We start from the raw sequence: 70,349 nt of genomic DNA, 5'->3' as shown, positions 1-70,349 counted from the left end.
TTTTATTTGAAGATATTTACAACTGAAGTGAGATGTTGCTGTCTCTTGAAGACATTCTAAATGACATTCTCATTCTAAATTCTAAATCACATGTGGAGGACCATTAGCACAGGGCCGGATATAGAGTTATATTTGCTATGAGGCTTTTCAATGATTTTTCAGTAATCTACTCAGTACTTTTCATATAGTCATAACTATCCCTACCCTTTGTTTTTCGATGAATTCCCCTTCCTCCAGAGTAATGTTTTGCGGTTACAATTTTGTTCTCTTTATATATGATATCATTGTAAAATTCCAAATGCGTTCTGATATTTATTTTGTAACTGCATCCACCTGCCATTGCTTTTGTGCTTAAAAAAAAAGAAAAAAAAAGAAAAGAAAATCATTCGAGGGTGGAGTGGTATTTCCCATTTGAACAGTTTGGGATGGGATTGTACTCTGCTAATATGCCGTATGTTTTTTTTTTTTGTTTGTTTGTTTGTTTTTTTTCTTTTTTGTTGTGAGATTAGAGGTCTTGCAGTGTTTTGTGATTAGTATCGGTGGAAAACTCCCTTAGGTGCCTTAAATTCAGACTTGGAAAACTTAAAGCAGATTGAGAGTGGAAACATCGGCGTGACGTGTATTTGTGTCACTGAGCGCATGGTTACCATCCCTTAGGAACGTTCTGAGTGGAGGTTTTATGTTGTTATAACTAACTCATACCATTCTAAGTGGAAGTTTTATGTTGTTATAACTAAAGGGCTGTGAGGGAATGATTGCTGTATCTGAGCCTGATTTGAAATGATCCAGCTGTTGTATTGGCTATAAGTTCTCAGATATGTTTTGGGGGAGTTGGGGGGAGGGGGGGAGGCGTTGTTTTTGTTGTTGTTTTGTTTTGGGGGGGGGGGTTGCTTGTTTTTTAATTACCACAGTTGAAAAGTGACATGATTCTTTCGCGAAACTGAACTCTGAATATTTACAGCAGTATATTTTAGAACATTTCTCCCTCCCTCACGTGAGTTCGATGCTTGTTTTTTTTGTTGTTGGTGTGTGCACGGTTGGTTGGTTTTGGTTAGCGTGAAAAATTCACATGGATGCAAACACAGAGCTTTGAACCGTTTACATGTTTTCACCCTTACTTCACGCACGCTGCAATAGACTTTAATTCTGTTCAGAAGAATAGATATTAAGAGTAGATGTAGTAGATATATATATATAGTTTGTGTGTGTGAGTGGGTGTGGGTGTGTGTGTGTCTGTTAAATAAAAGTGCTGGGTGTGTTGTGACCAGTGGAGGCAAGATCACTTTTAATGGTTAAATCAGAGGGCTATGTATTTTCCACCGTTCCTCGTATGGGTGCGATTATGTGTGTTTTTTATCGACGCATCACCAGTTTAAATGCACAAGAGGACACTCTTAACGGATATGACAAACACACACCTCCTCATCGCAGGTCTCTCTTACACAACACAAAGCTGTCAGTGCAACCCTGGCTGAACAGAACTTTAAGCCTCATCACTTATTAACCGAGGGTTTGTTCCACCAGCGAACTCTCAATACAACGATCACCATTCAGTTTTATCGCTATCGACAAAAAGTCGTCTCATCACCGCCAGACACTATGAACCTGCCTAAAAAAAACAAAACAAAACAAAAAAAAAAACCTACAACTACAACGTGCAATAGTGTAAAATACAACAACACCCAGGCATGCAGAACCTTACCTCACTGTCCTTAGATCAGATGATAAGACGATGAAATATAGAGGATCTTTCTCAGCAATCATGTGGAGGTAAAAGCAGGGCACTTGCCTCCGTCCTATGCAGCCGCTCCAGGAGAGAGCGAAGAGCCTCCGAAAGTCTACAAAGGAGAGAATCCTGTATCTTATATCTTATATATCTTACATATCCTCTATTTTTGAAAGATATTCCAATTTTGATGTTAAGTTAATGTAAGGAACAGCCTGTAGGAGAACGAATATTTCGTGTATCAAATGTTAAACGAGTTGCCGACTTAAGATTTTGAAAAACTGGAGCTCGTTTGGTAAGTGGAGGTTTTTATTTAATTTTATCTTTTGTCCCTCAGATTGGCTTCTTTCCTGCTCTTCGGAGCATCCAACCAACGGTGTGTGTAAAGCCGGAGAGCATGATCAAAGAGAGGATGCAGACTAAGGCATCTTGTCTCTGTTCCAAATGTAAATCATTTCACTGAGATGCCTTCTTGTTTTTTGGTTGTTTTTTTTTTTAAACATACTGGATATGTCATTTCTGATTATGATTAGCTGGCCATTAGAGATATAACAGCGTTACCTTTCAGTTCAGGAAGTAAAACCTGAACTGAGTGGTTTTCTCCACTATACAGTTCTTTAACTTTTAAACGTTTGTCTGGCACCGTAAGATTTTGACATGAAATGAAGCTGGAATCAAAGCTTGTGATCTGTGAATGAAGCTGTCGTCATAATATTTATGTTTTGTGCTCTCTCAGAAGATGGGAATTTAGCTGATTCGTTCATACCAGAACTTCAGTCAACACAGGTGCTGAAACAACATCATATATGTGTTTCATTTAAACACAACAGAGTGGAGTTTTATCTGGACAATCAACACACACACATGCATATACATACTCACACGCACAGAGAATCTGAAATCTCCATCCAAATTACTCTCCGTCGTCTGGGACCCTTAACTTTTTCTGTTGCCTTTCCTGTAACTTTTTTTCTGTTGCTCAAGTTCCATATTGGTTTATGGACCTCTCCCAGAAAGTTCTAGAAAGTCAGAGGTAATTATCCCAGAGGATATCCTCTCACATTCACCCAAACCCTATCTGAGCTCTGAAGTCAGAACTAGGCATTGATGTACAATGTTCCATCACTATTTATCAGCAGTATTAACTGGTGTGTAGAAGGTATTGGGAATAGGGTTTTTACAGGCTGCTAAGGACATTCCTGCACAAAGCATTGTGGTATCGCTGTGAATACCCAGTCCTGGTTTAGCAATAACCTTTATGGACATTTCCTTTTCATACACACACACACACACACACACACACACCGCATGCGTGTGTATGTGTATGTGTATGTGTGTGTGTGTGTGTGTGTGTGTATGTGTTTTGTGGGCCACACATCATTGTGAAAGGAATTCAGCATCCTGGTTTTACTGTTTGACCCCAAACTATTCAAAACAAAGTCCCATGGTCTGTTCTTTATAGAACGAATCTGTTGTTTGTTTGTTTGTTTGTTTGCTTAAAAAAAGTAAAACGGGAAGCTGAAGTCTGTACACTGTGTGGCTCACTGTCCCCACTCCTCATCAGACTGTATGCTAGGAGCCTGGGCCAGCTCTATATGTGTTTGCACATGGCAGTGCTAACATTTGCTTTGATCAACATTATTTGCCTTTAAAAACGAACACTGACCCCTGTGTGGGGAAAAAGAAAAGGTCGGTGGGGTTTTTTTGGGGTTTTTTTTGGACACTTTCTTAAAGGTTATTTGAAGGGAGAGAGCGTTTTTTTCATTTGTTTTCTGTTTACCTTTGGTGGAGAAACTGTGAGATGTGCTGTGTTTAGAGTAAATAAGGCTAGAATGTTTGGAATGATGTTACAAAAAAAAAAGAAAAAAAAAAAACAGGAGACAGATTCTATTACAGGTAGATGTTTAGCTGAAAATATTTTAAATTCTTAAAATATCATATCAATAATGAGGATGAATATAATGCCAAATATGAAGTATTTGTAAACAAATATACATATATATATAAATATATAAATATATGCCTCATTTAAATGGAAATATTTTCTGCTCTTTCCCATGTTTTTTGTTTGTTTGTTTGTTTGTTTATTTGTTTGTTTGTTTTGTTTTCAGGTTTTTTTTTAATTAGTTGTTGGGATTTTCTTTTTCTGAGTTCTTTTCTAAAATCTTATGAAAGCATGCAAGATCGTAAAAATGAATGTATAATTTGATGTCTCACTGCTATTTGATATTTCAGCATTTTACAGAATGGTTTTGTAAAACTATGTTTAATTTGCAAATTTATCCATATATTTATTGACTCATATTCATTCACATGAATATGAACCATCATGTATTTTGTTTTATTCTATTTTTCAAAGACGAGAGTTTTGGCAAAGTGTTTTGGACTATTTCTATCATGTTAATTCTCGGCCTTGTTAATGTGCTTCAGTATTATTGCCTCATTTATTTCTGATTTCATCAACCTGCCTCTTTGAATAATGATGTATTGCTACATGACCATTTGATGTAAATAGAACTGCGATTAAACTTTTTTTTTTTTTTTTGGAAGAAAACAGCTTTAAACATCTGACTGATTTGTTTGTTTTTCCCCCCTAAATTTACAGTGTGCCTCCTCTTAACACAATATACCACATAGTTTTAAACTTTTACATCTTGATCGATTTTCATATCCAGGGGTCAGTGAGAGATCATTTTTTGGGGGCTAGCGAGTGGAAACTCCTCAGTGAATATGTCCTCTGGTTTCTGGTCTATGTAATATCTAAGACAAATGTCATTTCTCAAACTGCTTCTTAAACTCACTTAGCTGAGTGTGCATAGCATTAAGACGCAGCTGACTGATAAAGCCTCCTGATTGTGGAAAATGAATACTTATCAAGTTAAAAACTATGTTCAGTTCAATTCAGTTCAATTTTATTACAACAGACATTTTCACCAAGCGGTATTACAGGGTTCCAGACCTCTAGTGAAACATGTCACAGTTCTATCTCATTTCTTCAGACATAAGAACTGCCCTGTCCTCGTACTGCCACTCATTCAAAAATCAGTTCTTCGCTTGCTTTTCTTCCATGTTCTCTGATGCCCGGAAAGGTAGGATATAACACATTAACATGAATTTAAAAAATACATAGCAGAATACAGAAAAAAAGACAGGATGAGGGAAAAATGCATTGATGCAATTAGAACAGGAATTATTACAAAACACACTACATGAAGAAAGAACTGAATGCACTGAAGTGATGTAAAGTAATGACGGGTATTGCCGACGTCGCAGTGAGGAAAGTATCTAAGCTCAAACACTGCATTCCCATGGGAAACTGTTTCAGCTCCAGACTAACACACCAGATTTGCAAGAGCTCAGAGCCAGGATGAGTTGAATCAGTCATGCTTGCGCAGTGTTTGAACAAAAAGCTGTGTATACCAGAACTTTCTTATGCCATTTTACATCAAAAATAACCTTGAGCCTAATTGTTTTTAAATAATTCAATTCTAAGACTCACTGTTGAGAGCAGGAAATTCTGTCTCATTTTGGCCGAGTGAGAAACACAGAGAAAAAGTAGTAAGTATATTTTATCATTAATAGCTTGTGCTGGCGTGGGGCAATTTGTAATATTCTTAATAGAAAGGGAAGGTGCGCTCCCCTTTGACTGAATATGATATTAACTACTAGGTTACGTGAGGCCGAATTAACCGTTCTCTCGCCAATTACATTGCATTACCTTATTCTATGCGCCAGATGTCGCCCTAGCGTTAAATACATTTGGACCTGAGATTATCAGCAAGACATCCTACGGTGTGCGATGTGATCAGCATGCACTCCTCAAGATTTATCAGCATACTCGAACTGGTCGTGTCCCCTGCGTTCATATTCATGGTCATGCTTGATGATTTTTTTCGGAGCAGTTTCCTACACAAGAAAAAAGAAAAAAAAAGATAACAATGAGAGCGATATAGGCATATATAGCTATTTTACACGAAAATTACAAAATAAAAGTGTAGTCTTCTGGAATTCAGTTACCCTCAATCTAGACCTATGTTTTGTTCCCAGCGCGTGAATTTAATCTTAATTTAATCTACAACGGTCAATGAAACGACAACATTTTGAACGAATCCCCCCACCCTTGGCTATAAATATTCTCCTTCTTCACTATTTAAACGCATAACTGCGGTTTACGTTAATTCTGTATAAAGGTGCGTGTTTATTTATTTACATTCATTAATGAGGGTTTTTTTTATAATCGAAGATGTGTCGTTCTGCAGCTAAATCATAGTAGTGCCTTTTTGCCGCATTCAGGTATACGAGGGATGTGTGAAGTGTCTTAAGCAACGACACCCATGATCTTTTCTTATGTCTTCTCTGTCCCACTACTTTCACAGTTCTATTCGGGAAAAGACTGCCTCCTTAGGAGAAAAAAAGAGCAAAATACACAGGGGCGATAAGTGATGACCAGAGAGTGAAACAGCGGACAAGAAAGAAGATCGAATTAACGAGTGCTCCTGGGTGAAATTCTGTTATTTTGCATCGGGCGGAAAGGACCACTGGCCGCAGGTGCGTTTGAGTTTTTATCACCTTATTTATTTATTTTCTCCGTGTAAACTGTTTGTCACTTCTTCTGATCTTCTGTTTCTGTCGCGAAATGAAGCAACGCATTTGCTGTGACTTAAATATCACAGGATTGTCTTCGTGCGTAGCCTCTGGTGTGCAGTAGGCTGTTCCCAGAATTAATAATTTCTGTCAACAATTTTACTGTTTCATTTAGCTTTACAGGGTACACAGTTCATCTACAATACAACGCGCTCAGGATGATGTAGGTGAATGATTCTGGCAAATGACATAAGATTGCGAAAGTATCGCATCGGGTTGATTATATTGTTACAGACGCGTATGCTCTCAATGTGGATTAAAAAACCAGTCAAGTACACAGACAACTAAAAACGTAAGGATCAGTTATGAACACTGCTCGCTCACAGCACACGCACGATGATAAGGATAGACTGTCCCGCGGAATGCGACAACGCATCATGATTCCAGCACGCTGTCTGGACCGTTTCACTCGGCGATGTCCTCAAAGCTGCAGTCTGTCCCATAGACATGCGTGCGCTCCCCCTCTAGAGTTGGGGACAACTTCTTACAATTGACTTTTGCTGTAGTGCCTTTAATATGTCAATCCAAGGTCACAGATAATTGCCCCTGGTATGCTGTGTCGCTACGAGCCCCCGACTCCGACCACGACCCCTTTCTTTAACTGCCCCGCAGACGCCGTGGGGCTATCAATAAAGGCATAGTCCACTTTGTCACATAGTTTCCACTGGGTGTGTCAACTGATTTACGTAAGCTTACATATTTCGTGTGGGGAGATAATCAGTGTTTATAAGAGCTTGGACAGCGAAATGTTTTACGACCGATAGTTTGCTGTTCTCAGTGATGTTGCATTTAACCTGTCATGTACGTGAACGAAGTAGCCTACACGTCTCAGGTTGTGTAATATCGTAAAGACAGAAACTTTACCATAACCACAAAATACTCAACAACTTATTTAAACAAGGACATCTCTGTAAATTTGACTGAAGCCAAAGCCTAACTTACACAACATTACTCACTTCAAATGTATTATCAAAAACATAAATTTGGTCGGGTATCTTTAAGTAGCGAGAACCCATAAATTTTGTCCTAGTTTTTTTGACTGTATTGTTATTTTCCTGATGTGCTCTGCTGTATTTGTGTGTGTGTGTGTGTGTGTGTGTGTGTGTGTGTGTGTGTGTGTGTGTGTGTGTGTGTGTGTGTGTGTGTGTGTGTGTGTGCGAAAAGTATAGATTCTTAGTTTTGACTGAGCATCTGTTTGAATCTGTTTGTAGTGGCCTGAGACAGTGAAGGACACTGGGATACTGAGGCAGGACACCTCATCCATGTTTACAACATCATGGGTAACCTGGCTGCTAGAGAAGGCTTTGGTGCTACAGGTGCACACACACGCGCGTGCGCATGCGCACACACATGCACACACAAAAACAGAAATGCATACACATACATCCACACAGATACACACACAGAAAGGCATACACACATAAAGAAACGCACACAGAAAGGCATACACACACACACACACACACACACACACACACACACATAAGAACATGCACGCACTGCTTGGTGACACAAATACAATGAACTCGGTTCTACTGCTGGTTTTCTGGTCCTATTTTCTCCCAGTGGAGCTCATGAAGATTCTGAAACAGATGTTTCCTAAAGAGTCAGTTTGACTGTGTGTTGTTTTTCTCTGTCAAGAGGATCAGAAGTTGTTTTACAACCTCCCGTTTGTGCAACCACTGGAATACTGCCATTTATGTCTTAAAATTTAAAACCAGTCTCTCTCTCTCTCTCTCTCTCTCTCTCTCTCTCTCTCTCTCTCTAACTCTCCCTCACTGTGAGTCCATCACACACTCTCATGGCTTTAGCATCATGACTGAAAACCTCATCACTTTAGCATCATGACTGAAAACCTCATCGCTTTAGCATCATGACTGAAAACCTCATCGGTCTATCCAGTTGCCAGTTGTGAACTCAGCCTTTGATTTGATTGTTTGACTGGCTGCTGAATGCTTCCAGAGTTAATGAATGTGGGTTTAGAGTATGTTTGTTAGTTGTGACCATATCTTGGTGAAATATGGTTCAGATTTCTGCACCTCCTCTTTACCAAATACTGTAGATTATCATTTTCTTCCACCTCTGTGTGTCAGTTCATGGTACATGTCCTGTTGAAGGACATCATCTTTATTTTAACCTTCTGCAGTTACTGGTAAATACTGTTCTGCCAGTGGCCCCTCCTTCTCCACACACACACACACACACACACACACACACACACACACACGCACGCACACACACACGCACGCACACACACACACATGCACACACCACATAGAGGCACTGTTCAGTATGCAGGTAAAGCTGTGAAGCTGGGAAGCTGTGAAGCGGAGAACTATGGTGTGGATTCTGTCAGCGTGTTGTCAGGCTGCTGCAGTTTGTCAGGCTGCTGTAGCTAAACGATGACTCTGCAGATTTTTACAGCTCAGAACACGAGAGAGAGGGAGAGAGAGAGAGGGAGAGAGAGAGAGGGAGGGAGAGAGAGGGAGAGAGAAAGAGAGAGGGAGAGAGAGAGAGAGAGAGAGAGAGAGTGCATATAGAGATCCAGGCACAACACAGCAGGATAAAGAAGTGGATGGCAATGACACAGTAATATTTATCTTCCTCCTGGGTTTTACTAACAGCTGTTTGGACTGAGGACAGAAATGAGCTGACTAAGGGTCAGAGTGATCATACGAACCAGAGAACGTCCTCAGAACAAAACAAACTTTCACAAATTCCTCCAAAAACAAAGATCCAACAGGATGGGAGGAGTCTGTTTGTTATGCTAAAGGTGTGTGTTTGGTGATATTTCTAATGTGCTAACTTCTCTAGTTCTTACGCTGTGAAAAGGTAAGTTCTTTTCCTTTTCAAAGAAACATTTTTAGCAAAGACTCCAAAAAGCATCTTCTGGTAGCAGTACAGAGTGAAAAATCCTCAGGGGATAGCTTTTGGGAGTGAGGATATTGGATATGAGCATTAGCTACAAAGCTTTGGAGAACCTTAGTCACTCAACCCATTGAATTTAGTTTGTGATCCACAGACACACGGGAACTGCTTCATAACAACTGAGTCTTAAAATTGATCCACTTGAAACACCCTGGACAGGTTGCCAGTCCATCACAGGGCAGACACACAGACAAACACACTCACACATACATTCACACCTATGGGCAATTTAGTGTCTCCAATTTGCCTGACCTGCATGTCTTTGGACTGTGGGAGGAAACTGGAGCTCCCAGAGGAAACTACACACACACACACACACACACACACACACACACACACAGGGAGAACTCCTTCCGATGTCTTCGCTCTTCCTTAAACTTATCATTTCATTTTTTCTCTTTCTTTCCCTCACATCAGGTTCTCACTTAGATCTCTTTCAAACGCCTCCATCCTCCCCTATAGCTCTGACTCTTCCCAGCATGCCTCTCTCGCCGTCCTCCATCCTGCTGCCGTCGGACGTGCCGTCAGGTGACGGCATCGCCGCGGAAACTGTCGGCCAGGGAGATGCCGTGTCAACCACAGAAAAGGATTCCATCGCAAAACAGGCTTTTGTGACTTTGGAAGGCTCTATGGAAGAATCTTCTGGGAGCCCCAGATGGGAGCAGGACTTCCAGGACAGGCCTGTCGGTAGTCCATCCGGTCAAGGGTCCCCTGTGCCAGTGGAGCGTTGCGGTGTACAGAGGGAAGTGAGGGCTGGAGAGGAGGTTGAGATGGTGCAGGAGATGGCTTTGGCACTGTTCAGACTGCTGGAGCAGCACAGGGAGTCTCTGGGCCTGAGTCCTGGACAAGACATCACAGCAGGGGCAGTCGGTACAGTATGGGCCGAACAGGATGTTTAATGTGCGTTGGATAAACAGGGACGAGGTTTTATTAGTTCATTGCATAACATTTATGTGTGTGTGTGTGTGTGTGTGTGTGTGTGTGTGTGTGTGTGTGTGTGTGTGTGTGTGTGTGCATGTGTGCGTGTGTGCATGTGTGTGCGTGTGCGTGTGTGTGTGTCTGTAAGGGCTACTCAGGGGTCTGTTGGTGGAGAGAGAGCGGATGGCTGAGGAACTACATACCCTTAAAGAGACAATGAGGGTGAGTGACCTCATGTCACCTTTCATATATAACTTAACTTCACCCTGCAGAACCCACATTACTTCACTCCATTTCCCTTCTCTTCTCTCTCTTTTGTACGTGCACACACACACACACACACACACACACACACACATACATACATGTACTCTTTAATACACTCTTCTCTTTTGTATGCCAGCGAGCCCATGCTTACCTTGGCTCAGACAGAGGACAAATGCCTGTGTGTAACTTTAAAAGATCCATACAAACTGTTTTCAAATTTGGTTCAAAACCAGCTGTGGACACGAGGACACAATTTCTATATTTGGAAGCAACAGTCTGTCCTGGATAGTTTTTCAGAGTTGTGTGTGTTTGTATTTGTGTGTGTGTGTGTGTGGGTGTGTGTGTGTGTGTGAGAGAGAGAGAGAGACATTACAAGCTCTCAGATACGTACATCTATAAACATACCTCAGCCACAGCTGTCTTGGCCCATGATAAGTTGTGCTGACACACACACATACACACCCCACTCACGCACACCCCACCCACACACACACGTGTCTCATTCGCCAGCTAATCAACCATAATCCAGCTGGTCTCTCCCTCCGCATTCCCAGTCCATCCTTGGGTCAGGATCCGTTTAATGCTTCCCTCAACTGACACATTCGCATAATGTAACCACTGGTCTATTGTGCCACGGTGTGTGATGAATAACTGGGACTAAGTGGAAAATCAGCAAGCCTTGACTTACCCCTCACAGGATTGTTTATCGCAGTCCTAACTGAATGCACATAATCACATGATCCATATGCTCATCTGAACCATGATTGGCTGAATCGGGGCTTTGAGTTGAGCCAACTGAACTGAATTGCTGCCCTCGAGATGGTAAAATGTGGTTCCCTTTGATCCATTGAGACCTTGAGCCTTTGGCCCAATCAAGTATTTCCAAGTTTGTGTCCGTGGCTGACTCATCTCTGGACATATCATGCATCTAAACCCAGTCCACTAATTTCTGTTATTTTCCAAGTGACACAGGTGTCAACTCTGGACCTCCAATCCTGTAACAGTAAATCAACATCCTTATAGATGCTGAAGCGGCTAACCATTATCCATAGACTCCATTCATGCACATGGACAGTCATTCTGCAGTATTAGAGTGGACAAATCATGTGCATGCCCATGTGATATGTCTCAGCCAATCAGAATGGAGAACTTGCTTTTCTATACTTTTGGTACATGTAACAGTATTAACACCAACATATAACACATGTTATATGTATAACTATGTTATACAAGTTGACTTATTTAGGTTTATGTTAGCCCTCTCTGTTCACTTTGATCGGGTGTGTCTCTGCAGGCTGAGAAAGAGGAGTGGCAGCAGTTCCAGTCTGACCTGCAGGTGGCAGTGTCTGTGGCAGAGAGATTGCGGGCGGAGGCAGAGGAGGCTGTGAGCATGATCAGAGAGACTCACAGACACACAGAGCAGCAATTGGAAGCTGCCTTATCCAGGCAGAAACAGGTAGACAGAGACCTGGAGAACGTGAGAGCAGAACTAGAGGAGACCAAGCAGAAACTATCGGCCCTCGCAGCAGAGCACCAGATAATTGTGGCTGAACTGGAGACAGTCAGGCAGACAGACAGGACTGGATCGGGAAGAGAGAGACAGCACTCAGAAGACACGGTTCAGACAGATGAGGAAAACGCGGACGGTGAACAGGGAAAGGATGGACACAACAGGAAGAATGGGATACATGGAGAGGAGCTGAGTGAAGTCGTGAATGAGAAAGTTCATTTGTTGGGCGGTATGAAAGACATCGTGAAATGGGATGAACCCCGGAGAGAGGGAGAAACAGAGGAGGAGACAGTGGGAGCGGAGGTGAAGAGGAGGTGCGAGAGCTACAGCGGGAGAGATCCACGGAGGATCGTCATGCTCTGTGAGCGGTCCAGGTAAGCTGAGGTGCAGTGCGCCTCCTCATTCACAAATTAATGAGGTTTTGACCAAGGCCTCTGCCCAGGTTCCCTGGGAATGAAGTTGAAGGATGACTGAGAGAAGGAGAACCACTTCCAACAGAGGCAAAAATGAACAGGAGAAACCAGACTTTGAGGAGATGCCTGGTGCCCACCTCTGGTGCTGGCCCCAAAACTAATGGCTTTCATTAAAGTCAGGGTTTTTTGTTACTGACCCTTTTCTGGTTCACTGAAGGCTTCCGTGTATCGAGGTTTATATCTCATGACTTCATCTCTTTGTTTGGTGTACTGTTTGTTCCACTTGCCAATCATCTAAAATGTCTTTCCTTGCAGGAGTCTTTCTCGACTTCCTCTGCTCTCTGACTCCCCCTCCAATCAGAGTGGTAGCTTCCAAAGCCTCACAAGTACAACAGGAACACTCACTAAGGTAAAAACCATTCATTGCTCATATAGGGGTGTTTATGCATGTACAAGACAGACCAAGTCAAGTCAAGTAGAGCTTTATTGTCATCTCGGCCATATACAGTACAGCACACAGCAGAGACAAAATGACGTCCTCCTTGAACCAAATGGTGCAACATAGACAGACAGCAGCACATACAGTCAGACAATTCAAAGCAGGTTGTGAAGAATAGAGACAAGGGAGGATGGGGGCAGCATGGTGCTCAGGAGCCAGACTACTTTGGGGAAGAAACTATTGCACAGTCTGACAGACCAGCTCCTGTTGCCGCAGATCCTTCACCCAGATGGGAGAGGGGTGAACAGTCCATGGGAGGGGTGGGAAGAGTCGGCCTCAGTGCTGGTGGCCTTGCAGATGACCCGGAAGGTGAATATAACCTGTAGACAGGGGAGAGAGGTGCCGGCACGACCCGTTGGAGAGCTCTGCGGTCGGAGGTGTGGTAGTTCCCATACCAGACAGTGATGCAGCTGGTCAGGATGCTCTTGATGGTGCCCGTGTAGAAGGTTGTGTGGATGGGTGTGGGGAGGTGCACCTTCCTTAGCCGTCGGAGAAAGTGCAGGTGCTGCTGGGCTCTCTGGGCCAGGGAGCTGATGATGATGGACCAGTAGAGGTCCTCTGTGATGTGAACACCAAGGAACTAGGTGCTCTTCATTCGCTTCACTGAGTCGCTGTTGATGCTGAGTGTAGAGTGGTCAGTGCTGGACCTTCTGAAGTCAGTAATCATCTCTTTGGTCTTCCCAACGTTAAGAGACAGATTGCTGACCTTACACAGTCTGCTAGCCGTTGCACCTCCTCTCTGTACGATGGGTCATCGTTCTTGCTGATGAGCCCCACTACGGTGGTGTTGTCTGCAAACTTGATGAAGTGGTTCACACTGGAGCTGGAGGTGCAGTCAGTGGTCAGCAGCGTGAACAGCAATGGGCTGAACACACACCCCTGAGGGGCGCCAGCGCTTAGTGTGATGATGTTGCAGCTGTTGCTGCCGATCTGTACTGTCTGGGGCCTCCCAGTGAGGAAGTCCAGAATTCAGTTACAAATGGAGGTGTTGAGCCCCAGCAGGTCAAGCTTACCAGTCAGTTGCTGAGGGATGATGGTGTTGAATGCACAACTGAAGTCATTGAACAGCATTCTCAGGTGGGTATTTTGTTGATCCAGGTGGGTCAGAACCGGGTGGAGTGCATGCACGATCTTGTCGTCTGTAGATCTGTTTGTGCGATACGCAGACTGCAATGGGCCCAGTGTGGGAGGGAGTTGGGTCTTGATGTGGTTCAGGACTAGCCGCTCAAAGCACTTCATGATGATCGGAGTAAACGCTACTGGGCGGTAGTTGTTTAGCCTCCTTCGGCACAGGTCTGATGGTGGTGGCCTTGAAGCACTGCGGGACGACAGCCTGGATCAGGGAGGTGTTGAAGATGTCCGTTAGGACGTCAGCCATCTAGTCCGCGCAGGCTTTGAGCACTCGATCTGGTATGTTGTCAGGTCCCGCAGCCTCACGTGGGTCGACTTTGGAGAGCGTCTTCCTCACTCTGGCTGGGGACAGGGAAAGTACCAGATGATTCGGAGGGGGGGGGGGGTCCTCGCCGGCTCGGTGTTCTGTTCCTCAAAACTGGCGTAGAAGGCGTTGAGCACTGGGATGCACTTGGACATGAGCTAATGTGTCTGTTCTGTCACTGGACAATTTTCAGGGCATGTATCAGCCCGATGAATGAAACATCACCGCGCGGTTTGGTTTACCAAATGCTTTCCTTTTACGGTAACCTCCTGAAATGTCTCGCTGGAACTAGCAACCGGATGATACGTTAGGTTCGTTAACTGACAGAGGTTTGTGAGTACACACAGTCGCGTTAAAACAAAAAACATGGCACTGAGACATAAAATCAGTAGTTCCACCATTTCTTAATGCCTCTTCTAATCAGTGTCAATCCTCTCAGGGCCAGGATCCAGTGAAGGGGAGAATGGATCGTTTTTTACAGCGGCAGGATAGCTGGTCAAGCTTTTACACAAGTATGTGTTTTCATTTTGGGGTTTTTTTTCTCCCTCTCAACATGTGGATGAGATCATCATCTGATAGTTAGAGGAAAATATTTATACATGGGCAGCATGTGCTCACTAGTAAAACGTGTAATATCTTTGTGAGTCATGAGTCACTGTTTGTCGGATAGATAAACAAGAGGACAATCACGGCACGGACAGTTTCTCCACGACAGGCAGTAAGTCTCGGTGAGTCATGTCCAGCTGCTATCTGCACTGTCCACTCAGCCCTTCGATTAACAGAAACACAACCCTGAAACAACCAATTAAATCTATACAATCTCCGAAAATGATTAAAATCGTGATCACAAGAGCGATTCGAATGAAAGCGGAGATTAAAATTGAGAAATGAAAAAAAGTAATAAATAGTATTACTTTTATTAAAATGTTTCTTGAGGTGACCGTTGATAAATATTCAGGTTGTCCTCGGCATGATTAACAATCAGCAGAACATAGAGGGCGCCAGTAACTCTGGAACACTTGCCAAGACAAAGATTTTGATGTGACTCATTTCACATAGAAAATGTTCAAATTTCCTCCTGTTTTTTTTTGCTGTTTTGATTCGTTTCACCCTGATCTCTGTAAGAGCGATGTGTTTTGTTTCTCTTGGACTGGCTAGATTGTCTTTGTCATTAATGTCTCTGTCCAGTCCTCAGGATAGTTTCAGTGTGCTGCTGAGACGTCACGGAGGCTCCAAGAGGAACTCTCTCCTTCGCTGGTGTCAGACCCGCACACGAGACTACAAGGTGAGGAAGAGATGCAGCTTGGACTTGGCGCTCCGTAGTGTGGGTCAGTCAACGGTGGGCTTGTATGTTTTAGAGTCTCTGTGCAGAGGAACTGCTGTTTTGTTCTGGCATAAAAGGACCCATTAAAGCCAGGGAGTTTCTCAAGAGTTATAGCAACATGGTATCCATGTCCCCCTCTTCCTTCCAAGCTGTCCTTACAAAAGGACAGAAGGATGGTAAAGATAGCAATTACCATGTTTTATATATGAAAAAAAAACATTGATTTAATGAAAAATACAGCAGTTCCAGGGCTGTCTTTGGGGTTTCAGAGGGGTTTTTTTTGTCTGTGCATCAATTACCACTTTTGTTTTTCTTTTGCACAGAACATAGAAATCACTAACTTCAGCAGCAGCTGGGAGGATGGCTTAGCTTTCTGTGCTGTTTATCATACCTATCTCCCCACACACATTCCTTACAGTATCCTGACACCTCAAAACAGGGTTAGTATTTATGTTTTTAATTGTAAGAAAGTAAAATGTTTAATATAGTAGTACCTTGAAAGACCAATGGATGTTGCCTTTTTTTTGTGACAACCCCCTTTCTTTTACAGAGGGAAAATTTGGATCTAGCTTTCCGGACAGGAGAGAGCGTAGGAATCCCTGCAACTCTGGTGAGACACAAATTCAACACTTTCATCACAAACGAGTTCTGGTCACATCAGTTACGGTTCATCACAAACGCAATTACGGTCACATCAGTGTCGCAAACAAATATAGACACATACTTGTGAGATTCTTAGGAAGAGGTATGATGTCTTCTTTTTGCATCATGTTTTAACTTAATAAATGCAATATATCTTCAAAAGCATGTTTCTCAGAGAGATGAGAGTTTAATCACACCAGTAGTGTTGTTTTTTCATAGTGTGTGTGTGTGTGTGTGTGTGTGTGTTTGTTCTGCAGACCGCTGAGGAGATGCTAAGGAGTGAGGGACCAGACTGGCAAAGGGTTTTGGGATATGTCGAAAGTATTTACCGCCACTTTGAGATGTGAGGGCAGCTAAAGCCTCTTACACTCTCTGTGAAAACTTTCCAAATGTGTGTCATCAGTGTATAAACAGTTTTACAAAAAAAACCCCCACAAAAAACAAACAAACAAACAGACAAACAAACAAACAAACAAATAGAAAAACAACACACTTCCCTAACAATGACATGGAAATGACATCGCACACCAGACACCCCTGCTGGCCAAATGGTGTCTGTGCAAATGCAGTTTCATTCATATAGCTGACAATTTTATCCACAGTGGCTTTGAATTATAATGACCTACTGTCAGAGGTCACACACCTTTGGAGCAACTGTGGTTTTTGAGTCTTATTTAAGGAGCACATTGGTAGGTTCAAACCAACAACATTATGGTTATTAGGCCATTATCACTAGGCCACCACCAACCTTACAGTTCCGGTCATTGCTAAATTGCCTTCTCTTTGTCTTTTTTTGCAGACCACCTATGATGGTTGTCATGACAGTTGTTCAGATGACAATTCCTTTGCACTCTTTATGCGAGATGAAAATACTGCGATTCAATGTTATTATAATGAATTAAAAAGAAAAAAAAAGTCCATTTCGAAACTTAGTGAGACACACTCCTGGCCAGGTCTGCCTGGCAGAATAGTTAAAAAAAAACAAAAAAACACAAAAACAAACAAATCCTTTTGGACATCTTATGGGCACATCTGACAGGACATGAGATATTAATATAAATGTCCCTAAGATGTGAACACTGCCTCTCTGTAATATCTTTCATTGGACTTGGGCACTGATCTTGAGTTGTTTTTTTTTTAAGATGTCTCCTTTTCATGTGATGCCTCTTTTACAAAGTGACATAATTCTTTGAATGTAAATACCCAATTAAATTGACTTGTTCAAAGTCAAACACAGAAGAAGAATGTAGGATGGCTGTCTGTGTTGGGAGGCTGAAGGCAAAGAGCTAAGAAATTTACATAGATTTGAACCCAAGCACTAAGAAATGAATAGTAAATAAAGGTCTCTCAGAGCTATGTATGAAGAAGTGTGTTATAAATTCTGCATTACATAGGCTGCTTCATTGTGTTATACCTCAGCTAACTTCAGTATTACTGCCACGCGTTTTCACATTTGTTTCACATATAGAGCATTTCCTCCGGTCAGTGGAAACCGTTACCTCGCTCGTTTCAGTGACTGGAACTTTAACGTTGAGCTCTGTTCTTTTGTGGATATCAAACCAATAAAGACATGAGTGGATTTGTCTGTTTGTTGCAAATCATCATGACTTTCAGACACTTTCTGAACAAGTACAACTTTCAAGGAACCAAAAGTGACGCAGTGTTAGTCGCTCATCTCTGTTCACACAAACTTAAAAACATAAAAATGGTAACAATTTATACAGAGTTTCTTTCTCCCTCTAAACTGCAGGCTTAGTCATACACTGATTAAAAGAAAAAAAAAATCTATGAACATAGATCTGGAACAGCCGCACAAAGGGACAAGTTTCCCTCTGTGAATACTGATCTGAGTCATGAATTCATACATTTGACCAATTTATAGTTTGATAATCTTAAATATTTGTTTGACTGCAGAAATATTACTTGGGTGGCTCTGTATCTTTTTCACCACGCTTTCTAAGAAATAATATACTGTTTTGTAAAACAATATATATTCACTGCCAACAACATGTCATAGTAAATCCTTTTTTTATTGTGATGGAGACTCAGATGGTTAACATAATACAAAATGTACAAATAGGTACAAAAACAAATCACAAAAAAACTTCCAAATAAAGCATGTACAAATCAAAGGTCACTATGTGTGTTTAAATATGTTTACAGAATACTGTGAATGGAAGACAGGCAAGAAAACTAACACTACACAGAAAACAAATAACCGTTTAAGAACAAAAATTGAAAAGGAAGAAAATTTTTGACACTGTATTACTGTATGGGGATTTCTGAGGAGCTGGAATGACACAGTGGTGACATAGTAGTGTTTACAGGCTTTCAAAAACATGTTGCTGGATGACGTTAGGACTAGTTTCTCCAACTGATGTGTATTACTCAGCATTACCAGTTGTGATAGTTATTCTTGTGTGATGACTCTTGTGGGGTTTCTTTTTCCCTTGTGCTGATTTGCTTCATTCAAAACAGTTTTTGGTCTACGAGGCCGCGATCCCAGCACCGATAGGTGGAGTTGACAGAGGAGGGAGGAGGAGGGACTTGAGTTTGGCTGACATGGCAGCAATCTCTGGGTCTTGAGACTCATACATCTTCACCAGTCGAGCAAACTTTAAAACGCCTTTAAGAGAGGAGAACATCTTAATGTCAATATAAACATTTGCTCAGCACACCAAAGAGCTCTTCTGAGGTGAATTGGGAAAGTTTCGTTTTCCTCCCTATGGTGCTCACCCTCTCCTTCATTGTTGAACCCATAGGCTTTGATGACCTCTTGTTGTATCTGCGTGGCTACAGGTAGCACCAGCTGCAGCATCTTGCCCATGTCATTGCAGGCACTCTCTCTCGCTTCTTCCATCCGAGCAGCATTCTCCGGCACAGAGAAAGCCTGTATCACCTCGCTCAGCACGACTGCAGCACGCAAGAACAAACACGGTGAGTTAATGGTCATATAGCATGTTGCTGAAGTTAAAAATTGACAATAAACAAAAAACTGACAAAACTTGAAATTAAAAAAATGACATTAGCGACCAATGTGGCGGGATCTCCCACCTCTTGCCTGCTCCACGGTTAAGGTTGGCTGCTGAGCCGGAGCTGACGCCATTCTGACCCAGGAACAGAGAGACTCGGCACTTATGCGATATAAACTTCCACTGGTGGAGATGTTCACACTGAGTGTCGCAAATACTTTAGAATCAGAGATCACGTTACTGAGAAACACACACGCGTCAAGAACCGATTTAGATCAACCTAATAAAGATGATTGCCCAACACAACGCCAAATTGTTTCGTATGCAGGCCCAAAGTATAACAAAGTTCTGCTCTTTATTGCTATTATAACAAACAGCTTAGTGTGACATTGTTCGTGATCAGTAACAGTGTCGTATACGGGACAGAGCTGTGCCACTCAATTTGTTCATAACACTAGCTAACGGCCAACGCAAATCAAATTGATCACAAAAATGAAAGACATAATACGACTGGAGACAGTTTTTCTTATACTTACATACGTTTTATGATATCAGTGTCACGAGAGACCCAGCAAACTGGGGATTAATGATAATGTTGTGCCAGAAATTCAATTTGCCATAAATGCTACAGCTGATTCGAACACGACACTTCCGGGTTTAAAATGGTACCCGCGTAAATACTACCGTGTGAAACAAGAGGAGGAACACAAGCTCTAACGCAAAGGTAAAGGAAGGATTTGTCAAGGATATCAAACGTGGCACAACAATCCGCCAATCTTACACATTTTACAAGCTTAAAAATATGGAACATAAACTGGCAGAGTTCAGAGCGCGTCGAAGAGCTGAGAGGGAAGCAGGGGAGACAAGTCAGCCCGAATCGAACAGCACCTCAAAGTTACACGACTCTGGACCGACAACAGAAGAAAACAGTACTTCGCAGTCTGAGAAACCACAGATACCGACAACTACAGTGTCTGCTAACAATCATGTGAGCTCTCTGACGCAGTTATTTTATGTATTCAGACATTTGGCTATTTCTTATATCAGTGTTTTGGAGTTTTGCAGCCACTATAGTTATGAATCATGTTCTTTGACGTGAACGTCTGCTTTAAAGAGTTGCCATTTTTCTTTACAGCCTTCACAAGATGGAAATAACTGGCTTATGGACAGCACTCTCGGTCGATGGTTGGGTGTAGACCGTCTGGCAGTCACAAACCTGACAATACTGAAACTCTTGTTGTGGCTGGTTCTGCTTGGTCTCTTCGCAGAGCTTGACTTTGGGCTGCCGTTTTTTCTTATATCGTTATTCTACTGGATTTACGAGGGTCTGAGAGGCCCTGCCGCGCGGCAGCCTGGCGAACTGAGCGCGTATTCCGTGTTTAACCCGGACTGTCAGCCGATCCTAGGGACTTTAACTGCTGAGCAGCTGGAGGGAGAAATGGGCTACAGGCCACTGGCCAACAGACAGAGAACATAGACTTTTAATGTGGTGGCACTAACATACGTTTGAAGGTATATTTTCAATAATGTCTGCCTGTTAATCAGTTCTTTCTTGGCTGACAAAAAGGGGACAGCACAAATGGGTGTCACTAACACAGACACATTAAGAGTTTGTGTTCTTAGGAAAATGGAAGAATGTCAGGAGCACAGACATGGCCAGAAACATGGAAAGTTTTTTTTTTTTTTAAGAGAGCTGATGGATGATGGACTGAGGGGACAAATAATATGAACCAATATACTTGAAATGTAAAGGTGGAATTTACACACTGAAAGACACAGACCATATCCTCACATTGTATTAACTTTGTTTTCATGAAGGACAATACATTCAAACTATATATTTTTTTAAATCTATCAGAAATTTGTGTTTTATTTAAGTGAATTTAAGAAATTTGACTAATGTTAAACTGAACAAAAATGCTATAAACACAGTCAGTTGGACTGTCTGTGTTCACTTGATATCGCAGAGGAGAGCGACTCCCCTCAGGATCCAGTGATCAGGAGGCTGTACTGTGCGTAGAACTATAGCCGTAATGTAGGTCAGATCTGTGCGCCGTGGTTTCTTGTAGATTGGGCAGATGTAGAGTTTGGGGTCTTTGGGAGCAGTGGAGTTGATGGCGAACATGTGCACCACTGGCAAAGGGGTGAAAAGCACTTTGGGGGTTGACTCAATGAGGCGACAGTTTCTCCGATCCCATCCAGCCCCGTCCAGGTACAACCCGTAAACATACACCCCTTCCTGCAGCACAACCGAAATGTGCACTAAAGTTAGTAGAATTTCATCTATACCGCAACACAAATTACAATGTGCTATGAAATGTTAAAAACAAGAATAAGACACATGTCTGGGGAAAACAACAGTCCAGGATTTAATAAAAGTCTTTATATTAAATGTACTGAATTTGTATTATTCCGGTAGTGTTTTTTTTTGGGGGGGGGGGGGGGGGGGGGCACACTGTCATAAAGTAGCTTTACAGGGGACTGGGCCTAAGACCCTCCCAGTGATCAGCCTAAGGTGACAGTGAATAGGAAAAATTCCCTTTGGCTGAAATAGGGAGATACCTCCAGAGGAACCAAATCAGAAGAGTCCAATCTCTAGATCATTCTCCATTCTATTCACCAGTATAATTACATTCAATAAATTAATAAATAGAGTGAAAATCTGAGCTATAACAGAAAAGTCCAGAGGGAATGAGAACCAACTCTGCAGTAATTGAGAACTGCAGAGTTGATTCTGTTTAGAGACTACATAGAGTGAGGCTAAAGAAAAATCTAGAAATAAATTCTGACGAGCGTGTCCCCTTAGCCCGTATATGTATCTCTGTACCTGTACATAGGACCAAGGGCTGCTGTATAATTGAGGGACAGTGTTTACTATTTCTACCATCCATACATAAGGAGCTGGAGAGTGTCATACCGCTGGTGCAGTGGTGATCTCCTCCTTGGACTGCTTCAGTACCTCATTATGCAGAGTGACTGTGTCTAGAGCCCAGCCTTTATTTGCCCTTGTCACTTCCTGCCTCATGGCTGTCAGGAAACCTACAACAGCACAAAGGCAAAGGCCAAAGCACCGTGACGGAGAGAAAGTTTCAAATAGTCTCAGCCTGAAACTGACATTCAAAGATAAATTACATCTTGAAAATTACAGCAAACGAATATCTTATCTACCTCTGTTGTAAGGGCTCTTTAAGGATTTAAGAGTACATTGCACATGTTTGACTCATTGGGGTTGTTTTTTTTTTTTTTTTTTTACATCAGTTGTTATTCCCTCTGTAATATCAATGTAAACAAATCAAACTGAAATTACAGGATAAAAAAAGACAAAATCAAGACTTAAAACCAACATCTTTTCACCCATCCTCCTTTAGACCATTACCCTGAGGATTAAAGAAGCCAGTCATCCAGAAAGCTTTTGGCCTCCCCTCAAACACCCAGCTGTGGAATTGGCTGTTCCTCTCTAGCAGCTCAGTGAACCAAAAGCCCAAAGTGGATGACTCCCAAGACAGTTTCTTCCACAGGTTTGGAACACGGGCATCAAACATGTTGTCAAGGGCATCCCTAAGATTCTGTCAGAGAAAAAGAGCAGCCCAGAGCAGTCAGTCATATCAGGCCAGACAGTTATGACCTACATAGGGCTTATTGGAAATAATCACTGAAGGAAGTCAACTGAATTAGGTATAGAGATTACTGACACAAAGAAACAGGAGAAAACATCCTCTAAGACTAAGATCAGCCTACAGAGAGACCTCTTACCTCACTCATAATAATGGTGCCTTCAATGGCAAGCTTTAGGTCACTCAGGCTGGTGCGCACTACCCCAATAATCCTCTGCATGCGGTCAATCTCTTGGCGCAGGAAAATGTTCATAGAGTTCAAGGCTCCCATCTTCATTAGTCTGGCTCTCACCTGATCACAGTAAAATGTAAAATATAAAATATTTCAGGATCAGTCACCTCAGTCAGTTTTGTTCCTGTCAGTGAATAGCCTATCAGAAATGATCAGGTACATCCATAGCATTTAAAGTAGCAGATTTCATTAAAACTGCAGAACAATAAGCTTAAACACATGAGGCTACTGCTCAAAACTGCACCTGGACACCAAAGATGGGACCACATTATTTCTAGGAACTCTATATTTTTTATATAACACACTGCCTGCATGCACTCTGTCTTTTATTCTAATAAAATATGAAAGGTGACTTATTGTTTATTTAATGTTTTAGATTGTCTTTGCTTTCACTAAAACTTGGATTTTGGCAACCAATATAACAGCATTTTTAAAAGAAGAGGACAGAGTCTAGTTTCACAGTAACGGGTCAGTAGTGCTCACCTCATGGGGCACATAGTTGGGGGGTAACTTTTCCAACATATCCTCAGCCAGTTTGTAGACTATAGACTCACGAGTCTCACCAGCTCCTCCACCACTTTCCTTTGGCTGGATGTTTGTTATGGTGTCCAGCACCTCAGCAGAGGTGTTGGTTTGATACCTTCAGAAAAAACACACAATAAGAATGGAACACATACAAGATGATCTGAGGTCATTGAATGTGTAGAGTGGAGTTATTACAGGTTTCTCAGCTGAAATAATCCCAAACTGCTGTCTTTTGGAGGTGATTCCCAATCAAAATGATGTATGAGTGCTGTTGGTAATTTTAAGTCAGCCTTGCTTGAATCTTACGTGATGTCAGCGTTGGGATGCAGACCAAAAACCTGCGGTGTGTCCACAGCTGGAAGTTTCTGTATATGCTCCATGTACTGCTCAACTGTTTTACATACTGGAATTTTATAACCAGTGTAGAAACCAAATTCTGGGTCAAAGATCTTGTCATTAAACCACACCTGTTGGAGGCAAAGATTTTAAAAATATCACTAAGTCAGTATGAGTTGATAAACCAAGGTTTGGGAAGAGGACTGACTGCATAAATGACAGATGAACACTCAGTAATCACAAATCACACATGCATGCTTCAGTGTCTATTCAAGTGAATCAGTATAAATACCCTCGCAAAACAATTGAGGAGTCGCTTATCATAGTCATCTGTAACTCTGCCTCCATACTGCACCTCTCCAAGCATATACCGCACAGTAACCCAGGACACCCCCTGTACAACATAAGAGTTAAATCAGTAGGAGAATATCTTAATGCAAAGCTCAAAGATGACTGAGACTGAGAGAGGTTTTCTAACGCACTCTTTTGGGACTGCATTCATCCAGATGGTTTTGAATAAACTGGACGCTTGCAGTGAAGTCAGCTGAGTTGAACTCGTAAGGAATGTTCCAACCCAAGGGTCCAAATTTGCGTCTCTCCTGCCAATTAAATCTTGGGAATTTAATGCTGTGGTTGAATTCAACTGTTATGTTATGTGTGATGAAAAGTAATTAAATGTTTGACTTTAAGACTCAAACTCAGGCCAGATGAAACGTTACCTGGACAACAGTGTGCAAAAAGGCCACATTACAAAGCATGGGTTTCCACATGGGCAAATTGGTGAATTCCAGTTGGTCTTGGGAGATTCCTGCAAAGGTGCGCTTCAAGCCAGCACGAACACCCTGTGGGGGGTCATTTGTGAACTTGATGGAGGACTATAGAATGGAAAAAACACACACACACACACACACTGCAGTCAGTAGAGAGCTATGTAGACAGATAGTTGAACAAGACTCAAAGGTGAGCAGAGGTGTTTGTGTGTGACCTGCAGCAGGGTGATGGAGAAGCGATCATGGGGTTCTGTGGTGATCCACACCCTGAAGGAGTCATGCATGGTCTCTACTGTGGTGACGGTCTCCAGCAGTTCATCCATGAACTCCAGCCCCAAATGGCAGTTCTGCAGCAGGACCCAGCCGCCCTGTGCCCATATGCCAGTATCACTTACACTTTACAATGTCTTTTCAAAAAGCTTAAAAAAGAAAATAAGGAGCTTTAAATAGCGTGGCTTCACCTGTGCGATGGACAGCTGTATCAGTCGTCTAGCGTGGACCTCTTGTCCCTGTCCCATGGATATGGCTCTACATTCTGATCAGAAGCAAACACCATTAATACTCACAAACAGGGGTGTAACAGTATGTGTATTCATCCTGAACCGTCATGGTATGCACGTGACGGTTTGGTGCATGCAGTTGTACGGACAATACGCGTTATGTGCAAAGCCTATGTGCAAAGATTGATGAATGTAATGTGGAACCAAATTTCAGAAGCGTGAGTCTCTCATTTCACTCTCTCATTGGTTTGTTCTCTTTTCTCTAAGATTTGGGATCTGACTGTGGTGCAAACAAATGACCGCATAAGTTTTCAAGGACTTTTTGTCCTTGTTTACCGGTACATTGTAGTAAGAAGTAGACTGCATTTCCTAATGAATAACAGATGGCAATGCTGGCTGTCAATAGCCTACGATTGGCTAAATACCGCTGTAGGCAGCCATGTGCAGCTGTGATGTCACATTCAGAATTCAGAATGGGCTGTAGATACGCTTGTTTTCTTCAGATCGTAGGAGGAGAATGCACGTTTTCATATTCTGACAATGTTTCCATAGCACATACATCTCTGTGAATTCAAAAGGGCAAGGAAAATCGTGATTTCCATTCTATGGTACCTGTAATGGACTACAGGCTGTACTAAGTATCTCAGGGGGGACTATACTACACTAGGTGGAACAAACTGTAACTGGCACTACTGTCTGTTCAAAATAAATAAAAGAAACCTAGCCTTACACTTTTTTTTTGGATTTTTTTCATGTTGTACCAACTCGTACTGAACCATGATGTCCAAACCGTGACTTCTGTGTACTGTTACACCCCTACTTACAAAATATACAATGAAATGTCTATAAATATTAATAACTGTGTTTGAAGCACCTAGCTTTAGCTTTTTGGCCAGAGCCTCAATCTGATTGGTTGGATCAGAGCCCATAGACAGGAAGCAGATGAGGGGAGTGCGGGTGTCGCTCTCCTCCCAGGTAGCCTCCAGGCTCAGGATGACTGGCTCTGCAAACTTCAGACCCATTGAGTCCCCGACATACTTCCTGGCCTGGGACAGGGTGCGGTCAGGACACCATGATCTGGGGAGGAGGGGCCAGTTTCATTTAATGTCAGTGCAACAGGCATGGCATCTTGTCCATGGCTGGCCACCTTACATCCAATTCAAAAGCATCTTATCAAAAAATTGAGTCTTTTCCCATACTGCTAAGAAACGCGATACACTAAGCTTGACCTGAGCTCACAATTAATTATGCTTAATAATTAAAAAAAAAAACATTTATTAAACAAGCAGATCAGAGGTGTGTTGACAGATTAAGCGCTGACCTAATGAGGAGGAGCTTGTGAAAGACACCCAGGGAATCATTATATCCATCAGGAATGATGCCTTCTTCTGGAGCATCCATGTCAAACCAAACCTTCCACTCTTTCTCATTAGAGGAAACCTGAGGGAGAGGCATTGATATACAGCACAACATACAGCATGGTTGCCAAGACTCCTGGAGATTTTGGTAGCTAGTAATAGTGAATAGCAGTATAAATAACTCAGTTTGAAAATATGTTAAAATGAATCTGAACCTTCTTCAAGATAGAAGAGAATTCTGGCAATTTGCTCAGTTCGACCAGATTGAGCCATGTCATATCCAGAATCCAGCGAAAAGGTTTTGGTTGGCACGCCTTCAGATCCAGAGCAGCACCACCTGGGTAACACACACACACACACACACACACACATATAGATCAATGAATTGAACTATGAATGAAAAAACATCTCAAAATCCCTTTGTAATCTTAGTGTTTACTGATACCTTTAATGAGTGTTTGGAACTCATTGTGCTTGACCCTGCCTTTCTGGAGATCAATTTTAAGGGCCAGTAACAGAGTGAAGATGAACTTATGGTTCTCATAAAGCCCTCTGACTGTGTATCGGAACACTGCATAGGTTAAGTAGTCGATAATGTTTTCAATGCGCTTTTGTGTCAAAGGAGATTTTTCTGACCTGAAAAGAAATCAAGACGCATTGCTGTATGAAGAGGAAGTAAGTGGAGAAAACGTGGAACATTATGACACAAGGCTAATGATACCTTGCCATGGAGAGATCGAAGATCTTTAGGAACTGGGCCAGTGAGGTCTGGTACATAACATTGACCATGCTCATCTCAGTGATGAGGAAGTAGAGGATGCTGCCGCGGGTGGCAGCTGGACGATACTCCTCCTGAGCTGTGTTGATCATCACCTCCGTTTCTGCAGCCACATGCAGCTTCTGACTGACCTCTGCCGCCGTCTGTTTAGTTACACTCAGGATCCCAATCATGGACTCGTCATCCACCAGTGAGCCTACAGACGCACAGGGACTTTTCTAAAGCCATTTTTATGCACTGAGAAGTACATGTCAGAACTGCAGTGACATGGAGACCTGTAGTCAAAAAACCTTGACTGTTATGTGTCACTAGATCTATAAAAATATTCCAGTGATTTTTACATACCTTTTGTGGTGCTGAGCTTGTACAATAAATTGTCCTCCAGCTCCTTCATCTTCCTTTTGTTGGCTGTAACATCCTCCATGAGCTTCAGTCTCTCTGCCTCCAGTTCCTGTTATAACATTACAAATTAAACATCCATTCAAAACATACAATGCTCTTTAATTTGCTCTCAGGTGGGTCTTCGGTGAACTCAGGTGAACTTACATGCCTATGTATCTTGCATAACTTTGCTGACTTACGTATTTCTCTGTGAGGATGACTCTGCCTAGTAACTGGTTCTCCAGACCTTTCATGGTCACAGTGAAGTCGATGATGGAGGTCTTAGCACTGACCTCTGGGGTGTACGCTGGATTTGGCAGTTTTGTGGTGATGTAAAGTCGGAAGCCTTCCATGATATCTACCTCTTTATCTCCAACTTTGACCTGCAGAAAGGCACAGTCCCTCATTTCCTCCATATCACAAGCTTGACTATCAGACACTCAGAAAAAAGGAAAGGGACAAAATATAGCTGCCAGAACTACTTGTACAAAAGTTTCTCAGCATGGAGAGTTTCAGACACCTTGTAAGACGAGCCTGACTTCATGAAGTTCTTTTCCAGAACATTGTCCAGAGCAGGATCCAGCTCCTCATAGACATCCTCTATGAGCAGTGGTCGACCCAGGGACAGACTGTCCTCCAAATGATTGCGGAAGAATTTGTGATTAAGAGATGTCACCTGAATCATAAGAGGTTAAGGGGTGAGGCAAAAAGCCAAAAAGCCATGGTCTTCAGTTAAACTAAAAAAAAAAGCATAATTTTCATATTGACTCTGAACCTAGACACAGATACCTACAAAAATTAGGAAAATAAAAATAAAAAGCCTGACAAAATCAGGGGCACATTTTACCAAGAGAGTTACGTTGTAATGGCAGCTGATTAAGGCCAACCTTTCTTGTGACACCCTGTATTTCCTTTATGTTTTTGGACATATGTCTGTACTGTAAAACAATATAAAAAAGAAACTCAGTACAACTGGAAAAAAAGGCTATTTCAAATATTCATTTTGAAACCTGTAGCTCATTAGCTTTCTCTTTCTGTTTGATCCAGCTCTTGCCCTGGGTCTGGGGATCGATGAGGAGCGGAAAGCGAGCAGCCTTAGTGACTATGATGCCATTCTGCACGGATAAATCATCCCCAGGAAGCCCTTGCAGGTTCCACTCACTTATCTGACAAACGACACAACCAATGTTTTTTGGGTTTCTTACCAGGATAATCTTCACACAGAAATCCACTTGTTGACCTTTGTTGATGATATTTCTAATGCAGTGTTTTGAAAGTGAAATGCATCTTAAAAATGCTTGCTCATACTGTGGGTGGGTCAACCAGCATAGAGATGAGGTTCAGGTTCGCTGTATAGGGAATTTTATTTTTGCAGAGCTCTTTCTCCCAGATGTCCTTCAGCAGCATGTCACGGAAATTCTGGTTAAACGGCCCACAGTAAGACAGGAAGCCTGTGAGCTGCAGCACATCTCCAACGAGCCTGTACAAAGAACAAAGAGCTGATTACTTATGACTATGACAATAATAATGCAAGAACGGTTTCCACGACTACGATCACACAAAATTCTCGGTAACAGAGTGCCAAGTCGCTACACTACACAGACTACACTTCTTCATTTACTTTGTTTCTTCGTTTAGTTTGTTTCTGCAGTGGTTATACAGAGATACATGCCTGTTAATCTGTGCTTTGAATTCTTTGCTTTGCTCAGTCCAGCGAACATTCTCTCCACTCAGCCCATCAATCAGAGCAGAGGCTGCCTGCATTTTATTTCTGCACATTTCTGCATCATCCAGCAAATCCTAAGAAGCATCAAACAACAAATTAATCAACCTATAAAACCAGGCAGTGAAGATTATATTTCTCTTTCTCCCTCTCTTTCTGTATAAACACAGACACACACACATATACACTCTCTCACTATATGTTCAATCATTCATCCATCCATCTATCCATCCAAGTCCAACCGACCTGCTTCTCCTTCATGGCAGCATCAAACTTGGCCTGCACTTTATCTAGCTCAGACTGCTTTTCATCCAGCTGAGCCTGAGCTTGGGCCAGCTCCTCATTGGCAATTGTTAGTCTGCCCTCTTGAACAAGCAGGTTAGCCTATTCATAAAAGCAAAAGAAAAACACTGTTAAGAGAACTTGTTTGCTGCAACAAAGAGCGTGATGGGGAGGTAAGCGAGCCTTACCTGTTGTCAGTGATTTTACCTTGAGCGGCAGGACCTCCTTATTGATACCAAAGAAAACGGCCATAGCTTGTGTCCAAGACAGCAGGCCAGCCACGTTTCCGCAAACCTTCTTGGCATTGTCCAAAGTGTAGTCCTCCATTTCAAAGTATGGCTGAAGCAGCTCTACCACCTCCTCAGTGATAGTGTCTTTGGGAAATTGCTGGAGTGAGGTCATGAATCCACTTGCGCTCATGAGCTGAGGTAAAGGCAATCAGAGGCAATTAAAGCACCATCCAGACCTTAACCACACTGAAGACCCTGCTATCTCTCATATACTGAATGATTTTCCCAAGCAAATGGGAGTTCTACCTTTAAGGCCTCTCCCCAGGATGGCTTGTGGCAAGGCCTCTCTGGATCCATAGTGATCTGGTCCAGCCTCTTCTGAAACAGCAGTAGGCAGCAATCCATAATCCTCATTATGAGGTGAGGAGGTTTGGCCAGTTTCCTTACCGTTGCTATATCTGCAGGCTTGATGGTCTGAAGGAGAGGATGCAGAAAAACCTTTGAAAAACTTGTAATTCTGAAGAAAGACAGCTGCACAGACCATTTCCGCTCCATCTTACATTCAAAGCTGACTCAGCTTCCTCAAGGGCAGGTTTAGCCGCTTCTAGTTTGACCTCGGCAAAAGCTTTTTCTTTTTCTATCCCTTCCACAATCTTGAGAGCTTTGTCCTTCACAACCTGGACCTCATTTTTGACAACGGAGGCAGCTTCAGCACTAACAGTCACCTCTGCCAGCACCTGTCGGGTCACAGATCCATTAAGATCCATAGTGTCTTGTCTGTCTGTGAGAGAGGAGATGTGGATATCCTCCTCCTGACTGTGAAAGCGTTATACCTTATCAGCTTTGATTGAAGCCACTGCAAGCTCCTTCTCCTTCACAACCAGGTCTTTGGATAGCTGGGCCACAGATTCACTAGCCTCCTTGAGTTTGGAAAGACCTGTAGAAAGTAAATGACGCAACAGGAATAACACTATGAACAACTCTACGGGGACTAATACTCAATCAAAATTCCAGGGTTGATCAGCAAACACTGGTCTTCTCAAAAGAAGTTATGTTTGTCTGTATTTTCAATACTGTGAGTTAACTTTTGCTGTTTTTTTTCTTACATGTTCTCTCAGCATCTGAATTTCTCATGTGCACAATGTGCTGATCATGCAGTATGTAACAGTTAAGGATTTTTATGAGAACCACAAGGAGTGCTGGTAAGCTACATAGTACAATCTCCATACCAACATTCATGCGCTCAGCTAGAGTATTGATGTAGGTATACTTTTCAGTGTACAAGCTCTTGTATCCATTTATGAAGGACAAGTAAGACTTAGGAGTAACATGTGTTCTTCTCCGGAATCTGGAATTACACAGAGAATGTGGAAAAGTTCAAACAACTGATTCCCATTAAAAGCTGACAGATAAAACTCTTCAACAAAACAGAGAATCATTGCAGCCCATGTTAGAAATAGTTGTGGTTAGGCTTAGTTAATATTAAAAAAGAGTATTTTACTTACTTCCGTGGAAGTGGAAGTCATCAAGATTACTGTCTCTTTACAACTTAATAAATGTAAGTCTATTAAATGGATGTCTGTTATAGACATTCACAGTTCACAATATGTGAATGACTGCTTGCAAGACATGTCATGAGTCATCAGGTCATCATGAACAAAATGCGGGATATTCCAAAGCCATTCCCTAACTTTGCATTGCTGGAATTTGCTGAGCATTGGCAAACTCAGAGAGCCTGTGCGGAGGCCTTAATATATTCCAATCACACCACCTCCTATACCTTTCAAAGTAGCTCTCACAGGTAAAGGACACTTTATCATGGTACACCGCCATGGTCTGGACAACAGCAGCCTTCACACTGGCAGAGCAGACCATGTGGAATTCAGAGAGGAAGTACTGAGCCACAGCTCGCAGGGCTTCATTCGGCCAAGGAGTGAACCAGTCCATAGTGCAGCCTGAAATCAGCCCGGGGAACTTCAGAGAGCGTGTGCGGAATTTCTCACCCACCTACAGTAGCAACAACAACAACAACAAAAATCGTAAATTACATATTTTAAATCTGTATGACTGAGACATTTGTTACTGTTTGCATATGATGAGGTAGAGACAGTGTCTGACTCACTGGGGAAAAACACAGGACCACATGTAGGTTCTTTTTGGCACGGGAGATAAAGTACTCATACAGGTTGTCAAAGGTTGGTGGCTGTCGGGGCATCTCCTTTTTCATCACAGGGATGAGATTCTGAGTGATCTCGTCCAACTCATCCCGAGCAAACAGATTAGACACCTTCACAGAAGAGCAGCATTATGCATTGCTCAGTCATAATTATATCATAACTCATTAGCAAAACAGTAGAATTTTGGTTGAAGCTGTAGTAACCAAACTCAGTCAACGGGAAACAGTTATCCCATGTTCAGATATGGTTAAAAAACAGTTCTTCCCTAATAACTGCACAGAGGTTACCTAATGAAACTGTGTAAAAACTAACCATGTAAAATACACCAACACTAAGGACCTAGTGCACTGTGCTTGAACAAGCAAAAGACAGAATATGGACAAAGAATTCAAGGCCACCTCTCCTGAAGACAGCACATTGTTGAGATACTCTAAAAAGGCCTCATCCTTTATCTCGTTATCTGTGAAGATGAATGTAATGCCTTTCCCATCAGCTCCAGCAGTTCTGAATAGTAGCTTCAGATCATCCATCAAATTTGACACGTTGTAGGTCCTGCAATGTTAAAACAGACGACTCAGCACATTAAGGCCTTTCCTGTTGTCTTTGGGTCACCACTATACTTAAAACCTTAATAAATGCATATATTTCTCCACTATTAATGAATTACATTAATGAATGTCAAATTCTCTCAGTTGTCTATTTGTATTAAAAGAGGTCACATGGTTACAATAACATGTTTCTGTCTAGAGTGGGAGTGAAATGACCTGGTAAGTGTGATTTGGAAAATACTGTATCCTGCTATGAAGGAAGCAAGGCGGGTGAGGCTCTGTTTTCCTGATCCCCCCACTCCTACAAGAAGAGCACTCCCGCCGTCCGTCCGAATGATCCGGGAAATCTGTACAGGAACCAGAGAAAGAGTTGATTCTCTCTTATTCAGGCAATAGACTGACAGATAAACTAATTGTGAAAGTCAGAAAAACGATAGGAGGATGACAAAAACCTTAATAAGGTGAGTCATGGCATCAGTGAAAAAGACCAGGTCCAAATGGGAGCCTCGGACTGTCTCATTGTGCTGGCTTTGATAGAACTGAAGTTTCTCTGACAGGAACTCGAAACTCGGGATCTAACAAAAGAATGGATACAATTATTCTCGTTGCGCGTCTGGGCATTATTTAAGAGAGAACAATCACAGCCATAGGCAAATTAATGTGGTTATGTGAAACTTTTTTTATATGTTATTTTGCACACACTGAATAATGGACAGATGAGAGACAGTTTGTACCAGTTCATAAATTTTAGGCGCATCAAAACAGGCATCGTCAGCTTCCTCTCCTGTGGGCTCTGGTGCTTCTCGTAAGAAATCCACGAAGTAGGGATCAGAATGTATCTGTGATGCCACACGAGGGTCCACATTCTCCTGGATCACTTGAACAATTGCCTTCTCAAACCATGCCTTGTCCTCAAAACACACAAACCTGGGACACAGCATCAAAGCAACGGGGTCATGCATTACTACTTCTTTATATTTCTTTCACAATAGAATCTTGTTGCTACGTTATAACTCGGGCCTCAGCTGTGCCAACAGATTCATATTGTACCTGTCTGCTATGACCCTGGTACATTCAGACTTAAACAGGGCCAGTAGCATTGGGACATCTTCACATTCCTCTGATTTGACAGTCAGCATACCCTGCCAAATCCTTGACAGGTCTCTCAAGTTGAAGAAGTAATGGAATTTCGATGGGGTAGGCAACATTTTGATCTGAGGCACAAGTCCAAAGAAGAAGTCTGAACTTCAAACACATCATAGAACAACAATGACAGAAAAAAAACTATAGAGAGTGTGTGCAAGGTTGACTGAGTAGACAAATTACTTTCGTCCGCTGCCAAAGGACCCTAGCAGCAGAAACAAGAACATTCACCATTTCAGAGATCTCTGGCTTGAAGTTTCTGCATTCATGAAAATATCCACATCCCATGATTCCTATGAATTACAGGAACACATAGATATCGAAATCAGCCACACTAGCAAAAAACAAAACCAGATTTCACATACTACCATGCTACATCTTGACATCTCTGAACACTGGTATTAAAGAATAAACTCATGAAAGGGAAGACTAATACCAAAGATCATGTCTATAGAGGAATTAGAAGGGAGTGTGCAGTTGAACACAGTAAACTGTCTCTTCAGTCTTTGAGGAATATCGTTCCTGCCACCCCCGGGGTGAATCATGGCAGCCAGCATCTGAACATCCACTATGCCGGTGAAATCTCCAGGCTTGTCCAAACTGTACATGCCAGACATCTCCATCATCTGTCGCACGATCTCATTTGTGATCTATATGTGAGGGTCAAAGAGTCAGTCTGCAGCAAACACAATCCAATAGTGTTCAAGTTAGCGCTGAGAAAGTCTTTCATAGTGACGCAATTTCACCAGCAATAAAGGGTTTTTAAAGAAGCGAGACTTTAATGTTTCCATGATGTCATTATACCTGATCTCCCCACTCATTGACAACAGGCATATTGATGTCATCAATAAATACGGTCATTCTGCGTCCTCCAGGTGGACCGTAAGTGCTGCCCATTCTTTTCTCAATGTAGCTCTCCACTGTGCGCTGTTATCCAATGGGGATCCGTTAAGCTCAACAAAACTTATTTAATACAGTATTTACATTCCTGAAGTTCAAAACACTTTATAATCTCAGAATGTCAGCATTGTCACTGATGTATCATTACAGAGTAGGCTATATGGCAGTGAGTTTCTCACCTGAAACATCATTGGTTCAGTAGCAGATGAAAAGTTCATTGACTTGAATAGATCTGTCTCAGGGTCATATTTTTTTGCGTATCCCTTTACCATCACTGTCTTGGCAGTTCCTTGTTCACCAATAAGCAAAACAGCCTGTAATAAAATAGAAAAGCATGTAATTTTTGCATCACAAGACAGAATTAATCTTAATCTTTAATCAGATGGAACTCAGAAACTAAAACTGATTTACAGTACTCTTTACAACCTTGTGTTGTTTTGCAATTGTCTCCATGAGAAAGCTGGTTCTAGTGTTATCCACATTGGGCACGAGGATAGAGGAGTAGTCTGGCACACAGTCTGTTGGGTAAACATACTCCACCACATATTTACGCCAATGCTCCCAGTCACCTAATTCACAAATAACACAACTTAAAGTTCCAGGGACAACTCTGCCGGACTATTACTGAAAATAAAGATGAAATGAAAATGAGAATAACAAAGAACATAAAACTAATATCAAACTGAATCTGTCCCTCAAAAATGATATAATACCTAAAGTATGTACACTTGGTGCTCTTTTACTACTTTCTGCATTCATATTGGATTCTGTGTGATGGTCTGGTGGTGATTCCCGCACGGTGAAAATAAATTGTTTAGCATATGTAGCAGGCTTAAACTCCTTAAACCTTAAACTAACAACCTTAAATTCCTCAGCAAAACAGTGAGAGAGAGATGCTGACATGAGATGCCAATGGACTTACCTTTCTGACTGACCCTGTACTCAAAAATGGTCTCTCCAGGCTGGGTGGATGGCAAGGCCAGGTTGCTATTATGGCCCCGTATGAATGTCTCCAGTTTATCCCTGCAGTCCAGCTCCAGCAGGGCTCCCAAGCTCCACATCAGACAGAAGACGAAGAGTCGCTCCAGCTGCATGTTGTTCACTAGCCCTCCGGCCTCTTTAGTGGGAATCAGCCCCTCCAGCAGGTTCACTGACTGCACAGACATTTAAGAACACATAGGCTTTCCATTAAACATAAACTACACAGTGTGAATATAAAAAAGCACCTTCAAACATACGATATGAGGAATACCTACAAGTTTATACTCAGGGTCTGTTTATAGCAAGGTCATAAAAAGTACTGAATGTACTCCAAAGACTTATACCTGCATAATGTAGTTACACTCCAGCAATTCCATTTTAGGTTTAAGGTTTTGCTTCATATAGGTGTATGCGTCTTCAAATATCTTATCATATAAATTCATTAAACCTTCAGCCTCCTGAGGACTGCGTTTGTTGGCCCATCCCTGAAACCACATGAGACGTCTGTGCATAAAATGCATGAAAGCATAACAACATCCTAGATATTACTAGATTTATCTTGAGGCTACCAAATTAGCACACAGATCAAAAGCTTTTTATAATGAATCAAAATAACAGTCTAATAAGTTGATAAAACCATTTGGGATTACTGCGAAAATAAATCTCAAGCTAAAAAGGCCATAATTAGTGTCTTTTGATACTTCCCTCCATGTTTTCTTAGTGGGCCTGAGAGTTTAAACAGTGAGATTAATAAAGTCAACAGTTTTTCCAAGTTGGCTGACTGCAAAGTCGGTCATCATAATTATATCTATTTAATGATTTGAAATGTCAATGGTTGACCAATTTTTCACTGAAAATCAATAATTATGATGAGGGAAGGAGCGAAAATGTGTACCTCCAGAATGGGCCTCCAGCTGAGAGCAGAGGAGCTCATAAAGACCATGCCCACTCTGGAAACTGTAGCAGGAGATGCATTGTCCATGTTGTGTACTTCAAACACCAGCTTACAACAAGGAGACATGGTGATCCGATCCCCATTAGCAAGGGTCAGAGTTTTATTGTCATCCAATACTGAGTTTAGGTTCTCAATCCAAATGGCATCTACTGGCCCATCGAGTACGATCCATATGTTCTCACCTAAAAAACAGCACAAAGGACAGTGATTACAGTCACATAACAATGTCAAAATGGATACGCTACAGTGATTTTCAGAGGCGTTTCTTCAGCCTCTTCTTCAAAATGTTTAATTGCAGGCTACCTTTCTTGGCTTTCAGAGTTTTCCTCCAGAGTGTAGAGAAAATGCCATCGGTCCAGTCGTTAGTGGCAGCATCCAGACGGCCAAACATCTGAGGCGCCGTGATGGCTTTGGGGTTCATGCGCATCTCTCTGTGAGGGGCTCCACAGTCAGTCAAAGCACGCATGAGGATGTTTATAACCATGGTCTTTCCTGCCCCACTGGGACCCAGCGTCATCAGGCCATGACGCACACAAGATGCCTCATACAACTGTCAAACCAACATCAAAATCAATGTAACATCAGAAAGGGTCCTACATACATGTGCTGAGAGGAAAAACTGTGAAAAGTAAGATTATGACACCTGGACGAGTTTGAGATTCCAAGGAGGGTGGTTCACAATGCCAGCTTTCTCCACCTGAGTGGCCACAGCAGCCTGCAGCTCAGCATATGTGCTGCCATCCAGCTGGATCCCAGGGAACAGGTCACTGATCAGACTGAGAAAAAGCGGCTCATCTTCGTCCACCTGTAAGATTTAAAAGCTTGTATTGATTGTAATGTTGCTGTATTGCGCTTTTCCCCAAGAGGGAGCAAAAGCATCGCAATAACAATGGGGTACCTAAAAATAATAAAAAAAAAAGATTAACAGCACGGTGAAAAATCAAGCTGCAGTGCCACATCATGAAGCACATTACATATATTCAACAGCAATACACTGATACAGACAAACACAAACAGTTTCTGTGAAGTTTCACACCAGTTTGGAGAGATTCATATCCCGCAGGACTCTCATCACAATGCTTGATTCAGTGTCTGACGGTCGAGCCCGTTTCTGAGCCCCCAGAGTCCTCAGCACTGACAGGATGTTCCTCAGACCAAAGTCATAGTGAACCTGGTTGGCAGAGTCAAGAAAGCCTTTTAGAGTGGCTCTGCAACTACCGACATGTATGAATTACAAACACGGAGGGAGTTGTTGAAAAAAAATCACCTGTTTGGTCAGTTGCTCCTCACAAAGTTTGTAGAGGACAAAGAACTTCTGAGCCAAGATGACATTCTCAATGAAGCCACAGCTGGCCAGTTTCACTCTCATGATAATCTGGATGGTGTGGATACATGCAGAGTAGAGGTTGGATCAAGTTCATGTGAGAGGTTACATTAGGTAACAGTTTGAACAGACTCTCACCTGTCTGTCAGGAACCATCATGGACACAGTCCTGAACTGAACCTTCAGGTTCTCTGGGAGCTCCTGACGGCCAGCATAGCCAGGGTTCTACAAGATGACACAAAACATCACATACTAGAACTGCACAGACCTTTAAAACAGAGCTTTTCAGCTGAACCCCTTCAACCTAAATCATTTTCCTCAAGCACCCCTTTGAAATTTTAACAGTCAAACTTAATTTGACATTGATGTTTCCATAGCAGTCTCAAAGACCCCCTAAGGCACAGCCACAACGCCCTGGTTCAAAAGCCTTGCTCTAAAGAGTGCATGTTAACTTTAATTGCTTCATTTTGACATTCACAAACCAAAAGTTTCCTGCTGTCCTCTTACCATAGTGATGAAAAGTCCAAATTCTGGGTTCAGATCCACACAGTCTCCATCAGTGAAAATGAACTGGTGTTTGCGCTCTTTGCGTGCAGTTAAGACAATGTAGATCTGCTGTGCAGCTACTGATAGCACAGGCAGGTCAATTCTGTTAAACTCATCGAAGCAGCCCCATGACCCAGACTGAGCAAGTCCTGCCCCAAATTGAAAAAAATGCAAAAATTAACCACATTGAAAAAAAAACACATCTACATCCACTAGTTATCAATTAAAAACATATTGGGGTAGACACTTTGTTACATACCTTTGTAAATTCTACCAAGTCCTCTGAAGTCCATCTGGTCAGAGCAGTTGAAGACCACCACATACTTGCCTAAGCAACGGCCCATATCTTTGGTGGTTTCAGTTTTTCCAGTCCCAGCTGGTCCTGCTGGGGCTGCACCCATACTCATACCTAATGCTTGAGCGAGAGTGATGTAGCACCTACAAAAGTCCAAAAACCATACCAAATACAGTTTACAACTAATCCTCACGTACATATTTAGCGTGACAGAGCAATTGCAGGTGCCGACAAAAAATAGTTATACTCTTGCCTGTCAGTTAGGGGAGTGATAACCAAACGGTCTGTGCAGCCCAAAAACTCATTCTGGTATATGAAGTCTACATCAGTAATAGAAACAATGACCTGATCCAAATCCTCCTTGTAGTAAAATCTGCTCTGTTTCAGCCATTCAAAGTCATTGACTGATCTGACATGCATTCTCACCTGAAACAAGAGAACAAGACCTTCAACAAGGGGATATCTCCATCAGTTTAAAGTAAAATTACTGGGGCAGAATATTTGTTGATGTTCATTGCGCTATGATTGAGCGTTCAGCTGAAAAAGTTAAGATACTCACCAAGTCATCAAAAATATCTCTTTGATGCACATGGATTGTGACCAGAGTCTCAAACTTCACACGGTCAAACTTGGTTAGGTCATGTGTTGTTTGTGAAATGAGGGTGTTAAGGATATCCAGGAACTTTTGATTAGTCAAGGTCATGATTTTTCTGTCATCTCTGGCACTATGCAAAGCATCCTCTGCATCTCGAGTCCACAGCATCTGAATACCTAACAAGCCCACCTGAGAGAAGACTAAGACTTAGGCACAAGTCATTAATTATTCATACATAAGACTTACGGCAGCGTCTGTCAAATTCCAGGCTGACAAGGAAACTGCCTGGTCCCCAGCCCCTTCACTGAACGTCTTGCTTTGAAAATAGTTACGATAGTAACTGCTGGTTCGCAGAGCCCTGCAGCCGTGCCAATCAAATTATGCTCAGTGCTTCTGTCACTCGCAAGGTGAAAATAGTAACATTTTATTCAAGATTCTAGTGTGTTAAGTGTTCCAACCCACAACAACTTGCTTCATATTTTAGAATCTAGAATAATGTTACTATTCTGACCTAGCAAGTGACAGAAGCACTGAGCATAATTTGACAGGCACAGCAACAGGGCTCTGCAGACCAGCAGTTTCCTCATCGCGGACCAGCGCATCATAGTTTGAGAAGAGTTGACTTTGGGTTACTTAAACACAGTCTCTCCCACTTATGCTGCATAGATGTGCTCATGTTTGTAATAATGTAATTACTTGTCCTATTTGTTTTCACGTAGGAAATGTTATGAATAAAAAGAGGTCCATTCACAGTTTTATTTGTGCTATACTTCTTCATTAACACAGTGAGAGCGACTCCCTGATCTCTACCCACCTGAGCCTGGAACTGGGTGAGGAAGGTGAGGAGTTGAAATCCAGGGTCATTAATCTGCAAGTCAGCTGCTTTGATGACTGAGTGCAGAGAGGCCTGCTGCTGCACAAGTAACTCACCGAGCCACTGCTCCACAGGGCCGCGCGCCATCACGGGGTTATCCAGCTGACAGACACATGCACACATTGACACACAAATTTAAGCAAACTACAAATAAACAAAGTCAAATTCATTTAGACTCAGTTAGGCTCCACATACTGGGACTTTCTCCCCCTCTTGAGAAATAACGGCCAGAATCCTGTCATAATCTTTGGCATGGAACTCGACTTCATTAACATTGTCAAACACTCCCAGGAGATGAGACTACGAGGAGGAAACACAGAAGTATAAGTGCCAGAGCATAATTAAATTAAAAATAAAAAAGAACGCAGCATAAAATGACTGGTTAAAATGAATTGTCCAGCATTGCCTTCAATGACCTGGATTGTGTGAGAGTCACTGGCCTGTCCGAGGATTTCAAGGAGTGCAGGATCCGACACAAAGAAAAATCTTGGAAACTGTAGCCTCTTTTTCTCAAGGTAGCTATGAAAACACAAGCAAAGACCAATCGAGGCAAACAAATTTTCATCAAAACAGGACATCTGGCATCATTTCTTCTCTTCTAAGCGTAATGTGTTAAATTCAATGGTTATGATAAAAAAAAAAGAGATTTTACCCTGTAAGAGACTTCTGACAGAGCTCCAGCTGTTCCTGTAAATGAGGTAGTAATTGGCCCATGGTCTCATCTCCAACACAGCAATGCACAACACTGGGATTATCATGAGCACGCTGCATGATTTTGATCCAGGATTTGTCAATGTTCTGGAAACGTTTTGCTTCCTAAATAGAGCAGAGAAAACAAAAACATGAAATCTTGAAACATGCTATCCAAGGCCAATATATAGCACTGGCCACAGAGGAAGCATGACCTGTCATAACATCAGCACCTTTCTTTGTAATGTTTTGATCGAAGAGGATGGTCTTCAGTTCAAATTTTACTCACTGGCTTCAGTTTTAAACGTGCTGTGGATGCAGCCACTCGACACTCATAAATGTGAGGTGAAGGAGGGGAAACACTGTAATACCTGTGGCAACTGTTTAGCAATGTCTCCTCCAACAAACACAGCCTCCAAATACACCCAAAGGTTTTGAACAATGAGCCACTGCTCTATGATGTCCGATGAGGTTGACAGTTTGAACACCCAGCTCTGGATATCTTTCTTGAACGGAGCATTGTATCTGGGTAGACAAATGCATGCAAGTGATCTGAAGTTTGTATGGTCCATTTTTATTGATGAATAAATATTTCAGCTAATTGTTTTACCGATTGCTGAGAAGTGATCCAAGAAGCATAAGACTATCCTCCATAGTAGTGACAATCTCCGATGTCTCTGCCCCTTTCAGCAACAACTCTCCTCGGTTTTTAAAGGTCATAAAACTCAGAGTCTGACTGGACCAGACATCCACCACTTGAGCCAACTTGGCTTCAATGTCTTTCTCCTTCACTGCTGAAATGCAGATATCCTGTGAGAGGCACAGAGAGCCAATGAGACATAGACTTCAGAGCACTCATTCAGAAAAGTGAAAATGAATCCCATACAACACTTTTTATTAGTTAATGAGAAAAATAATGACAAAAAAGCTCAATCATACAAAAAGGACAATTCATTTGTGCTTGTGTTTCAAGTACAGCTATGCTGACCTCTATGTCTTCCTTGTATTTTAGCAGTGGTGCCTCCATGATGTTTTGAAGGGTGAAAGTATCAGAGTCAATGTCAAATTTGTGCCCTGTAAGGTCTGTGAGACGATCCCAGTGCCTTGTCTTCATGGCTTTGTTAGCCATCATCTCCAAAAGAGGGCAAGACTCACTGAAGTCATCGATTTTCTTCTTCAGATCGAGGAAGGCTTGCCAGTCCTTCAGCGCTTTCGGCAGCTTTCTACACCTGAGCATGAAGTACAGATATATTCGGCTCAAATGGCATCAATGTATCATTTCTTCTGTATTATTATGATCAGATTCAATTTGTTCACACAAAGCCTTGTATTAACCCTGTTTTTGATGGAAAAGTGAGACACATGTATAAAATAAATGCATTCTGCTTGATGGGGCTCCTTTAGATTGGTCCTAAGTTACTCTCTAATATGTTAATATGTTATATGTTATTGCAAATACAGCATAGGTTTTTCCCCACAAAAAATCCCCCCAAAACAAGAAAACAAACAAACAAAAAAGTATCTTTAAATATTTCATCTTGTAAGGGTATATTGAAACGTTCTGCAAAAAATACAACATTTTTCCCACTGTTTGAGGACAAAGGTTAATAGATTACCTGTTCTGAAAATCTAATAGTTCGGCATTGATCTTTTCAATGTCAACCTCTGTCCAGAGAATGTCATAATATCCACTGATGTTGTTCATCACTGCATCATAGAGACCATACAGCTTCTGTAGAAGCCCAAGCTCTTTACTAACAGGACAAAACATTAAAAAAAAAAAGAGAGAAAAATGCATGATCATCCAGATTCAAAGTGTATTTGTACTAATACCATGTTTATAGAATTAACTAATTACCGTGTTTTCTGCAGAACATCATAATCTGTGACTGGCAGGCCAAAAAGCTGCTCTCCTGAAGAATATGTGATGTATTTCCTCCAGAGGTCATCAAATGAGGCCTAAGCTCATTCAGAAACAATAACAGCTGTTACAACAAACAGTGAACACATGCCATGCATTTACACTGAGTGGCTACTTTATTAGGTACAGCTGTTTGTTAATAGCCTCAATAGCCCTCTCCTCCAACGAATAAATCATGTGGCTGAAACACTAAATATAAAGCATGCAGACATGGTTCAGTTATTCAGCGAAAGATCAGAATGGGCAAGACACATAATCTAAGTAACTTTGATTATGGTATGATTTCTAGTCCGAGACATGGTCATTCCAGCATCTCAGAAACAGTTACCCTCCTGGGACTTTCAGTCTCTGTAGTTTACAGAGAATGGTGCAACAAACAAAAAACATCCAATGAGAACCAGTTCCATGGACAAAAACATATTGTTGGAGAAGGAGGACAGAGGAGAATGGCCAGACTTGTTCCAAGTTAACAGAGAGGCAGCAAATATTCAAATAACTGCTGTTTACAACAGTGGTTTGCAGAAGGGAACCCCTGCACACACACTACATCAAACCTTGACTACTGACTGGACTACTGACTGCGAAAACATTGCCTTGAAGATGGTAGGGTCAGAATTTGGCATAAACAGCATGAACCCATGGATTCATCCTTGTGTCAACAGCTGGTGGTGGCATAATGGTGTGGTGAATGTTTTCTTGGTAACGTAATACCAACTGAGCATCAGTTGAATGCCAAAATGTACTAGTATCACTGCTGACCACATTCAATCCTTTATGGACCACAGCCTACTGTTATTTAAAGTGGATATTTCCAGAAGGATAATGCACCATGTCACAGAGCACAATTCATCTCAAGCTGGCTCCATAAACAGCAAACACGATAATTGATTAGGTTTAGCCCAGCTACACAGGCCCCAGACCTCAATCCAATAGAGAACCTCAAGGATGAGGTAGAATAAAAATGTGACAAACAGAATTGTTATACCTGAAATATCTGAACCCGGGTGCTTGCCTCTTGGGGTGGAATGCCCTGCACATTTGGGCCTTCCTGTTGTTATCAAGAGAGTTATCATCAGTAATTCAGCTGAGGAGACTAAATAATGTGTAAAATCTCACCTTTTAAACTTAACTTACCTTTTCATACTGTTCACCGAAGGTCAAAACATCATGCTGAAAAGTGGTGACTGATTCCAAAAGGTTTTCTTTGAACTTTGGTTGCAAACGGACTAATTCATCCTGAACTGATCTCTGTATGTAAATGTATAATGTTCAGTTGGTTCATACATACCATAACACACAAATAAACTCATGAAATGAATCTGTGTGTATGGGTGTGTGCGTGTGTATTTAATTAACCACAAAAGAACAGCTAACCACAATTTCAAACATACATCCTAGGGAGGGTTTCTGTTAGCCAGTAATTACCAGTTCTTGCCTGGTAAAATCGATAAAAAAAGGAAAAATTAAAAATTTGCTGGTCAAAATGTCCGGTAATACAAAACGCAGCTATAACAATACTATACTATACTATACTATACTATACTATACTATACTATACTATACTATACTATATAATACTATAACTATATCCCTAAACGGGATTTTTGTGTTTTGACAGCAAAACAGCCTATTAACAGCATTGCAAGCTGCAAAGACACATTGGACATGTTCAATTTCAAGTTGTCAGCAGAGGACTTCCATATGTTAACAGGTTACAGATATTTTGTAATAGCCAACATTTTAGCGGCTAATGTTGAGGTTTTGCTAAATCATTACTGTTCAGTTTGCTTAATTGTTACTGTTCATTAAATAGTCAAACTCATTTGAGGTTGTTGTCATTCTTTTGTCAGCCTAGGTGTACATTACACTGTATTTGCGTTTGTAAAAGACTGTTATTGAAACATGACTGGCAAGTTTCAAATTTGTCTGATAAAATTTGTCGGACCAGCAAGAAAAAATCCTAATAGAAACCCTGGTCCTGGGTCAAACAGGGAGACCCTTCCAAAGTGGTCTTCATTTAAAAACGCAGAGCAGCAGGCTGTGTTACCATTCGAGGGTTATTTTACATGTAGGCTTCAGTACTGGAAAGTCATAGAACTTACTGCTTTAGACAACAGTTTGATGAAGGAATATCTCAAAGTGTCTGCACACTCAGCTTCCTCTTTGGTCACCTCCACCTCAAACCTATTAAGAATCCCATAGGCTTCCTTTCAGAAAATGAGACGGAAAAAGATATCACTGGATAGGTTAAAAAACCCAAAAGGCTCACACACAATCATGCAGCCTCTACAGTGCTGTAGCATCCTTAACAGTGTGCCACAACAAAATTTAGTATTTTGAGTGTGAGCAACTTTTCTTACCTCAATTGGTCCCAGGGTCATATCTATCTTTATCTCAGAGTTTCGGATTGTGGAGAGTGCTTCCATGACGAATCGAACATCCTCCAGGTCAGTGATGGGTCGAGAGAGCTTTTTCAGGTGCTCAGTGACAAAAGTCATGATATCCATCATTTTTTTCTTGTACTCCTCATTTAAATACTTACAGACCAGTTTTTTCCACGCCTTGGCCTCCACAGTCAAAGACATTTTCAGAGGAACTACAAAAAATTTTAAAACAAATCATTCAGTTAAATATAATTCCTGATGAAATGATTAAAACAGTGCTTAATTAGAAGTGAGACATTTCATCCATGTATCCTACACATTTCATGAAAAATGTTTGACACACATGACATGAACATACACAGTATCTAAACTATGTATCTGAACTATGAACTATAAAGTATACCTTTATGTCTCTTATACTGTGATTTTCACCTTCTCAAAAAAAAAAACCACTGCTTTGGATTCTGATCCCTACCTGTTGACAACTCAATGGACCCTAAAATGATGGTGGGTTTAATGTCATCAATCTCTTGTTCAAATGCCACGTATCGCAAAATCTCAGACTTAATCTGCATTAGATGGGGGTTGCTATCCATGAATTCCTAATAAACAGAGATGTCAGTCATCAAACATGGCAAAGTGACACATCTTCTGAGTTATGGTGAGTACTGGTCTGACACTACTGTGAGCAGAGTTATCAGTCACATACCTTGACCGTTACGTCACGATTATCTGCCCACAGCAGCTTGAAAGAGTTGAACTCCTTAAGGGCATCGCTTGCCTGTTTTCTCAGGGAATTGACTGCAGAGGTTAGGACCATCACTATCTTACCGATATCTTTGTGCTCAGCAACACTGTGGTAGAAGTTTTTCCGCTTCGAGGCTGTAGTGATGCAAGAAAAATACACTCAAACAATATCAAACAGTCCCAGTATGTCTGGTATACAGTACTGCGCACAAGTCTTAGACCAGCCAAAAAAAATGAGTGGAAGACTGTAGATTGAACACCGTAAATAACTGGGAACCTCAGACAGGACATGAAAAAGACTAAATAGCAGCCAAAGTCAAAAGAAGATTTATGGCAAATCCTGCAAGATTACACAGCAGCTTATCAAAGCTTATTGCTTCAGTTTTGAATTTTAGGGAGGCCACACAAAATACTGACTTGTTTGAAAACACAATACATTTTTGCTAGGTTTTACTACATTAACATTTATTTGTTCATTGTAGTAATATATAATGATTTAAAAGCAAATAAGCACTTTATGTCATGACTCTGGGGAGTGTCGTTCCTTTTCTGGCCATGTGGGGTCCTCAATCTTCTGTTTTGTACCACATGTCTCACATGTTTAGTTCCCACCTGTGTCTTGTTTTGTCTGTTTGTTTAAGCCTCTAGTGTCAAAATCCAGTCCTGGAGCACCAAGGTCCTGCCAGTTTTTGTTTTCACCTCTAAGTTGCCTGTTAATTTTCACTTTGAAAACAGGTGTGCACACTCTTCAGCCAATCAGAGATTGTGTTTAGTTGGTCGACAAGAAAAACAGCGTGACCGTGGCCCTCCAGGACTGGATTTTGACACCCTTGGTTTAAGCCTTCTGTTTTCCTTAGTCCTTTGCTCAGTCTTGAGTTGTCATCCGTGTGCAATTCTTTGACCAAGCCTTATTCTTTGACCAAGAATTTTACATGTTACTGTAAGATACCTTGATGTTTAATATTCTCCATCTGTAGTTTGTATGCACAAAGAAAGGATCTGTAAATCATTAAAAAAAATCACTGGTTCTCACCAGTCACTTGGATGTCATTATCACAGTGACAGTCCTGTCCCCATCGAGCCACACCACGACTAACCTCCAGCACCAGTTGAACCAGGCGATTAATGGCCAACTGAATGTCATCCAAGCTGGGCAACATTACCTGAGACAAGAACAGGGCAAGAGGAAACAAAACTGCTGGCTTATTATCTGAGAGCGGAATCTGAGCTCACACGGACACACTTCTACTGTTTAGAGGACAACACACATAACTAGTGTTTTTCTCTATTCAAAGAGGCTTGTAACATTCTTCACTGTGTTATTACTGTCTAACTCTTTGGATCAAACTAACAAAATCTAATGTTTTCATGACATACCACTAAACAGTAAATGTTTTTAAGAATAGAATGATTTATGAACCACAAAATAACAAAAGTATGACCATTTTCGGTAGAAAAGCAATCAGCTTAAAACTCTTGGCATCCAATTTACTACAGAAACTAAGGGTAACATTTTAAGCTTTATTTTTTGCTATTAAAACAAAAAAACAAATGCTTTCAATGTTTTAACCCTTTTATTGAGTTATGCTGGGAAATATTTCCAAAGTAGCAGTGCATATCATTACAGAGATGCAGCAGTAGGCTGTCTCGTTAAATTGCAGTATAATACTGTTTGCAACATTCATAAACACTTAGTTAGTATTTTGAAGTCATACACATAGGCTATGCATTACGTGAGCAAAACCTTCTGGTAAAAAGAAGCAGAGAGGCAAGATCAACTGGAGTGCAAAAGTCACTGCAGAGGCCAGTGAACTGTAAAGAGAATCTATGGCAGATTATTTCTGTTTTCTTCTCCCTTTTATTTAATGGATATGACAATTACAGCCTCCTATAGCTTATTCTGAAAGGAAACATGACTGTTAACTGATTAAATTCAGCTGGAATTAACATAATAATTTTAAAAAGTTAATAAAAATTAATGTGATTTTTTCAATCATTTGACACACCTTATAAAAAGGTAGAAAATATAATACATGAAATATATACTAGAAAACATAACTGAAATTTCTGAAAAATTCAGATAAATTTACCACATTGGGTATGGTCAAATGGGCCTCTGTCGTTATAAAAGTGACATGCTCATCTGATTTGGAGGCCCCCGGTACACTAAAACGACTTTTTCTTGAAGACAAGCTGTAAATGCAGAGTAAAAGTAAACTAGGTCACCCTTTAAGTAATTAATAATGGCCTAACTCCATAAACCCAGATGAAAAATTATTTTCACAGGTTAAAAATCCTGTAGGCACTTTCTCACTTACTTGGACACAAAGATTCTCCTTTTGAGAGTGTCTAGAGACAACCGTGTTGCTTTAACCAGAGCATCTAGAAGTTTTGTGTTGAAAAAGGCATACACCTCTATGCATTCCTAAAAAGTAAAAGGTAGGATAATTTCATGATATTACACATCATGTTTTGTTGCCTGTCTTTTCATTCCACTGCTTTCACCTTTTCAAACTCGTCCTCTTTCTCTGCATCATTTGACTCTGCGTGCAGTCCATCATCATCGTTTGATGTATGGACATCTTCAGTGAAAAGAACACGCCTGGCACCTGAAATAAGGGGGGAAAATACAGGTCTCTGTTCATTTGATTCTTTTGATTTCTTTACTATTCTAAAACACCAGGTGACTGAGTCAGCAAGTCTTTCTTATTTGAAAACCTGGAGTAGGTTCCTGTGCAGATTCCTTGGCATCTTTTGATTCATAAATGGAGCTGAAGATTTCTATGAGCTCTTTCACAGCTTCCTCAATATGTCTGCTCTTCTGGTCTAGCACTTCTGCCCACTGTTTGGACTGGATCTAAAAAAATGCAAGGGCTCTCAGTCTTTGGCAGCAAAAATGATGTGGATGTTGATAATTGTGGCATGAGCATTACTGAGCAACAAAACCAACGTGTAAGAGAAATCAACACTCCTCTTTTAATCTGTATATTCAGTACAGTCTGCGATCTTACAATTACTCAAAAATGTCATCTTCATCACCAGTGAACGGTACTTTTTCACTACTTAATACCAGCCAAAGAATTCAGAATGAAACCCCTACATATACGGAAACTGTATGGATCAAAATAATACTTCGTTGGTGCTGATCAGGTCTTGTAGAGATGAAGGTTTGTCCTCAAGTAGGTCAATTAGCACAGTCTCTGAGATGTCCTGAAGTACTGTATCAATGCGCATATCACAAATATCTCTCACCTGATGAAACAGACGAGTGCATGTCAAGGTCTTGACCAAGCTTAGCTGATACACTATTTACCCAGAGAGAACATTACCTTCTTGAGATGATGGTTCAATTCAGAAATAGCCTGGTCAACTTTATTGAAGAATTTATCCAATACAAGGGATGACCATGTAAGTAACACCACCCCATAGCGAAGTTCAGACTCAACCTACATATGTAACAAAACAAAAAGGCAGTTCATTTTATTGATGTTTGTGATCTAACTGATGTGCCTTCAAACTTCAAACTGTAGGCTTCAATATGCAAATAGATATAGGACCTTGCACTATTACATGCTCATACACAGGTGCATACACATGACTGTTACTGAGTATCTGAGTATTACACTTAGACACTTAGAACTATTTCCTGGTGGGACCTTGTATCTACCCCCACTTAGTATACATTTGTTCTGTAACATTTTGATTTCTTACTTTTTTTATCTTTGATGCCATTAAGTTGTAAAACACACCAGGGATGTTCTGACAGGTTTCCTCATAAGTGGCTAGACATGTCTGCAAAATGAACCACAGAACAAAAAAAGAGAAATGTTTTAGTTTTGACATTTGATTGGCATTGTCAACATTACATATTTTTATGCCTTTTGAAAAAGAAAATTGACAAGATAATTCACCTCAAGGCGAAGTCGACAGGCTATTATGGACTTTTCAGTCTTGACCAGACGCAGAGCTGGCTCAGGTACCTCCAGACCCATCTTCAACATGCATTTTGCCTCTCGCACAATCTCAGATATTTTAGGATCAAAGTTCACGAGCAGCCTCCCTGTGTCTGGGTGACGAACTAACAACGTGGCCTGAAGAGCTACCACAACAGTAAAGGAGGTATAAAAACTAGGACAGATTATGAATTAATATCTTATTTCTACTGTGTGTGTGTGTGTGTGTGTGTGTGTGTGTGTATGTGTGAGCACGCACACATGTGAGTGTGAAAAACTAGCCATAATGTGTGACTCAGACACTTGCCATATTGTAACTGAGAGACCTCTCTCATCCAAGCCCTGTGGTAAAGCATCTCAAATTCCACAAACACAGCTGCTGTTCTGTTGTACATTCTCACCACCTCTTTACCCTCTGGAGTTGACAGGATATTGGAGTTTTTCTGTCAGTCACAGTATATGTTCATTATGTCATTTTGTCCAGGAAGAGCCGTGGTCCACCACTTTATTATTTTCTTTAGTGGTGAAATCAACCAGTTACCAATACAGCAGATCAAATGTATGGTTTCCAACTCTGTCTACTGTCTCACAAATAGAGGCAGTCAAGATACCAACTAATAATTTACCTCGACAAAATGAATGGGCTCCTCTATTCTCCTAAACAACTGTCTGACCCAGAGGATTTTTCCAGCTATGGGAGGCATGTTTCTGGCCAGAGGAGGATCTTCTCTGTGATTTTGGTAGAGCTGTACACATCAATATAAAGAGTGCTGAACACCCAATCAAAGAGAGTCTGCAATTATGATTTGATAGCGTAAACAACAAGTACCTTCTTGACAGATTCTAGCTCTGAGACATAGTGCTGAAGAATAAGCGCTACCGTGTTGGAAATTTCCATCTGCAGACAGGGCAGATTCAGTTTCTGGAACCTAAGAATCAAAAACAATGACTAGTATTTCAAGAACATACAGAAAATACAAAACTTTTAATTAAATGCACCTGTACCGTTGTAAGAGATTTAGAGCCTGCTGAGATGAGAGAATCTTTGAGAAAGATGAAGCCATGAAAGCCTGCAGCTGATTCTAGAGAACATGACCCAAAAGATATAAAGAGTTTTAATTGCCAAGAAGCTCATCATCATTAATATGACAGCACAAAGTAACTAGCACATTGTTTGTCATCAATCTAAAACGTACCTCCAGATTGTGGATTTGAGACATAAACTCAGCAAAGTCCACTTCAAATTCAGCTTTTCTGGGAGCCAGTATGTCATACTGCTTTTTCTTCATTGTAAGATAAATATTCTGAAATTTTCCAGCTAGATTATCTATCCCCTCTATGGTTGACTTGCCAAGGACAGAGAACATCTTAACAGCTGTGATCATCTGGGTGATCTGAATAAGGAACACAATGCACTGATTATGTGATAAATTGAAAAGCACCATTGATTCAATATAACAAAACCATTTTCATTAATAAACATAAGACAGGAATGTAATAATGACCAATTCAGAGTGTTCACATTCTTACAATCTAAAAGCTTTCCGAAGAATGATATTACCTTGTCCAGTCTCTTGCAGAAGCCCTCAAACTTGCCAAAGATATACATTTCTGACACCTCAAAAGGCTTGTCTCCAGGCTTCTCAAGAGTTTGCTTCTTGGTTTTGTGGAAGCAAGACTGATACTCTCGGAAAAGGTAGATGCAATCCTGTCCACAAAAAACAAAAGCGCAAAAATCAGATGACACAATCACCAACAAGTAATCAACTTTATCACTGATTTGGTGTGATAAGGTATACTACACCCTGTCACTGAGGTCATATTGGTCACATTTGCACTTACAACAGTACAGACAATCAGACAAACTACTACTGTACACTTCCACTACAGCGAATTTCGCTTCGCTCTCATTCAGGCTGAATGGGGGCAATATTCACTCTGACTGGCGAAACCAGTAGCAAATTCGCCAAGGTAAGTGAAACTGAGATAGCGAATTCTCAACTTTATGCAAATGAGAACCACACGAGAACAAATCAGTTCATCCTGTGATGTGTTTGGTACGTGACATTCTCTAGAGAGGCGGGAGTAATAAAAAAAGTCTGACCAAGATGGCGGAGGCTAAAGGTTACATGTAGCATGAAAACATGCATGATTAAAAGATGTGTGGGCAACCATTTGTGTCTAGGTCAGTGTTAATTTTGGCAGGTGATTTTGTTTTAGTCTTAGATTTACTCTTTTGACTAAAATACATATTCGTCTTTGCCATATTTTAGTCATTTGATCATTATTAGTTTTAGTCTAGTTTTCGTCAACAAAAAATCTACAAGTTTTAGTCAAATTTTAGTCAAATGCGGTTTGTGGTATTTTTCCCGATTTTGCACCCACATTGTTTGCAATGCGTTTTGTTTTCAGTTTTATTATAGCTAAAATGAATTCACAGATCCGTTTTTCTTCATCTGAGAGTAGCCATGATTTGAGTTGCCAAGTTTCGTTAGTTAAAATGTTTAACGTTTGATTTCTGGAGGAGGGAGGATATAAATTGCTTGTCTGTTCCTCTGCCTTTTACATTATCGTCTTGTTATTGTTCGTCAACGAAAATGGTAATATATTTCGTCACAGTTTTTATTTTCAAACGTGCATTTTTATTTAGTTATCGTCTAGTTTTCCTTGTGGAAAGAAGTTCGTTGACGAACATTTTTCCTCACAGTTTTCGTCAACGAAATTAACACTGGTCTACATCTACACAGGTTGTTGTTTGTACATTGCATGAACTTAGTCAAGGCCAGAGCGGTAGAAAAAATCCTCTCAACGGCTCCGGTCGGGGCAAATAGACCACTGTAGACCTTCATTTAAGCACTCGAACCTTTGAGCTAGGTGACTTGTTTGCTGTTCTCGCAACCACGCCCCCAGAGCAAAATTTCACAGGGTGAAATTTGCGAGGTGTTTCGCTGTGTGGAAGCCTAGCATTAGTGTGACAAGAATTCTTTTAAAAAAAATGATGTCTAAGTGTTATTATTGGCCTTTTTACTTGACTGTCATCTTTTAATGACCTTTTGATTTTTTTCACATACAGTGAAAATATAAACATTTCTCATACTTTACCACATCATGTATGTTATGATCAGTGTATTGGATCATGAAAGATGTGACCTGGCTAAACAGACCCTAATAACAACCCCCCTTCTGTCACCTGTATCTTCTTTATGATGTCTTCTGTGTCCTGGTCCCAAATCCGAGAGGTGCCATTGTCAGTAATATAAGCTCTACATGCCGTTACCATCTGATTTGTGACCTAAAATCACACAAACATATAGTGCAAGGAACATGAGCATGGCATTTTCCCCTAAAGAGTAAACATACAGAATAAATATGAGATGGCCTTACTTTAATAAATAACGATGTAATTCGTTCAGATGTATTGTAGTACTGGGAAACGCTGTGAATCATTCTAATGGCATTGATGAGGTTCTGGACACTCTCTGCCATGCTAACCTGAGTTAAAGTTAGATAACATATTAAAATAAAACTGGATTGTGAAAATCATAAAACCCTACCTGAAACCATCGCCACAAGACTTACAGGATCACAGTTATAGAGAGGCTGGCAGACTTTTTCTAGGGTGTACAAATATTTCACATTGTCCTTTGCCTCGTTTGCACAGTCTGTTATTCTTGCATCTAATGCCCTCCATTCCTATACAAAAGGGAAATTATGTACATAATGAAAACGGTAATGATGGATAAGGTTATGTAAATCTATAGTGGAATGCTCGGAGATTTACCTTTAGTAACTTTGAGCCGTTTATATTGAGAACACTAAGCACTGCTTTACACTGAGGACCTTTGATATGCTCAATGATGGAACTGAACTTGGCAGACATCCTCTTCCAATGCTCCAACTCTGTTAAAGGTCCTGAAGCATCAGCCTCTTTCCTTATTTGATCACTCTCTGTGAGGACCTAGACACAGAACATATCACTAAGCTGCCCAACATGGACTTCATCAGATCAGAGTAGTGAGTGGCACAGTAAGCAAGCTTTTCTAAGGGCCGAACAGACCTGTTCAATCTGTTTGCACCACATCATCAAAACGTCCTCAAGCTGATGCAGCATGTCAACATCTGCAGCTGCTGCTCTTATGTCCTCAAAAGAGACAAGCCTTGAGAAGTCAATTCCTGAGGGTTCTTTAAGATGAACTGTGCCCTCGATACTCACTTGAATGCCTGAAAAATTCATTCAGTGTTTCAAGAGCTGAGAGCTACAAGTCCTTATAAGCCTGAACCACTGTCCATGAATGCTGAGTTAAGTCACATTGTGAGTGTGGCCAGATAACTCTGCATATGCTAGACATGATTGCTTTGTTACTGCAATCTAAATAATTTCTCACCATCCAGGAAACTAATATATTGTGAGATGGTTTCTTTGAAGGTCTGCTTGACCCTCTCTCCATGTTTAGACTTGTTCAGGATGCCCCAATTCTCTGTTGCACTGATGGCTGGCATCAGTACCTTTGCAAAGAGATTCTGAGTCCCCTTCAGGAGACCCTGTGAAGCATCTAACATGGAGAAACAAATCTCCTAAAGAAAAAACAAACAGCCATGTGTAACAATGAATGACTGACAAGTTCCTCCTCTGAGGACTAAACAGAAATAAAGGAAATAACTGTAAAAAAGATTTGCTATACTGGGCATGTCTTGCAATTCCATACATCCAACACCAGGGCAGAAAGACTGAACACTAAAAATTTTACCTCATGAACATTCTTTGGATTGACAGCAGCGTCCGTCTTGGTTCGTACAAAAAAAAGACAAATTCCCTTCAGACTTGTCTCAGACAAATTCACAACTGACAAACGCAATACTTTTGCCCCTTTTGCTATACCAGGAAATGAACGGCCACATTCTGGAACAAGAGACATACGTGTTATTTCAGCACACAAATTACTTCTCAGACCATGAATATGTTATACTGGAATATATGAATCCACATAAATAAATAAAGCAGATCTAATCTCAATGTTTCTTGAAGCAGGAATGTTTTTTTTATATCAAAGTAGTCACACACTGATCTCAGAAAGGTTGGAGTAGACGGTGATCATCTTGCAGGCTTCAAGTGTTTGTTTGTTTTTTCTGCTGAAATGGCATGCTGCAGCATGGCCCAAAAACCAAAGTACAAACTGAACCATGAAAAGGATGAATTGTTACATTTAATTGCAGTAGTAGTAGCAGTCATTGTTGGGTAATGATGACTGTAATGTAAAGATGTCGATATTACCTATTCCTGGCACTTCAGAATCCTGATAGACAAATGAGATTGTTCTTGACCCTTCTTTGGCAAAGAATTCATCAAAAGGCTTCAGCTGTCCAAACAAAAATAAAAGACTTGTGTGACTAGTTCTGGTTTAAACTGGGAGTTACATCAAGAAGACTCTAGAAAAGTTGCATGTATACCATAAAAAAGTTGCATGTATACCACCATAATATAACTGCTGTGCCTGACCCACAATATTATGTGGTTTACTGTGTAAATGTTGTTACTATATAATCATGACACATAGCTGACATCGAGTTCTTGAAGTAAAACATACAGTTGGAGCATCTAGTATGAAGTCCTCAACAACTACAAGCTCAAGGGAGAGTCTGTCAGCCAAAATCTCAAGGATATATTTGTGCGCTGGGGTTAGCGAGTTCTTCCGCGTCTCCCGTGCTTCTTTGTATCTTGCCTAGAAGAAATATATCGATTCTGGAACTCAGTACTCATGAAGTATGCATACAAAGTAGTCTATATGATAAACTGAAAATAGGTTAAGTCACATGTGTCCGTGACTTTTCTAAAGTCTTTTCTAGTACTTTTCCAACATAACATTATCCGCACGATTTGTCCATGACCTCTATCTCAAAAAGTCTGTTCACAGCACTTACGAGTTTTTCTTTGATAGTCTCCTGAACAGCCTGTATACTGCTGCCTGTTCGACGGAATTTGCTCATCCGTCGCTTTAATTTATCTGGACTTGGTTCTGTGGAGCTGATCTCCGCCACATCGGAGCTAACAGGAGTACTCATCTATTTAGTGTGGAAATAATCATTAAAAGTATTTAGCTAACATTAGTCAGATAGAAAACAGTCTTACTTATTACACACGGATGGTATAAAAATGCTGGTTTGTCTCAAGTCAAGGGAATTTAGCAAGCTAGTAAGTTGGCTAGTACGGGTGCCTGAGTGAGATCTGCTAATATTGATCATTTGTTCAGAAGATTAAGTCAGCCTCAAATATTATGTTAAATATAATAAGTATAAAAATATAATAAACGTATAATAAATATTCATAAAAATAAAGTGAAAATGGGAATTCCTCATTTTATTCTAGTCTGCAAAGACCACCCGTGTTGAGGATTACAACGTTAGCTAACTAACGGGCTTGCAAATATCTCCTCTAGCTAATTTACCTGAACTTCAGCCTGGAGTATTCCTTCGCATTAAAACGGGCTACTGCGTCAATTTTAATCTAAAAAATATTGTCAAAGTCAAAACATCCGATTCACAATAGGTTTCTCATATATACATCTTATGGTTTTCGGTCATTTTAAAGTTAGACTGTGTACTGGAAATCCGTTAGTCAACCACTGAAAAATTTAGAGTTTGAATTCTGACCGTTATTCTGTACTCTGCACGTGCTGAAAACAGTACATTGTGTTGCGAGCGTGCTCCACCACATTTATCATCGTGTTTAGTGAAATTCTAAATGTGTGTGTGTGTGTCAGTGTATGTATACATACATATAGGTTTATCTAATGTGTATATGTGTACACATTCTTTATACATAATATCCTGATTTTGTCCTCATTGACGACAGAACACCGCAACACGACGGGCACTAAGACCTGGTGTATGTGCATTTATGAAACTGTTGTCCCAGAGAGGTAGTGTTGTCCTGCAGTGCAGGGTTTCCGGCAAGCAACATATCTAGAAATAGGAACCCGACATCTCCCCGGTGAGTGCGGTACGTGAGTTGCTTTTAAAGTTCATGGCCTTGATATTTACGAATACTAAGGAATGCATACATTAATTTGAAATATGCTGTGGTAGCACCATTGAGCGAACTATGGTAGCAAGATCAATGTTAAATTGTTCTCAAACTAGCCGGCAGTTCTCTTGACAAGACATGTGGGTTAATCTTTGGAGTTAGCAATTTATGATTCCATATTGACCTCTACAGCTCCTTGTGCACTGCTGTTTTTCTAAATGTGGATTATGAACGGCAAGCAAAGATAATAAACGAATGCCTTCCGTTATATCATATCCATGGTGGAGCTAACCCGTGATAAGGACTTCTGCAAATGAGCAGGGATCACACAAGTATGCTGATCGAAGTGTTTGATTATTTGTGCTTTACAAGCTGTGACAACTGTAACAGTGCATTAAACAAGCGTTATTGGTTTGTGAAGCTAAATGCAATTCACGTCAACGATATTCTATTTAATGTCCTCCAAGCACACCAAATCACAGCACAGTATCGGTTTCCTCGGAGTACACACCAGTGTAAACATTACTTCGACCAGTTTAGTTGGCGGTGTTTGATTTTACGTAAGTGAAACAAAAGATGTCAAGCAGTGGTCTGGTCTTGTCAAGGGGTTGAGTTTAGAGCATAGTGGCTGACCTGTGTTTATGCGAAGAGGGGCACTTTACCAAAAAGAAAAAAAACGGTGAAATTGAGGCTGTGGCACAAATCCAGGTTTAATTGTTAAACGTGCAGATTAACAATGACTTAGCAGTACTGTGACCTCAGCCCTAGTCCTGTCAGTGACGTTTTTTTTTTTGTTTTGTTTTGTTTTTTGTTTTTTTAACATATTTGTGGAGAGGTGTATTGAATTTCGTCTTATGTGCTCTGTCTCTGTCAGTTATGGCAGGCAGTTCAGCTGTGTTGATACGCCTGGTGGCATCAGCCTATTCAGTGGCAGAGAAGGCAGGAGCAATAGTAAGGAGAGTGCTCCACAGTGGAGAGCTGGGGATTGTGGATAAGGTGAGTTTGAAGAGGTATTAAAGGAAACATGTGAGTGACGTGGGTGGTCACATTCAGAAGTGTGCTCACACTGCCACTGTAAAGATGATATTAGTGGCCTAAAAATGACAGGGGTGGCCTTTGGTTCTGGAGACTCGGTGCGAAATTGCGGCAGTGTTTTTCATATTTTGTGTTGACTTTTTTTTTTTTTTTTTCTGCTATTTTATTATTTTAGTCTCTAGCTGTGCAAGTCATTATTTGGACATTTTTAAGAGGTGACCTGTCCCCAAAAAGCACCCAGAATAAACAAACTATGAAACTGTTTTAAGTGATAAAGCATTTTTTTTTTTAATTTATGGGCTAAAATTCAACTTCATAAGCTATATATAGTATCTTAGTTTTTTGTGTTTATCAATCAAAATCAAATCCATATGAATAGTAAAATGTATCAGTAAGGTAGCATTTTCCCAAAGGTTTTTTTTTTTTTTTTTTCATTTAGTTTTGCTAACCAGAAATCACTGCATTCCACAATTTTAGAATCAGTAAATTGGAATAATTCAGTGTCTGTTAGGCAATAAGTTCTTGTTAAATCCTCTTAGTGCAAAGGCTGAAAGTTAAACTTTTTTTTTTCTTTCTTTCTTTCCTTGTGCACAGACAGGTGCCAATGACTTACAGACACTGGCTGATAGGCTGGTTCAGAAGAGCATCTGTGCTTCGTTGTCCAAAACTTTCCCTAAGATCACCATCATTGGTGAGGAGGTATGTGTATGACAACTCTGAACAGCCCAAACAGATGACAGCCAACAGTTCAAAAGGTCACTAATAGGACATTGTGAATGTGTCTTCCCATCTAATACACAGGATCTTCCTCCTGAGGTGGTTGAAGAGGACCTCATTGAGACCAGTCAGTATGATGCAGTCTTACAGAAGCCCTGTCCAGATGAATATGCCAACTTAAAGGAAGAGGAGGTAATAGCACATCAATTAAAGACTGATTAAATATGCACCGTTTGAAATCCAAGCACAGTAGGGAACGGATTTGATATGATCGGTCATAATAAACCACAGTTTTCTTTAAGACAGTTACATCATAAAACAGGTCTCTGTCTTGTGCTGGTGTCAGCTTTGCAATTTTGCCATTGGTTCTGTCTCAGCCGTATTCTTTTATATCTTTCTCTCTTTAGATTGTGGTGTGGGTCGATCCTCTAGATGGAACTAAGGAATACACTGAAGGCAAGTAGTCAAGCAATTGTGTAAGGATAGTTTCCTGTGACAGCCAAATATACTCGTGCCAGCTGTCATGTTCTCCATCATCTTTTCTGCATAATAATTGGTAATGAGCATCTCCATAGCCACTCTCAGTTCCCCTCCTACACTTTTACCCCTTTTCCAGCAACAGGAAACGGGCTTCGTTCTGGTTCGCGCACCACATTTTGAACCGTTCGGAGCGTTTCGACCAAAAATAAATTGGTTCAGAACCTGAAAAGTTGGTTCCCAGCTGGAACTCAATAGTAGGTTTTTCCAGCGTGAACAGTGTCGACATCAGTGGGCGTGTCAAAAACCTCGCAGGTAATCAATGCGATCCGCCATCTTGCTACTACCGTTTACCTCCGTTGTGTGTTGCGCAATGCCCTCCGTTGATAATGGCGCATCCTTGATTACAATGGTTACAATGGTTCCACTCAAAACTGGTGGAAATGCAGGCTGGTCCGCTAGGTGGCACCAAGGGTCAAAGAACCCTGAACGGAACCGGTTCAAGAATCCTTTCCCTGTTGGTGGAAAAGGGGTGTCTGTGGTGATTGCTCTGTGTTCTTTGAGTGCTCTTCTTTATACCATGTGTCGACTTACATTTTCATCTGTCTGATATACCTGCTGCTCTCCTGTAGTGATCTGCTCTCCTCTCTGTTTTGCTCTCTCTTCCTTCCCTCTTTTACTGTTCTGTCTCTGCTCGCAGCGGGGCGGTTATTGTACAGCTCTGTTATCAGTCTTGACGCCCAGCACTACTGCACACCTTCCAGTACGAGGACAGAGGGTTGCCTCAGGTTTAGAGGGGGAGGGTGGGGGAAGATGACACAGAGATTGAGAGAAGGAGTCTTTAAAAATGACGCCATAGTTTTATATGAAAACACACCACACACTCAACATTCTGATTTAGAATAATTAAGCTGCTTCCGTTTTCGGCAGTAGGAAACTTGCTTCAGGGTTTCAGTAGTGCATGTTACTTAAAATACTGCAAACTTTTACTTATCCTGAATCAACATGAAAGGTTATGAACTTTGGCTGCATGAATATTTTGATCTCATTATTCATGCATGCACCTCATAAATAGGCCTACATTTGCTTTTTTTAATTTACATTTTTATAGTCCAGGTTTTTTATTTCTCAGTAAAGCAAATTCTTAAAACATGAATCAGATGTTAAAATGATCAGTGCTTCATGTGCTGTGTGTTATGAGTAATAGGATTTGGAACTGCCACCTCAACTAAAATTTATAGAAAAAAAGATGATTCATTTTAATATCTTGGGATATTATTTCAGATTTTTCCTCTCTACCTCCAAACATATAACACAGATGCGATTGGAACCTGCATGACAAAGTAGTACACAAAAGACCAACTGTTTAAAAGTTGTGCAGCTAGCATTCACAAACATTTGTGTCCTACATGTTTCCAGTTACCTGAGTGTTCCAATCTCTAATCTCAGGGCTAATCTCTTTGTCAGAACAGTCTGGTTCAACATGCTCCTCCACATTTGTAGAAAACCTCTATTTTGCTGAGTGTTTCTGGTTCCAGAATAGATGTCTTCACATGTATTTTTGAACACCATGTTCTGATAAGGCTAGGTTGGTAGCGTGTGTTCTGAACTGAGATAAGATGACCATGCTTGATTTTTTTTTTTTTTTTTTTGTCAGGACTCTTGGACCACGTGACTGTGTTAATAGGAATCGCTCACGGAGGCAAGGCTATTGCTGGAGTGATCAACCAGCCCTTCTTCAATTACCAGGTCCTCACTTTCCTTACTGTTCACTTTCCTGTTGTACATGCAAACTGTGTCACGTTCACTGTGTAGAAAAAGTGAAACAGAACTAAATGGAAGTGTTCTTTTCAGTTCTTTTCAGGCTTTTTCTAGTTTGCTCTGTTTAATTTTGATCCACCGCGGACTCTGCTCTACTTAAATTGAGACCGTGTTATTGGTTCTCGCAGATGGGAGCTGGTGCCACCATGGGAAGAACGCTTTGGGGGATACTGGGATTGGGAGCCTTTGGTTTCCAGCTTCAGGAGGTTCCGGACGGGAAGAGGATCGTCACCACCACCCGTTCCCATAGCAACAAACTGGTCACAGATTGCGTGCAGGCCATGGAGCCTCACGATGTCATCCGAGTGGGTGGAGCTGGGAATAAGGTGAGTTAACAGTTGACAGTTGTGATGGATGAGATGGTGTGATGATTCAGCAAAGGCACACACACACCCTGTCTACGGGACGTGTCTTCATTTCCTCTGTCTGTGGCTCTCCCATCCCTGCAGATTATCCAGCTGGTGGAGGGAAAGGCATCAGCTTATGTGTTTGCTAGTCCAGGCTGTAAGAAATGGGACACGTGTGCCCCAGAGGCAATCCTGCATGCAGTAGGAGGTAAACATTCTCTGACTGACAATGCATGGAACAGGGATAGATCCAACATGATGTGTGACGTCATCTGTAAAATGACTTTTATTGTCTCTCTGTGTGTTTCTGCAGGAAAGCTGACAGATATACACGGTAATGCATATCGGTACGAAGCTAATGTGAAACACATGAATTCTGCAGGAGTGCTGGCAACACTGAGAGACCATCAGTACTATGTCAGCAGGGTACCGCAGTCAGTGAGACAGGCTTTAACCTCTGACTGACACACACACACACACACACACACAGTAAGCCACAAGCCCTTATGCAGTGGCTTACACTCACAGTCTGTGCCTTCAACCCTTATCCAATATAGTGTATATTACAATCAGTCTGTATGTACTGACATATTTTTTCTACATGGGTATGATACACTGATCATTCTGAAGATTTTAGCTGTCAGCTAACAATTTACTTTATACTGGGTTTAGTCATAGTTTCAGTTACTTAAATCAGTGTTTTATGCAGTAATGAAAAGGGACCAAATTTATATATACACTGAGTTTTATAATTATTGTGAAGAAATGTTTCATAGTGGGGTGGGTTACCTGTCTTCAGTCGTAATGATAAATGCTTCAGGAGGTGTTGTCAGCATTACTGTTCTGTTTATTCCACTCAATGTGTCTGAACAAACTGATTTTCTTCTTAAGACATAAATGTTTTGTTATGCAAACTAACATGTGAAAAGATACAAGCCAACCTACAAAGACTTTCTGTGTTTTGCAATGCCTGATCAATGATAAAATCTGGACGATAAGCTCTGAACTTTCCCCTTTTCTCACAAATTCATTGTATTCACATCTGCATGGTCTCTCATGCAAAAGTTTTTTGTTTGTTCGTTTGTTTTTCTTTTTTTCTTTTTTTTTTTTTTTTTTTACACATGGTTAAATAAACAAAGCGTTTTTTAAAAATTGCTCCCTGTCCTTTGGTCTGTGTTGTATATATGTAATACACCTACAGGGTAACAGTGAGGTCAATACACACTGTGATTATATTATGTGGACACAAGAGAAAGCATATTTTATAAATTAAAAACTATTTATTTGATGACAGAGCCTCATAAGAATGTGAAACAGACTTGTGTCCAGCAGGACAAAGAGATATCATTTTGAAAAGTGTATCGATAAATATAAAACATGCCTGTTCTACTGAGCAAGAAACACTGAGAAAGGGATGCAGCCACCATGGTAATGCGGGTAAAGTGTTAATGTGCTGCTATGGAAGAGGGCTTTAGTTGCATTTTATTTTTACACACAAGGCAAACAAACAAGTTGGTCAGAGTGGGAGATGGGACTCAACACACATTAGGAAGAAACGAAAGCATTGTCATCACTGTCACTGTTAAAGTTATTGTGAAGGCTTCTGAGGAGATAGAGAAGCAGAATTCAGTGAAACACCACAGAGCAGCTATCAGTCACATTATGCCACATGTCTTCTTTGCAAGGGCCTTTTTCTGACCCCTCTGCACCCTTTAGGTGATCCTCTATGGACATGTAGATTCGCTCGCTGGGCTCAGTCATTTTCGACAGAGGTTGTTCTTATTGAAGCCCTGCTGAATGCTCCTCAGTGGCGGAGCCAGACAATTTTTAGAGGGGTGGCCAGGCTGAGACCATTACTCACATTTGAGTGGCACAGAAACTGATGTCTAGTACAAATAAAAAAGATTTCTGCATTGCTAATCGCGGTACGCCAAATAGTCCATTTTTTTGGTGACTCACTCTCATCATTTGCTTGTACAGGTAACAGTGACTGCTATGTAGAAGTACACCATGAGGACTCAAATATGTAACCTTCAACTGATTAAGCAAAAGTTAGAAATGGTACTGGGTACCAGTTAGTGTGGAGGCCACATATGAAAATGGCAACTTGGCTAAAAAAAACCAAAACAAAGATCAACAAAGATACCAAAGAAGTTGCCATACCACACAAGATTTTAGATAGCTGGGAAAAATTAGGATGATTCCAAGAGCCCAGCACTGACAAGGGCCCCTCATGGAACACTATTATTATTAGTAGTATCATAAGTATATTATATTCTGAATATAACTGAATTTTTTATTTATTTGTTTTTCTTTTTTTTTTTGTTCCACTTCACACCCAACCATTGCTGAGGCCTGCAACACCAGTTATCTTTATTTGTTTTTATCGTATTGTTTCCCTGTCTGCCGGTGTGCATGTGGGTGTGTGTGTGTGTCTGAGTACACCCAGTTAAGTATGAAATCATTTAGTGTCTTTGAAACAGCGTTTCAAATCTGTACCGTTAAAATATCAGACTCATAAGCACAAATGCACTTGCACATATATTTGAGAATTACATTGCAAAGAATTTACATTAGTCATTGTATTTCATGAATATACAAACATAAATTGATATTTGGGAGATAAATACATTTTTATGGGTATACTTTACAATGAATATACATTTTTTCAGTGTATTTCCATCTCGGTGATGTTAATGACCACACTTAAAGCTAATACACATATATACTTAGTCTATTTAATGTACTGTTACTAGTGCACCAAGGTATCTTGTTATTGTTAAAATTATGGGATTGTTATACAATGTAATAGAGTTGTATAGAAATGTTGCATGGTAGAATTACATGCTACTTATGCTAAGCAGTTCAGTAGGCTCTGTTTGCATCCTAAGTAAGCTATGAAATCATCAGCATTACAGTCCTGTTCCTTTCATTTCGATGATGTTCTCTAACGCTCTCCTTTTCTCCAGCTGCCGCTGACGCCAAGAGAACAAGAGCCAGGAAACAAACATCCCAATCAGTAAACCAGAGATGCCCAGGCCAACTGGCACCCACAGAGGCATAGGGTCAGGGCACTTGAGGATGGGAGGTGTTTCCGGGGAGGTCACAGAGCTGGAGGAGTTTCCGTTGCTGATCATCATGGGCTGGTCATGAGGAACAGAGGACGAGGTGGGAGAAGAATTTGATTATTTACATATATAATTTTAGATGTTGGAACATTTATATGCTGTCAGTGTTTTAATTGAAATTTTGTTCTGTGTTGTGAATTATGCTGCAGAATTAATTTCAGATATATTTACAAAAGTATACATTGTACACATATGTGTATGTATATGGCTTCAAATAAATATGGGAAGACATTTTTGACATGAAAAGCATTAGACTAAGATATACAAATGCACCTCCTTCAGTTATCATAATAGGCTAACATGACTGGACTCAGGCACAAATTCCACTCTGTATCTCACCTCCATGTCAATGGCATTGTAAGCAGACTTGCTGTTCTGGATGGTCCGGATGTAAGGTGCCGACTGCAGGGATTGGAGGATCAATGAGGTTAATTTCTCAGTCACGTCAAATGTTAAGCTTCAGTCTAAACTCTCTATGAAACAGTCAAACTCTTTCTCAAGTGTAAATCTACAGTAGCGAGAGAGAGCTTACAGAAGTGGTGCATTTGAGGTTGTAGCTTTGAGCGAAGTCCAGTTTTGTGTTCTTGTAACCCTCGCGTTCCACCTGTGACACAGATCAAAAATGGTGATTAACACTGTGTAGGAAAATGACAAAAAAAAAAAAAAAAGCATTTTGTATGTGCAGGAACTTCATCCCAGTAAAATGTGTCTCTTTTGCGGTCTAGTGCATAAGAAATGACATGTTGTTGTATGACATGGACATAGAGTCTGTCACTCCATAATTCAGTCAGATTATTCTCTTCAGCACTATGTCACTGAACCCTCACCATGTTGTTCCACAGAGCGCGGGCCATGAGGGTCTGGCCTTTCTTACTGGTGTGGAAGCAGTCCGGCGCAAAGTAGGAGCGATCGGGATGGCCGTTCTTTACGTGGAGAGAAACACAAAGACATTTACGCCAGTGAGAAAGGCACTGCTACTACACTTTGACAGAGGATATTAAAATACGTCCACTTCTTAACATTTAAAGAGCTTAAGAGAGTTTGCAGTGAGGGTTTTTTTTAAGCATATGAACACACTGTTCAGGGCTAACTGAGGGTAGTGATGTATGGTTTAGTTTGGCCAGAGAGAGATGAGGGTCGTGTGTTTGTTTCTCACCACAACAGGGACGACAATGTTTCTGAAGGCAGGCTGCAGCACCACAGTGAAACCGCTGTTTGTGTTATAACGTCCAGAGTTCACCAGGTTAACCAACCCTTGCTGAGAGAGAGAGATATTAGCATTGTTAGTCTCATAACAGTGGAATATAAGAGATCAGACTGAACCCAAATGGTAAGAGTTATGTGGTTTGAGGTCACAGTAGTTAGAGAAAAAGAATACACAGCCAGTTTTTCTTTACCTGATAAGCTCTGTTCAGATTAATAAGTTGCTGATAAGCTGTTGAGCCATCAGCAGGACCGATAACACAGGAGCATATCATACTGTGGAGGATACAGACACACACACACACAAACACCCAAATTTAATAGTGTTTGGAATACTGATAGAGAAATAAAAATGCACGTCAACTAACATATACACATAGACCTAGACAGAGGACTTACTCGACGACCCATGTGGGGCAGTTCAGAGAGGTGTCTTTGTGTAATTGTCTCAGTGGCAGAATGTAAAGAGGCTCTACAAGATTGACTATGGCCCGCGGAACCTGATGGGCAGAATGAAAACCATCACTGTTAGTGGGAAAGAGAGAGAGAAAGAGAAAGAGACAGAGAGAGAAGAGGTGTGTGAGAATGTGCAAGGCTGAACAAATGGAGCTTTCAGTAACACTCACCTCTTTGTGGAAGATGTCCAGAGCTGCTTTGACTCGGTTGACGAAGTTGGTGGAGGAGTAGTGCGCCTGTTGAAGACAGACTGAGAGTTAGAGTGTGCACTTCACACAGAGCGTCAGGAGACTGGAGCGCAAGGCCGAGATACTCACAGTGTTATGACAGGAGTCACACAGGTCGTTCCCTCCGATAAACACCGTGATCACTTTCCAGTCGCTCTGGAAGTTGATGCGCTGTAAAGAGACAGACAGTTCCCATTTGGTTAGGGACTGATGGAGGATAAGGGAAATTCAGATGTTGTACGTCTGCCCGTTTGGCCATAACAACATTGTCACTGAATGACAGGAATGTGTGAGTGTCATTTTCAGAGTGTGATATTGTCTGTTTTCTTACAGAGTCACCCTTCATGCGACTGATGAGAGCTCGAGCTTGTGTAACCAGGTCCCTGAGGAAACAAAGCAACAAAAACACGTCATTCAGCAGCGAAAGACATTTAGGAAAAAGTTCTGGGTTATTAACAGACTCAGACAGGGCTCTTACTCAGCTGTGGCTCCCGCAACAGCCTGGTTGAGGAAGGCCTGAGAGGTGTCTGGTTTGCCTGTACCCGTGGAGAAGCCTTTCACGTAAGGATTAAACTTCTTCAGGATGTCTGCGCATCAGAGCCAAAACAACAACTAGTGTCAGAAGACAATCTGGATGGTAGTTTTTTCACAGATCCATGCTTGAAACATCGTCAGCTATTTCATAATCACAGTTAATCACTCACAGAAACTTACAGACACTCAGTTTCACACACAGTCAAATACAGACACATATAAAGTCGCAGAGATGTGAAATCCCTCAGATACACATCTAGTCACTTATAAAGACAGAGCGCAGGCGGAGACTCACTGGGCAAAGTGGTGACTGTTGACAAGCTGGAATCTCCACCAATACTGTCAAACAGAACACAAGACAACAGATCAGATCAGACACACTGACAGAGCTCTGACTCCCATGTGCACCCATACAGCGGAACAAAGCGGATCTCTGACCAACCTCCACGACAGACCCCTGTACTGAGTCAAGACGTCCAACAGGTCGTTTTGGGCAGAGCCGATTCCGTTCCCGGCCTGCCAGACAGAGAGACAACAGGAGACTACATCAGTGTTTCCAGCATGCTACGTCAGAGTATCAGAGATAATGAGTAAACTGTTCACCACCTGTTCTCCTGTCAATCAAACTCACCGTTAGAGAGTCCCCAATAGCAGCTACCACTTTAACATCAGCTGGTCTCACAGCGTGAACTGAGAGAGAGAGAGAGAGAGGGAGAGAGTTGAGTGCTTGTGTAAAGACTATGTATCTGATTGTGTAGAAATGAAGACATAATCACACATGCTCTTCTCTTTCTTTGTCAGCATTATAAACTAATGGCAGTTTGAATTACTAGCTCAGACCCACACTGTGAAAGATGAAGAGCATGTGTATAAATGAGTGTAGTGAACAAGCTGTAAAGAGGTGAAGAGTGTCTTACCTGAGGTTGGTATGGAGCTGGAGGGTGAGAGCACTGTACAGGGGAATGATGTCCCAGACCAAACCTACACACACACACACACACACACACACACACAGGCATAAGGGATTTATCAAGAAAGCAAATCACACAGAAAGTCTTTTCTTCTGTTTCTTCCGTGTAATCGCTCTAATCCAGCAACTTAGTCACTTAAATGTGCAGGTTACTCACTGGAAAACAGGGCTGGACTGCTCAGAGATCTTTTAATCACTCTGATATATTAAGTATCCAAAATGCTTCATTACTATGTGACATCGTGAGGTGATTCCTCGAGGCACTCAGAGCAGTACAACAGCTAAACACGATGCGGCTTTTACTTACTGTTGAGGAGAGAGAAGCACTTTCATCAAAACGGCTGGCTACATCAGACGGCGAGTTCTTCTCCGTCTTAAAGAAGGGTCGCTCCTGACACAGAGGAAGAGAGAGCTGTTCAGACAGAGACCTGAACAGGTTGAACAATCGACTTTGCATTGGCTAATTTACAGCCTTTTTAATCACAACATCACACATGGATGGTGATTCAACAGGACTCCTGGGACACACCAGTGGTTGATACATTTGACAAATAGTGCATGTGACTTCTCACCTCACTCGGGCACTGGAGTTTATCGTTGGTGTTTTGCTGGTCTGCGGTTGGTTGTAGCTGAAGTATATAGACAATAAGAGATGTGTGAGAGTGAGGTTAAGGATGAGAGAGAAAAGGCATCAGAGTGCATATGGAGGGTTTGAGGTTTTTACCAGATTGGCCCAGAGCTGTAGCAGCAGTTTGTCAGTTTGAGAAGCAGCTTCATCCTGTGGAAATGATGCAGTGATTCACTGAGTGACTTCATCAATAAGTGAGGCTTAATACTAATGGTTATGACTTGTTTTGAATTAAACTTCTACCGATGGTTTGGCTTGTTTTTGCACTGACCGTTGTGGGGGACTGTTTTGTAATGATGGGACGGCCTTGGATCTGCACGGTGAAGTCGTCTCTATCGCTGTACCAGGCTTTGTCCAGCAGGTGGCGAGTTATGGACTCCTGACGGCGGGAAGGAGAAAGCAGTGAAGCATCAGACAATGTTTCTTTACTGACAAGTTGGAAGTGAACACGGGAGAAGGCAGTGGAGTCAGAGGTTAGCTGTTTATACCTGAAGAGCGAGAGCAAACACCGCTCTCGTCAGCTGGCGTTCTCCTTCAGAGAGGGTTCCAGAACAAGCACACGACCTGTCCAAACACACACACATAAAGACACATGTACCGCTGCGTCATGTACCGTTTATACTAGTTCGAGTTTTTTCATTTTTAATGAAAATGGCAATGGTGAACTGTGGAAATGTTGAACTTTGGGAGATTTCTTTTTGGGCTCAGAGAGATGCTAAAGTTATGCTGTGTCGACCACTCCTCTGAGAATTACCTGCTTTGCTGAGCATGCTCAGTAACGGGTTCAGCATCCCACAGCACAACATTAACCATGGTCCGTTTAAGCTGCAGAAGCGAACGAGACAGGTTCATAGTGAGAAATAGAGCTTACATCTGTCAATGACGCAAAGACTGAACTGTCACAAAAGGAGACGTGATCGTCGGTCAGTATCCGACTAACCTGTGAGTGCAGGACTTGCAAAGCACTCTCCACTTCCTGTAACACTGCTTTAACCTGGAAGACAGAGAGAGAGAGAGAGAGAGAGAGAGAGAGAGAGATGGTGTCAAAATCTCTTTTATATCAGTGAACAGCTACCCAAACGTGTGAGAAGTGTCTTGTGGTTTTACCTGTTCTGTACACACACACTGCTCATCAAAGTGCACAAACAGAAGCAGCAGTTTCCAGTCTTTCTCAGGATCGATCATCTGAGAGCGAGAACACAGGAGGAGGAGACAAATCCCACAGTTAGGTGTGGATGATAACAACAGCTTTACACTGATGTTGGGTGTGAAATCACACTGAAGATAAAGAATTCAGCCAAATAGAAACAGAATACCTGCTGGGTGTTGAGTGTAGAAATAAGTCCCTCAGCCTGTTCCAAAAGAGTTCTGTTCAGAGAGAAACAAATGTTTAGACCCATACACACCGTAAGACACGTAGAGGCGCATACACTCACACCCTGCCTGTAGAGACATCTGTACCTGTGTTTTGTGGGATCAGGGTTTGTCTGGTCTGGTAACATATTGACCACAGCAGGACTGAAAATGGACAGCACCTCTGAAAGAAAGAAACCAAGCTATAATCAATCACAGTGATGACTGATAGCAGTTCTCACATGACTGAGTGATTCATAGTTTATGAGTAGATATATTTGACCATAGTGTCATTTCCAATCACTGATAAAGACTGTTCACCGTAATACTCTGAGAATTGAACACTTTTGTGTTATTGCATACGTGTAATGATGTAACATCCTGATTACTGC

At 41.3% G+C, this 70,349-nt stretch overlaps 5 protein-coding genes across 7 annotated transcripts; 3 read left to right on the top strand and 2 right to left on the bottom strand.

Moving 5' to 3' along the window:
- Window positions 1-15,310: 15,310 nt before the first annotated feature.
- On the top strand, window positions 15,311-16,653 carry LOC115809234 (cytospin-A-like). The gene is made up of 5 exons (XM_030770812.1): window positions 15,311-15,381; window positions 15,499-15,625; window positions 15,988-16,104; window positions 16,215-16,274; window positions 16,564-16,653. Exons 1-5 carry the CDS (start codon window positions 15,311-15,313, stop codon window positions 16,651-16,653), a joined length of 465 nt encoding a protein of 154 aa, XP_030626672.1.
- A 1,801-nt stretch (window positions 16,654-18,454) lies between these two features.
- On the bottom strand, window positions 18,455-20,560 carry grcc10 (gene rich cluster, C10 gene). 3 transcript variants are annotated; one of them, XM_030770400.1, is made up of 4 exons: window positions 20,495-20,560; window positions 19,361-19,479; window positions 19,043-19,219; window positions 18,455-18,932 (listed from the first exon to the last, which is right to left on the bottom strand). In XM_030770400.1, exons 2-4 carry the CDS (start codon window positions 19,410-19,412, stop codon window positions 18,793-18,795), a joined length of 369 nt encoding a protein of 122 aa, XP_030626260.1. In that variant the 5' UTR covers window positions 19,413-19,479; window positions 20,495-20,560; the 3' UTR covers window positions 18,455-18,792. The 3 variants fall into 3 exon arrangements, with proteins under 3 accessions (XP_030626260.1, XP_030626258.1, XP_030626259.1); XM_030770398.1 differs by lacking the exon at window positions 20,495-20,560 and adding an exon at window positions 19,815-19,902; XM_030770399.1 differs by lacking the exon at window positions 20,495-20,560 and adding an exon at window positions 19,815-19,900 and having other exon boundaries at window positions 19,361-19,495.
- On the top strand, window positions 20,046-21,091 carry saysd1 (SAYSVFN motif domain containing 1). The gene is made up of 2 exons (XM_030770397.1): window positions 20,046-20,266; window positions 20,414-21,091. The coding sequence occupies exons 1-2, from the start codon at window positions 20,081-20,083 to the stop codon at window positions 20,753-20,755; spliced, it is 528 nt and encodes a 175-aa protein (XP_030626257.1). The 5' UTR covers window positions 20,046-20,080; the 3' UTR covers window positions 20,756-21,091.
- A 137-nt stretch (window positions 21,092-21,228) lies between these two features.
- LOC115809233 (dynein heavy chain 8, axonemal) lies at window positions 21,229-59,513 on the bottom strand. The gene is made up of 92 exons (XM_030770811.1): window positions 59,308-59,513; window positions 55,626-55,762; window positions 55,313-55,397; window positions 54,789-54,940; window positions 54,426-54,615; window positions 54,098-54,261; window positions 53,822-53,998; window positions 53,620-53,733; window positions 53,425-53,532; window positions 53,231-53,332; window positions 51,602-51,748; window positions 51,237-51,434; window positions 51,046-51,122; window positions 50,870-50,969; window positions 50,667-50,786; window positions 50,348-50,483; window positions 49,999-50,186; window positions 49,799-49,879; window positions 49,417-49,533; window positions 49,220-49,339; window positions 48,806-48,944; window positions 48,593-48,696; window positions 48,406-48,512; window positions 48,178-48,253; window positions 47,121-47,250; window positions 46,050-46,222; window positions 45,816-45,942; window positions 45,317-45,552; window positions 45,059-45,163; window positions 44,091-44,204; window positions 43,942-44,004; window positions 42,894-42,994; window positions 42,652-42,789; window positions 42,024-42,264; window positions 41,646-41,845; window positions 41,407-41,560; window positions 40,998-41,161; window positions 40,762-40,864; window positions 40,541-40,645; window positions 40,286-40,447; window positions 39,436-39,660; window positions 39,130-39,302; window positions 38,841-39,019; window positions 38,543-38,730; window positions 38,174-38,260; window positions 37,979-38,086; window positions 37,748-37,882; window positions 37,355-37,516; window positions 37,015-37,261; window positions 36,652-36,893; window positions 36,101-36,241; window positions 35,698-35,929; window positions 35,202-35,344; window positions 34,955-35,089; window positions 34,680-34,802; window positions 34,312-34,525; window positions 34,059-34,168; window positions 33,783-33,946; window positions 33,467-33,659; window positions 33,185-33,307; window positions 32,949-33,079; window positions 32,583-32,736; window positions 32,130-32,294; window positions 31,779-32,014; window positions 31,237-31,346; window positions 30,841-30,944; window positions 30,568-30,744; window positions 30,314-30,481; window positions 29,985-30,200; window positions 29,742-29,879; window positions 29,445-29,572; window positions 29,081-29,252; window positions 28,783-28,938; window positions 28,293-28,448; window positions 27,973-28,155; window positions 27,737-27,842; window positions 27,335-27,587; window positions 27,059-27,249; window positions 26,829-26,950; window positions 26,577-26,695; window positions 26,130-26,332; window positions 25,217-25,290; window positions 24,971-25,123; window positions 24,705-24,860; window positions 24,468-24,584; window positions 24,278-24,379; window positions 23,956-24,116; window positions 23,608-23,764; window positions 23,032-23,184; window positions 22,655-22,844; window positions 22,196-22,317; window positions 21,229-21,517 (listed from the first exon to the last, which is right to left on the bottom strand). Exons 1-92 carry the CDS (start codon window positions 59,384-59,386, stop codon window positions 21,230-21,232), a joined length of 13,719 nt encoding a protein of 4,572 aa, XP_030626671.1. The 5' UTR covers window positions 59,387-59,513; the 3' UTR covers window position 21,229.
- Window positions 59,514-59,788: 275 nt separating this feature from the next.
- Window positions 59,789-62,544, top strand: bpnt1 (bisphosphate nucleotidase 1; the record flags this gene model as incomplete). The annotated part of the gene is made up of 5 exons (XM_030770810.1): window positions 59,789-60,053; window positions 60,948-61,039; window positions 61,240-61,437; window positions 61,561-61,666; window positions 61,772-62,544. Coding segments are annotated over 5 exons (813 nt in total), but the record flags the coding sequence as incomplete, so codon positions are not given.
- Window positions 62,545-70,349: the final 7,805 nt, after the last annotated feature.

The sequence above is a fragment of the Chanos chanos genome, chromosome 4 (genome assembly GCF_902362185.1).
Source record: "Chanos chanos chromosome 4, fChaCha1.1, whole genome shotgun sequence".
Classification (NCBI taxonomy): Eukaryota; Metazoa; Chordata; class Actinopteri; order Gonorynchiformes; family Chanidae; genus Chanos; species Chanos chanos.
This window is presented reverse-complemented; position numbering and strand designations above follow the sequence as displayed.

What these genes read in the sequence shown, in the direction of transcription:
- grcc10 (XM_030770400.1), bottom strand. Translation starts at nt 19,412, where the DNA reads ATGGCGTCAGCTCCGGCTCAGCAGCCAACCTTAACCGTGGAGCAGGCA. An exon ending in AACCGTGGAGCAGGCAAGAG is followed by an intron (nt 19,220 to 19,360) that starts GTGGGAGATCCC and finishes TGCGTGCTGCAG; the next exon opens with TCGTGCTGAGCGAGGTGATA. An exon ending in GTTCAACAATGAAGGAGAGG is followed by an intron (nt 18,933 to 19,042) that starts GTGAGCACCATA and finishes CCTCTCTTAAAG; the next exon opens with GCGTTTTAAAGTTTGCTCGA.
- LOC115809234 (XM_030770812.1), top strand. Translation starts at nt 15,311, where the DNA reads ATGATTAACAATCAGCAGAACATAGAGGGCGCCAGTAACTCTGGAACA. An exon ending in GCCAAGACAAAGATTTTGAT is followed by an intron (nt 15,382 to 15,498) that starts GTGACTCATTTC and finishes TGGACTGGCTAG; the next exon opens with ATTGTCTTTGTCATTAATGT. An exon ending in TAGGAATCCCTGCAACTCTG is followed by an intron (nt 16,275 to 16,563) that starts GTGAGACACAAA and finishes TTTGTTCTGCAG; the next exon opens with ACCGCTGAGGAGATGCTAAG.
- saysd1 (XM_030770397.1), top strand. Translation starts at nt 20,081, where the DNA reads ATGGAACATAAACTGGCAGAGTTCAGAGCGCGTCGAAGAGCTGAGAGG. An exon ending in CAGTGTCTGCTAACAATCAT is followed by an intron (nt 20,267 to 20,413) that starts GTGAGCTCTCTG and finishes TTTTCTTTACAG; the next exon opens with CCTTCACAAGATGGAAATAA.
- LOC115809233 (XM_030770811.1), bottom strand. Translation starts at nt 59,386, where the DNA reads ATGGAGATGCTCATTACCAATTATTATGCAGAAAAGATGATGGAGAAC. An exon ending in CCCGGGTTCAGATATTTCAG is followed by an intron (nt 42,995 to 43,941) that starts GTATAACAATTC and finishes GAATGAGCTTAG; the next exon opens with GCCTCATTTGATGACCTCTG. An exon ending in TCACCCAGTTCCAGGCTCAG is followed by an intron (nt 39,661 to 40,285) that starts GTGGGTAGAGAT and finishes GTCTTCTCTCAG; the next exon opens with GTGGGCTTGTTAGGTATTCA.